We start from the raw sequence: 72,089 nt of genomic DNA, 5'->3' as shown, positions 1-72,089 counted from the left end.
TGGTGGATACAGATCTGATGCCCCATATCAAGGAATGGCAACTTTAACAAAGAAGACAGCTTTCCAAGCATTTTTGGTGTCAAATTCTCTGGCTTTCTGTTTCTCAGCCGCCTCAATTGCAATCCACTTCATAATGATAATCGAGCGCCGTGTTATAAATCGCGCAATACTACTTTCCTTTGCTCTGTTTCTTACTTTTGTGGGCCTTATTGGAATGGTTGCAGCATTCATTTCAAGCACGATCGCAGTGTTAGCTTCTTCTGTTGCTCTCTGGGTAGCCTGTTCTATAATTGGTTTCTTCTTTTTCCCCGTCTTCTGTTTTTTCTTGGTTTTCTATGTGATCACAGGGCTACCTTCCAGAAAGAAAGTGGCAGTGGATGTTAACAAACTTCAACAAGCAGTAGACAAAGGGCAAGAGAAAGATCCATCTATATCAGAAAACATAGATGAACTTGATGATTGGCAAAATGACTACCAGTTTCTGTACAAAATTTCTGATGTTTTGACTAGAGGATCAAGATAAATTGGGGAGTGGGAGGCACTGTAAGCTACTCCTTTCTTCATATTTTATTGTGTATGTGAATATTAAAACTGCTTTGGCCACTGAATAAACTATTCAGTAAACATTCTGTGCTGAGAACGCCATTATTGTAATCCATGTTGCAAAATTGCATTAGCCAACAGAATTGGTTTTTGTAATGTAGATTATAAGGAAAAAGAAGTTTAATAAGAGCTGTCTTAGCCTTACTGCTGCAATTAAGCACCTCAATGCTGTAAAATTCCACCTGTGACCATACTGATAATCAAATTATAATATTCAAGAAAATCTTCATTAGTAAAACCAAGATCAGACCAAGTTCTTGATTAGTGATGCAATCGGTTGTCTAATGCAATTGAAGTGCAGCACCTCTTGGGGATACAACTATTCTCCGACCCAGAAATAGCAAGGACAGTAGACATCCTTGTAACATTCTAGTGCAAAGTACGCTAGAAATGGAGAGTGCAAGCCTAACTACTTTTTCAAATTTGACATTTCCTCCATTTATTTGGCTTTGCCAGCAGACTCTTTTGTTTATTTTGTTTCTTTCTTTTCCCATTTCTTTGGGTTGTTCTTGGTTGGCAGAGGGGGAAAGGGCAGCAGTTCACACAATAACAAAATAAGAACAAAGCCAAACCACATACAGTACCAAGGAAACTCAACTGAAACAGAGATGCAACCGTGAAGGTTGGTTTCTGAGTACAGGAAAGCGTCATCAGAAGACACAATTGATGTTGAGTTAATGATCTTGCTGAAACTATACGGTTGAGTTTAGCAACAGTTTTTGTTGTATTATTTTTAATATAATAAAATATGTTTCATTTTATTGGATTTGTAAGTGCTGAAAATTTTCCTTAATTTATTTTAGGAAAGTGTTATATTATATAGTCCCACATTGGAAACCGAGGTGTCAGAATCCAGGTTAATTAATAGGTACCACCTATTAACTTTAATTTACAATAATGAGACACGCCAGTGCATGTGCAGTGTACGAGCAAGGACGGTGTACCGTCTTAACGCGGATGCGCGCGGCGTGGGCTAAAATGGGGATGGAATTGGTTTAACATGATAGTCTTACACAGAAGATTTAGAAAACTAAATCATATTAATTAGGTTTTATAATGGTGTGAGATTTTTATTTTTTTAATTTTTTCTACAAAGGCTTTTTTCTATGTAAGGAAATTGGGGATAGGAATATTACATATGCCACCGGCAAAGGTTGAACCAAGTCCTCTCCACTGAGAAGTTAGGTTCCTAACCATTTTATTAACCCTCCATTGGAAAATGGTGTGAGTTTTTAGTTTGGTAAAAAACGAGATGTTTTCTCATAGTGTTTAGATTAGAATCAAACACATAGCATTCTCTGAGGGTTCACTAGGAAATCCTCCCTGGAGAGGAGCCAAACCAATAGACCGAGATGAACATGCATGCATATTTATGCCTTTTGGCTTTTGAGAAATTGATCTCTTACAAAGAAACAAGTAAACATTAAAAAAGAAGAGAGTAATTTTTATTTGGAAGGTTTCATGCAAATCACATTTTTGCATTTGGATGATTGGATCTCCTGTAGCATAGAGAAATACCCAAGAAAACGCTTCATCAAGCGTTGACTGATTCTGTTAGTTTGTGACACTCGATAGATACTACCCTTCCAAATGACAACGAAATTGTGTCTTCTTTCCTTCCTTTATTTTCTGCTTCGCAAGGAGACGAAGTCATCTCCCACCGTGTGGTCTACGAGAGAGTAGTGAACGGGCAAGTTGCTAAAGTACATTTGTTCAATTAATATCACGACTCAGAAGAAGAATGTTCTTCACATTGCTATAAGATCAAGTAACAAGGTATTCATAGCATATCCCTAGACTGATAGTTATTGATTAAACCCATTTGTTCTTTCTCTGTATCTTGAGTTTTCGATCCAGTTCAATCCCATCATGAATTCTCTATCCAAGTTGCTAAAATCTATCAGCTATTTGAGAGTTACCCTTTACAAGTCAAGTGTTACAGGACAAAACCCAGGTTGCAGGAATGCTCCTGCCACCCAGTTCTCTTGCCCTTACCATTGACCTACTTCTCACTCTCTCCCTCATTTAAATCCTTAGGCCATACATCCTCTCTTTTCTCCTTCCTTTTCTGCTTCGCAGGAGACCCTTGCTAGGGGCAAGAAACAAAATCACCCTTGCAACAGTACCTTTCTTGACTTGACTCCAACAGTCTCCTAAATTCTAAGCCTTTTTCTTCTTGATTGATAACGTTTCACACCTTAACGAGTTCCTCCAAAGCAAAGATAAGCAAGCAATCATGGATCCCAGACTGTATCGTGCTGCAGTTGATGGTTTCATACCTCTCCTTCAAGAAGTGACTGGCAAGCTTCCAAGTGAATCCGAGCCAGAACTACTCCTTCACCTCACACCCCAAGGCAACAATGTTCTTCATATTGCAGTAAGATCAGGTCACAAGAGATTCATAAGTTATGTCATGGGTAAGTGTCCATCTGCTTTGGCACAGCCAAACTCCAATGGTGAGACTCCACTACATATTGCAGCAAAAGAAGGCAGCATAAAAATGCTTAAATTTCTCCTCCATTGCTTGAACATTTCCTGGAACAGTGCAGATGCTACTGAAGAGCTCTTAACGATGAAGGAAAAGTTCCATGATGAAGGAAGGAGAGGGCTACTTTGTGCAGTGCCTTATGTCTTAGATATTCCCCCTCTGTCTCTCTACACTGGCCCGGCGGGTAGAACGGCACTGCATAAAGCGATAATAGCGAATACTTCAGGTAGGTGTATATATATGTTCAGTAATAGCTTTAGAATTTTCATAATCTTTATCCAACCATACCATTAACCCTTGACAAATTTCTTGATTGGCATGAATTTTAGCAGACGAGATCTGTGAATGGGCAAAAACTTTTCCAGAGATGATAAAGAAAAAAGATGGATATGGGTGGAGTCCATTGCACTATGCTTCTCACTTTGGATTCTCAGCTTCAACTCACATCTTGCTTGCTATCGATACATCTTGTGCTTATGAGACTAACATGCATGGTATGTATGGCCATCTTCTTGCAGCTCATAAAGGCCATGACTCTGTAATTTGGGAGTTCTACAAGCATTGTCCAGATTGTTTTGAGCTGTTTGATAGTCAAGGACGTTCTGCACTTCACGTTGCTGCCGAGGCTGGAAAATTAGAGGTGTTTAGGTTCCTTACAGAGAAAACCCATCATCATATCAACTTGCCGGACAACAGAGGATGCACACCTCTGCTTCTGGCATCTAAAAGCCAAAATGAATTGCTTTTGGCAAGTCTTAGAGATCACCTTAAAGTTCGTGACAGCAAAGTGCTTCTACCCCAGTTGGAGGTTCTTAATGTTAATCATGAGGTATGCATTATACACTCCCTACTTATATGGTTCCCCTACTGGCTTACTTGAACTATTTCCTAAAATGTAAAAATGGTGACTCCATACAGTAAGGCAGAATGAAACAATCAACCCACGTACATACCTTATGTTTATTGCAGATGCCAATTCCATCAGAAATCCAAGTCTCACCAGAAACCGAAGATTGGGAAAGAGCCATGGAAAAAGGAGTTCCACCGGAAATTGAAGGTTCAAAAGAAACCATGACAGAAGATGTAGCATCTCAGCTTCTGCAATCAGCATCCGAAGAAACTGAGGCTAGAGAAACAAGAAAGAATGATGTATCACGTCGCCTGAAGGACAAAGCAAGTACTCATTTGTTGGTGGCAACACTTATAGCCACAGTAAGCTTTGCAGCAGGTATCAACATGCCTGGTGGATACAGAGAGGATGCTTCACATCAAGGAACGGCAACTTTAACAGAGAAGACAGCTTTTCAAGCATTCGTGGTGTCAAATTCTCTAGCTTTCTGTGTCTCGGCCACCTCAATTGCAATCCACTTCATAATGATAATCGAGCGCCGTGTTATAAACCGTGCAGTTTTACTTTTGTTTGCTCTGTTTCTTACTTTCGTTGGCCTTATAGGAATGGTAGTAGCATTCATTTCAGCCACGATCGCAGTGTTAACTTCCTGCGTTCCTCTCTGGGTAGCCTTTTCTGTCTTTGGTTTCTTCTTGTTCTCCATTTTCTCTTTTTTCATGGTTTTATATGTGATCATAGGACTACCTTCAAGAAAGAAAGTGTCAGTGGATACCAACAGAATTCAAACAACAGCAGAAAACGGGCAAGGGACTACATCAGTAAACATAGATGAACTTCATGGTTGGAAAGATGAATACCAGTTTCTATACAAGATTTCTGGTGCTTTGATTGGAGCATCAAGTTAATTTAGGGAATAGAGATAGATCTTATTTAACTTTCAAGCTGTAAACTGTTCCTTTCTTCATATTTTATTGTGTATCTAAAGACAAAAGTTATTTTGTCCATTAAGATTTGAATAAAAGCTTATTCGGTTCAAAATGGATATGAATCAGACCTAGATCAATGTGAGTTTCGTTAAAAGAAAACCTGCTAATAGATTTGGATATGAACATACAGTTGTATCTTCAAAAACTTTTTCCAGGGAATCAATGCCATCAAATACACGACCATAAATGTGTTGCTTTATCATGTCATCTTTGCAAGAATGTTCCACGGTGAACTCATCAAGGCTTGTAACAACATTCCTTTCTTTCTCAGCAATCTCTTTTTCACTAAGCAGCCATAACCTGCACTACACACTGATTTTCACTTCCATATCTGCGAAGTTAAAAAGAACCTTTGAACCTCTATAGAAGGATGTGATACCTTGGTGCAAGCAGGAGAAAGGATTTCCAAGAAAATTGCCATGGAGGTTAAGAAGAACCTTCGAATTATTTTTCTTGAATTGAATCAGAAGCTCGGCAGCTTCAAGGAAGAGGATTTGAAGACGTTTGATAAAGACGATTTGGTTTGCTTCTTTAAGCAGATACTAATAGATTTGTAGATTTTTTAGTGGTTTTGTTCGATTGATAATCTGGTTCTCTTCGCCCATCATGTTTCTAATTGATTGGTTCTATGGTGTTCTTTCATCACTGGGTCTGTAGCAGAAAGAGGCCAAGATCCTGTTTTTAGGGCTTGATAATGCCGGAAAGACAACATTGATGATTTCATTATTTCGCTCGAGTTTTTTTTAATCGATGTTTTTGAATCATTCAGTGTCTCCCATCAAATTAGGGTTCACCAAGAGAGACATTAGCTGGCAAGGGAAATGGGGTGATTTTTTTCAGCAAGGGAGGGGATGCGGTTGCCGGCAATGTGAGGTTTCAAAAAGATGGATGAAGGAATTCTCCCTTCACCCACCTAAGGACTAGATCACACTTAAATGAATAAGAGGGCATTTAGTCTTTTTATAGATACAGGGTTAATATGAGTCCCATAAGGGTGGGCAACTTACAATTTACCTACTTCATCGAGGTGAAATGCAATTTAGCCAATTTAAGTGGGCACTCAGCAAAAAACTCTAAAATCATCAAACCAAAAACCAGATTTAGCTGGAAAACTCCAAAGGAGATTAAGCAAAAGACTGCATAATTTAACAAGCGGTGAACTCACATTAGAACTCAAGAAAATACATATACAATTTTGACCAGACGACATGTACTAAATGCAAACAAGCTTATGAGATGAGCCCAGGTGACAATTTAAAAAAAAAAGCACCAGTAACTGAAAAACCGCATCTATTAGTAATTGTACCACCCGAATATGAATACTCAATTGTTTTGAAAAAGGTAAAAAAAAAATATACAACTCACAAAACATGCTTTGTGGCAGAGAGATGCAAGCTAGCTCCATTGGCAGTGTAACCCAAACACTGATCCATTAATCCATCTGCATCTTTAGCATGATATAACACAGCAGAGGGACCATTGTATACTTTCTCTACAAACTCTACCATGCCGCTCCACATACACCACACCTGCCCTTGATCTTAGCTAGCAGGTGCAATCACTGCAGACTGGCTCATTATCATACACTTATCTTCACTAACATCCAAAATTTTGTACCCTCAACATTGAGAGGGGTATTTGTGGTGAAATCACAGTGATTCTGGACTCATGGAAGGTCTTATTTTAGCAGGCATTCTCATGGCTGCTCGAGGGCCACCGGTCAACACATGCTTTGAGGAAGTCCTTGGAGTAATGGACATTTTGTTCATTGAGATTTCAAATTCGTCCATATCAATGTCATGCTCATCAACACTCCTAGCAGCGACATCATCATCATCTTCTTCTTCACTGATTGCTTCATCATCATCATCATATGCAGTTCTAACCATTGACCAGTACACAAAATTTGGACGAATGAACCTTCAAAAAACAAGTGATTATTCTCAAATGAGAGTAAAACCATGAAGCTGAACCATCCCATTCCTTCCCCCCCCCCCCCCCCCAAAAAAAAAATAAGAATAATAATAATAATCCTAGATATGTTGGTGCAAAGTTATGATTCAAGTAATTGGCCCTTAATTGTGGTGGAAAAAGAATCATCTTATCCTAACAGTCAAGATTATTCAACTGAACCCCTTTTTGACCTATGATACAGTCATCATATGGATCAACTCTATGACAATGTATTTATCAGAAGGGGAAGCATCAACAAACCTATCATCTAGATAGGGATCTTTGTCAGACAGGATTAGGGGAGAAATATACAGCTTCGAAATTTTTTACCTGTCACATTTCTTTAATAGAATCGGATCAAAAGGAAAGAACATGTCCAATCTTTCCATCCCACCAAAAGCCTTGGATGAATCAGACTCCAATAAGTCGCTGAAAATGAAGCTTTCTGAGTGTGTGAATAGGCGAGCTGCTTTTGCCTGTTGGAGGAATTCTTTCACTATGGAGGGCAGGCACACCTGTTCCAATACAAAGCTGAAAGAATTAGCTTTTCATCAATAACAGAATCCAGTCTAGTGGGGGTGTGCTTTAAGGTTGTATCTAAACTGCTGCCAAGACAATCCACACTGGAACCTCTTTAAACTAGATGTTGACCTGGTCTGGCTCCTGTGTGTCAAAATTTGGCTATTGAACCATTCATCCCAAATTCCCAATAATATCATATGACATCAAAAACAAACTTAAACCTAGGTTAGACAATCAACCTCAGACAGTCAGGTCAAAATTGCCCTAAAGAATGACAGGTCAAACTACAGCACATTGTATCTATAATGAGATAGAGGAAAAGGCCCACATTGTCAGGTGAGGCAGGTAAATAACAATTTCAAAATACAGTTCCTCGCAACGATGTGTGAATCCTATTCGAATATCTTGCCTTCAATGGATCCAGTGGATGATGTAAGATTTGTTCTAAAGGCATTTGGAAAAGCTGTGATCTGAGAGGAGGAACGTCAACCATTGAGCTCATTCTGAAGCAAAGCACATACATGACAGCCTGTATACAAATAAAAATACGAAAAATCATATACATATATATAGATGAGTAAATACACACTCCCATAAAAAGACCTGACACATCAGGTTTTTTTTCCCACACACCTATCAAGAAATTAAATCATTTAATGTTGGGTGGAATGCAGTATAGTAGTATGTGTTATCAATTCACACATCCAATTAGCCAAATGAAAGTTGTCCCACCACCAATAAAACAAATCTGAAGATTAATGTTACAAGCATGACTTGTCCAAGAGATTATTTGGATAAAAGAAAATTAGATTTCAACCCCATGACTGAAAGACTACATCAAGAATGATACACTTCTTCAAGCAAACGACCATTCAGTAAAAATCAGAAAAAGATTCGGGAACATAACTAAAAGACGAAAAATAATAAAAGAATAACTCAATCGTGCAATTATCATTCAAACAAGAAAGAAACTAGATGATGACTCGTATAGATAGAGAATCTTCAATTGAGGAACTTACATTTTACTCACAATATAACCCAAGAAATTGAATGAGATTTTACATTCCCCTCTCAACTTTATATAGAAAATAAAGCGTCCAATTAATGAAGATTATCATATCTAAGAACAGCTAGACTTAACCAAAACTCTCAAGTTAATCATTTACCTGGCACCCAGAATAAAAAATCCTATGAGCTTCTGGATTTACTGTCTTCACTTTACCATTCTGAATTTGGACATATTTATAACACCAGTCAACAAGTCTGAAACAAGGGTAATGGAAGTTTAAACCAGGTCAGGGATTATTTTTAACACATGTACGTAAAGTTCCTACAGTGAAAATAAGAATGTCATTTACCTTTTCAACATGTTGGCTATCAAAGAGGATGATAAGAACTTCGCACGAGCCAAGTAACTCCCAAGATAAGCAACGGCACTCATCCTGTGAACAACCAATTGAAAATTAAAGTTTTAATCAGAAAAGTGTTTGATAGGGGAGGGAGAGATCAGAAACAAGGATCTAAGGATTCCCACGCCCAAGTTTGTCAAATAAGAATCCTGATGTGAGGCCTTAATCGCACAACTAAGGCATACCAATTAGGCTGTTACAATGGACTCTTATCAGCCACAGTGGAAACTAAAGATACTAGTATCATGTTTTCATGTACAATGCCGAGTCTCAGCAGAAACTCATGTTTTCTTAACAAGGATGTATGGAACCAAAAGTCATTCATATCAAGTTGTAGTCACTATTATCCGACCAACACTCACTTTCAGTCCATTTGGGGTTCATCAAAGATCTTGAAAAAACTGGCTCCTAGTTGATCTCCATCAATCGCGGACTACACGTGTGATTGCCTAGTAATACTCTTAACTATTTATTTTGCTGTATTTCAGTACCCTTGTTGCCAGGTGGCAATGTCGTACGTATCCAAATAAATTTCATCCCTTGATTTCTTCCTCCATGCTCGCCTTTGCTTCCTTATTTCATCCAAGATTATTAGCATGAGGCAGGATTTGTGTTGGGGGGGGGGGGAGCCTGGGATTTTTATTTTATAAAATGTAATGTCAATCAGCAGTTAGCAACACTAAACTTTCCAAACTTTGTTGGCACAATCGTAAAGTTGCTCTATTTTGACCTAGTGTTCACGTTGGAAACAGCACTTCCTTAAAACAGGGTCAAGGTAGCATCATTATGAACCCCTAAACCCCAAAATGGTGGGAGCCTCATTACAGGATACACCCTTTTAGACTGTCACGTATCTACTGGATCATGAATATCCAATTCATCATCCAACCCCACAGTATAAACCAAAAGAAGTTCAAAATTTTAGACCCCAATAAGACAACTATTTTAATCTCCAACACCAAGATAAAATTCTATCTTAAAATCAAATAGTATAAAACCACTTAGGTTTAATCTCTTATTAAACAAACCCACCCACAACTCTGATCCTTGCTAAGCTCATAACATCCTGCTTTGTTGTGGAAATCTGATGTTGTAGCCTTGTAGGTTCCCCTAAATATGACACTTCCCTCGTAGACAATTGCTCAACATCCTTTCCAACTCAATTTACTACCCTTTCCAACTCAATTTCTTCAAAGAATGAAAAGACAACTGAAAAAAGATTATATCATACAAGACAGATTGATGATATACAAAACAAAAAAAAAAAAAAAGTTGTGAAGACATAAAAGTAGTTTTCTACAAGGCAGAATGGAGAGAGACAACCACATCCCCTTATGATCATAAGAAGTCATAAGTCAACTAGGCTATAGTACTACATTAAAGCCAACATGAAAGCACATGCTTCAACATTTTCGTTTCCTAGCTGTCAACAACCTGAGAACCTTAATGGTGCTTTCAGGTCAGAATCAAACATTAAAGACTTCAATACGTCCTGACCAGTTGCCTAGCAGGCCCTTATAGAAGTCCAAGGGGTGTTGAACATCAACAATGCATTAATCTGCAAAGATGAAACCAATGTCCACTCCTAAGACTGTTATGTATTTTTGACAGAGAGAGAGAACTACCAAAACTGAAAGACCTTAACCAAGGCGCAATGCAACAAGAAATACAGCACTCACATAAGACTTTAGAGAACTCCATAACAATTGCAAATATCTCTTTCAACTTACCTAGTAAGCGGAGGGAGAGCCTCAGACAAAAATAAGTCTGAAAGAAAATTGGCAAATCTCACAGCACAACATCCAGGATCCAGCGAACAGGCATAGAACATAACAAACTGTGATCAGAAAGCAACTGAGCATGAGTCATCGATTAAAGGTGGAAAACAACATATACATAACTCTTGAAGATAATATTTATGACAACAAGAAACACATTTCTTAAGTTAATTATGAAGGGGGAAAAATACCAAGCAAACCCAGGAGCGCACACACTTACAGAGAAGAGGACAGAATCAAGAATTACCTGAGCAAACTTCGACTTGTAGGCATTCAGAATAGTGTACCGAAAGGAGTGAAGAAGAGTTTCAAATACCTAACCATATGAAAAAGGCAGATATAGGTAAGAAACCCTTCCAGCGCTGGACACACACAACTGATAAAAAAGATGAAAATACAGTAGGAATGAATACCTTCGTAAGACGGCCTTGATCATAACATGATTCAAGATGTTGACAAGAAAGTACCATCAAGCTATCCAATTTGTCAGCAACTACATTGCCGCCAAAGTTCAGTCCACAAGTTCTTCCTGAAAACTGAACAAATGCAAGAACATCTGATATTTTAGTGACAGACTCAAAAATTTTCACTGTCTAGTGAATAAATTAGTTCACAGGGTGCACTTGCAGTTTAGAAAAGATAGAGGGTCCTCCGCCCCAAACTTGGCTGTACAGTAAACTTGCACATATGCAGGATGGTTAGGACTAAAGACAATCAAATCATAGTTATCATGGAGGCAAAGAGACCACAATGTCGGAGAGGATCCAAAAAACAAAGCAGCACCTACAAGGTGGCAAGATGCCAAGCAATATCACGGCTAGAAAACCACGGCATCACCTTGATGACTAAGCATTCAATGGATCAAAAAAGGCATCAAACTCACCAAGTTATCCCAAGCCCCGACCAACTGATCCAACTTCTCTGGGACCCTCATAGATGTGCCTCATGTAAAGGAGGATGATCCAATATGTTCAAGAGCAATCATACCCAATTATAGAAACCAACAAATAGAAGTTTTGTTACTAGGAAAGCATACCTCAGGTCCATCTTTTGTTACAGTATCCACAGCTTCATCTAAATCTTCTAATTCCATGTGAAATATTCCTTTACTTGAGTCCTCCTGTATAATGTCATCCCATCCTATCTCCACCTGGGAAGCAATATAGGCAGAACTATATAACAAAGAAAGAACGAAAGATATTCCTAGAATATATTTTGTAGATAGCTGCATTACTCACGTCTAAATCTACAAGCCTATCCACCACTGCCATTAAAATTGTGCCACCAATAAGTTCTCCAATCACATTGCTTTCCAGCCTTAACATGCTCTCCACATACATCACCAGTAACTGAAAAACACGGCCAAGAAAATGTGAAATAGAAATTCAGAAAATAATTCTAGTTCTAATATGATAAACATGACAAGAATAAACACTGATATTCAGTGAAAACACATGTCCACATTCATAAATATATGTAAATAAAGCAATAATTCCATCCCAGGAAATTTATTTATCTGTTTTGTTGACTCATACAACGACTACTGGTCTATAAAAAAAAAATTTTAAAATAATAATAATAAGGGAAAACGTCCCCCGAACAACCCGCCACGCCCCCCCCGGGGTTGCCGTAATTGAGCGCCCTCATTAAACAAAACATGCTCCCTTTAAAACCTTAGCATCCCACTTCTTTTTTTAATGATGGCAATCCATCCCTTGGTCCCCCTCCCTTCTTTTTGTGTGTAATCCAATCCGTTGGCCGCCTCCGCTCTTTTTTGTGGGTAACTAACCGTTGGTTCCCCCTCCCTTCTTTGAATATTTGGGCCTTTGGTTGTTTTTTCCTTCCTCTTCGGTTTCTTGGTTTCTCTTCTTTTTATTGGGTTTTTCGTCGTTAGTTTTTTTCTCCCATTTGGTCCCCGCGGGTGTCCGGGTGGGTGGTTTTCCCCTCGCCCCGGGGGGGCTAGTAAGGCGTGGTTGGTTGTTGGGTGTCGCGGTAATAAATATACATAAAAATCCCTCATTTTGGATATTTTGGATTTCCAACCCCTTATTATGCTAAATTAAAAAATGTTCATCTTCGATATTTTAAACTAGGAAAATTTTGCAATCATTTTAATGGTTACACTTTTATCTCCTGTGCATTCCACATTTAGGGAGGGCAAAGTCCTATTTGCATATATCTGTCACAAGCCTCCATTGTCCACAATCCATATAGATGATCCAAACTTAGAAAATGCAAAGTATATTACTCACAGCTTCATTATCAAACATGTTCGGCATTCTCTTTAGAGTTATGGGCAACAATCTTAAGGGAGCAAGTGGCACCAAGCAAGCAATGTCAGTCAACGCTGAATGCACCCGAGTAAGAACCTCATCCTTTTTTGCAATGCCACGGGGTTGTCTCAGAAAACCTATGACAGATTTGGGTGGCATAAAATTCCTAACAAGCATATCCAAACATGAATCAACAAATACACCATTTGAAGCAGCCTGCAACATTGTAGAAAGTGGAACATTATCACCATGAATCTGCTCAACAAAAATCCCTCCAAGTCCAAGATAATACATCAGAACCACATACCAAGGATTTGATCAGCTCCACCAATGCATCCATAACATCAGGTCCATAGTTCCACAAACTCATCCCAAAAATCTGGAGAGAGAAAGAGAGTGATGAAAGAATTTTTATGAAAATTGTATAGCGACAAACAGAAAAAACACATGTAATATATTTAACTTACGGATGATAGAAGGGCTTCATGGAGAAAGATATCGAAAGAGGAAACCACTCCAGAAAGTGCCTTCAAACTTGTCTATATGGATGAGAGTTAACAAAAATACATATAGTAAACTTTTAGTTGCAGAAATATGAACATGCCAGTCTGTTGAACAGCACTCAGTAATCAACAAATGCCCAAACAAGGACCTACCACAAGCAAGGCCACATCATCTGGACCAAGGCCTTCAGTATAATGCATGACTCCAATTAGCTGGTTATAATGGTCAGTATCACCCTAAGCAAGAAAATTTGAGCTTTTTACATACCATAAAAGATTAAAAAAGAAGAAGAAGAAGAAGAAGAAGATAAAATTACATCATCAATTTGCGTAGACAATCAATAACAGATAATCAAGAAAATGTAGTACATCAGACTCGAGAAATCTAACAAACTGATACTAGTCCAAAACTTGATTGAGCTATAAAATAAATAATTGCATTGTTGGAAACCTTCAAACACAAAACAGCAAGTAGGTGGAAAAAAAACATTCTGGAAAACATTTATTATAATGACAACCATGGAATATCTTTTTTTGCAAAATAGTAACACATACTTTCAGAATACATGAAAATAATAAGTGAACTTGGTGCCAAAGGCATCCGCACAAGTGGAGTCCTTTGGGGGAGGAGAGGCGCATTTGACCTACACAACCTTGCCTCAACAATTTTTGAAAACAATGTAAAACAGAAATATTTTTCTCCTCTCCTTTACTATATTTGGTTTGTAGCAACTACATCTTTCATTAGAACTGTGGTGAGGCCCCAAAACTAATACAAGTAAAATAAAATCAGTCAAAAAGCATGATTATCTGCATGAAATTATATGGGGGGAAAAACCCCCATTCTTTTAAAAGCGAAAGGTACAAAGCAAGCAAGAGAACAGGGAACAGATAAAGTAGTTGGGCAGGTGTAATTGGTGTGAACAGGTGACGTAGCATCAACTGAATGAGGACCAAACTGCCAAAATCAAGTTCAGAATAGAATCGATGCTCCAAAATAAAGGATTACGTTACGGTTGTGGCTAACATATTAAGATTTGGGCTATGATGGAGTGGACTTTGCTTCTAATGATGGGTAAGCTTAATGTAAAACGGCTTGGTGATCACACATCTGCTGGTCAGGTTAGGCTTCAAATAGGTTAAGGTGAGATTTCAAGTGGTTTCAAAGACAGGCCAAAATGCAATGATATGGGCAATTCTCTTGAGATGGGTTTCAGGGTCTAATGAAGTCAGAATTGAATGGAACTTGCACCGAAACCTAGAACTTGCTGCCTCGGAAATGCTCACAAAGCTACATCAAATTTGAGTGGGTAAATTTTAAGTTACAAAGGATCTTGATTTTAGGGCACCAAAATCAAGATTTGCAAGAACTAGGGCTTCGCTGGACAGAACTGGATGCACTTTGCATCGAAGGTGGGGGGTGATCGGGATATATGAAGTCTGAACAAATCTTGATGAGTAGTTCATGAAATACGGAAGTTTCTGAAAGATCAGAGAAAGATTGATGCAGGGACTGGGGGGAAAAATAGAAACTGAAAGTGATTAGAAGAAACGGGATGGGGTAGACAGAGAATGACCTGGATGGGGAGCCTTGTAGAAGCTTCCATTGGATGGATGAAAAGTACAAGGCTGTCAATTCAGCCACAGCATGGATCTAGACTTGATCTCATCTTAGAACCTTAGGGTTTCCTTCATCTTGGACCTCCTCCTACAAATTGATACTCATAGGAGGAATTAAAAAACTGAGTGAAAACATTAATCATCTGAACTATAGTCTATCTGTCTATTCCAATCGATGGGGGATATTTATAGCCTTACATAAGAAATCCTATTATTACTAGGCGTTGGACTTAAGAGTCTGATTATGAAAAACAACAGCAGGTACTGCAGGTTTTTATAAATAGACCGTTACAAGGTGATGTAAGCAGCCAAGGGCAGCCCAAGAAGGGCCAAAATAGGGCACAAGCCCACTCGAGAATTGAGGCAAGCCCAGGGGCCCGAACCAGCTCAGGGGCAATTTGGTCTCCACAACCTGGATCAAGTCTTACTTAGCTGGAAAGAGTCCAGCTACTTTTGTGGAGTCTTTCTATTTTACTTTTAAAAGTTAGTTGAGAGTTTTAGCTTGAGTAGGAGCTAGTCATGGACAAGATAAGATGCCTTATCTTTTGATAGTCGTTTTAAATTGTCTTTCATTAGTAGAGTCCAAGCCTTAAGTAGTTGGATCCTTTACGGAATCCCAAGTTAAGTCTAGTCTGTTTTGAAGGCTATAAATAGCCTAAGAGTTGATGTAGTTTGGTAGCTTGTTTGATGAATAAAAATTGAGTTGAAAGAATTGGCTTTGAGAGGACATCGTGGGATCCCAAGTGGGGTGACCTGCGGCTGGGTAACAGTGCTCCTGTGATCTAGTTCTTCTTCTCCTCCTTCAAACGGTAGCCGCAACATTAATTCTAGTCTTCCAAGTAAGTACAACCCCTTCCCCTATAGTTCAGGCACACCCTACCCTCCCCCATAAGTCCATAACCACCGTAGCCTTTCCCTTTCTCTTTCACCCTCCTCTGCAATAGCGGCACCCCCTCCCCTCTGTTAGGCCCACCTCCTCAGCCCCCTTTGAACCTCTTTCCACCTCCCCTAAGATAGCACCAAGCTTTAGGACATTCCCCTACAGTTACCTTCCCTAAACAGCCCCATTTCTCCTATTACCCTAACCGAGAAAATTCCTGCACTTCTTCTTCTTCCACGGAAGAATTCTGCAGAAATTTTAAAACCTCTGAAACCCTAATCTAGTTGAACCAGACCTCCTTGAACTCTCTAAAAACCTTGAACCCAGTTCTGAACTTGCAAACTAGCAATAGACCCAACCCCACCCTGGCTGAAACCTACCATAACCCTAATTTGAGTTCCAATTTGAATTTCAATTCTGGAATTTTAATTTACAGCAACTTTCAGACCTAATTCTCAGTCACAGCAAGCCCTAGAAGACCCTAAAACCTCTGGAACATCCCTCTCTCTTGCTGGAAATCCTCGGCAACCCTAAGAATCCAGGGACAGACAAGAAAGCCTCTTGGCTATACTCTACCGTCCGCCTCCAGCGGTTCTTCCCTTTTGCTCGGCGGAGCGGAGCTGGGTTCCACTCTGTAGGAAATGCATAGGAAGTCCACGCAGCAAATCGAGGCCCTGCGTGTGCCGGACCGCTGAAAATTACCTACCCGTACCCATAGATTCAGGGTAACATCACAAGGATTATGGATCCAATTCACAGGCTCTTTTATTGAAACAAAACTAACTTAACTAAAAGGACTGGAAGTCACATGGCCTTGCAAAACAGAGTATCGAAGAAATCCATTTATGGGTGTGCTGCTGGGCAGCAACCCTAGGCCTGATCCAATGAATTGTTTTCCTGCAGCAACTTCAGGCCTTCAGAAAGACATCAAACCATCAGAATCAATAAAATATTTTGATCACAAATACCTGTCAGCATCTTTCCAGTTGATCCACTGGCTTGCTTGAGATTTATTCAGTAAGCTTTCTGTTTTCATTGTTAGTTTATAATTCTGGAAGTCACTGATATCTCAGCAACCATGGGTAGCCTTGTCTTGAAAACTTTGAGGAGATAATCCCTGTTTTAAGTTAGGCTTCTTCCAAGGAGTTTAACAGCCAATCTGACCAGGATATATATCTTTCGGGTTTTCCAGGCCTGCAGTTGCATCTTTGTAGTCACCGACCAATTGAGCCTGGAATATTGTATAGTACTGTGGGATATTGTTTGAACTATGAAGCCGGTGGGTTATCCCGACTGGAGTTGGGTGTTTATACTAACCTTACACTAGAAAGCTGGTAAAACAAAATTAACGAGTGGCTTCTAAGAAATACGAGCTTCCCTCTTCAGATGCCATGTGAATAATGCAGGAAGGGTCTGAGCCATTTGTTCATCCAAATGAATGTATAATTAATATGATTTGGTCATGCAATTAGCATTGCACGAATAACATAGGTTCAACAACAGGAATCTGGATTTGGATCTGTCCCAAGCAATCAAATCCAAATATGAATCAGCCATAATCATTCCAGAACCCGTGGAGATTAAATTCCCTACACCCTAGTTTATACAGAGAATTAGTCCAATCTCAACCAGCTGCACCAATTCCAAAACCCAAATCAGGCGATCCAATCTGATTGTTCAAACCCTGCCATACGGGGTGATCTCTTATGTTGGCTTAGACATAGGAAGGGCACATAGGTGATCCTAAGTGGACTTCGACAGGAGAAGAGCACAATCAGCCAACATAGTGGGACTCGAGCATCTATGGAGACACTATGTAGCTGTTTAGCATGAAGGCACCCTTAGCTTGATTTATGATTGATTTATCTACACTGCACATCACCAGTTTGAAATGAAATATCCATGCCATCCTTCAGCAGAAGTCAATGATTCTCAAATTACTGTGCATTATACAAAAAGAAGTGATTTCCATCGAGAAAAGAAAGAAAAATCAGCAAGATCCCACAAACTATGTCAATTATCAAACAAATACATCTTGCTCAATGCAATATAACCGACGAGATAAGATCCAAATTTTTTGCCAAATGGCAGACCACCTAAAAATTAAATCAATAAAGTAATTCAACCAAGTCACCCGGTCAAAAGATGTAATTATGAATAGACAAGAATATTTACCTGAGAAACCAATTTAAGGGTGTGTCGAACATGAGAGACTACCTCTGAATCACTAAAATCAACACCTGACATTTCAAAAAAATCTGTTCCGTAGCTTGCAAAATCCACACCCATAGTTTCTAAATTGAGACAAGTTTGCCTAACTCAGCTCAACTAAAAGCTATCCAGCTACAGCCTGACTGCGTGAGACAAACAAGAGAGAATACCAAAATTTTAAAAAAAATAGAGTACCAAAAGAGAGAGAGTACGTATAATCATCCTCGCATGAAATCAAACAAGACGTCCATGAACCTTGACCACCAGAATAAAGAAAAGAGATGGGGGGGGGGGGGGGGGGGGGGAGGTAAATAACCTTTGTAACAGTTCATCAAAACGCACGAAAAAAGAATTGCATTTCTTATCCATTTAAAGATGTCTTCTGATCTGGATTTAAGGAAGGTAAACCTGGAATTTTACTAGCTGTTTATCCTCAGTTTTCCATGTACAGTATGTAATCTTATCCCTGTATATCGACCCAGTTACTGAATTTTTTCCCTGGTTTTGAGTTAGGGTGATATCACTGATTAGCTGATATCACTGACCTTTTTCCTGTTATTGATAGCAAAATCTTGTTCACTGTAACTCAAGGCTGGCGGTATCCCTGCTCTGTCCTAGTTTTAGCAATAGAGATCTGTGGGTTCAAAAAAAAACATGTTAATCAGATCCTATCATCATTTTAGTATTCAAAGGGTACCCTAAAAGACTAACATTCGACCATACTTGGGCTTATCCAAGGCATGATTGACTCCACCTGCTATTTCTCTAATTCCAGAATTCTAGTTTTCAGAACTAGCTTTATTCCAGAATCTAATTCGATAAGTTTTAACTTTCAAGTGATTATATATGTTTCCTTCCCCATTTTCTTACAAATTTTTTTTATTTTTCTGGCTATGGCAGAATGGCGTTACATCCTCCAATAAACCCTTTTGCATATAATCAGAAGACACAAAAGAGGTGCCCACCCCAGATATGTACAATTGTTATATCAGATAGATATATATAGAGAGAGCCATCAATATGAGAGAAAAAAAACTTACAGAAGAGAGTCCTGGGTGACTTAAGGAAACTGAGAAGAAGAAGAAGAAGAAAAAGAGGGCAGCGGGGGAGGAGCTCGCCGGAGAGGACCAATGAGTCACCTTCCCACCGTTGCAACCGCTGATGAAGCTTCTAGGAGGAGAAGAGGTAGAAGACAATGGTTCCAACATCCAACTCTGAACTCCAAGAGCTCAGCTTCGATGCTTGGTTTCGTTTTTATAACTAGTAGGGTTTATCGCAGCTTCCCCTTAAGTGGTAGATAGATGGGGTATAGGCCGTTAGATTAGAATACATCCACATGAAAATAGTGAAATTACAAGATTAGGCTGAAGATAGGTTTTCATTTACCAAGCAGCCGCCACCTACGTCACTATCTTTCAATTATTTGGTTTGTTTATGTTTTTCGGTTTGGCTTGTTTTTTACCATATGATTTTAATTAGGAAAAAAAAAAAAGTTTTAGCCTCGTGGCTTTTTTTTTTTTTTTTAAATCCAAAGTTCATCCAGCCAGCTTGCGCGCATCACGACTACATCTTCAGGGAGCTTTTATATAATTAATAATAGGCAGGGTTTCGCCCTGGCCCCGAGAGGATTCAAACTCTAACCACCTATGCGGAAATGTTGGTCTTTTGCCAACTGAAACATCCATCGGGGTTAAGGCTAACACATTTTAGTGAAGAAATCGCAAGTTTGGCTGTTGTTCATGGTATATGTAATATTATCATCCCTTATACATAAAAAATACTCTTAATAGAGAGGGGGGGAAATACTTATAAGTATGCGTCATATCACATACTTGTAATAGCAATACATATCAACTGATATAAAATTGATACCGACACTTTAAACTTTGCTTACAATGTCACTTTCAAGATTTAAAGAGATTTAGTGATACTATTTCATTCAATAAGGGATATCATTGATCATTATGATAAACCATAGGGTGGCATTAAAATTAGCGACTAACTCAGGGGTGCCTCTGATGATTAAGAAATATCCTTTTTTTTTTTTAATAGGATGGTGAGAAATATTAAGAGTTACATAGCGGAGGTAGCTGAAATAGAAGTTAAATTATAGTTAAACTAGGTTAACTGTATGGAGGCATTTGGTATCACTTAGCACTTATTATCTTTTTTTTCCCCTTGTTCAGCAATTGAGAAATAACTACAGATAAGGTTTAAAGTATTTCATGATAGGATACGATTCAACCTAAATGCATATCCATATTGGTATGTCTCTCTATTGGATTATACTAAAATACATTGACTAGAAATCCCAGGAATAGCAGTCGTCTTTATAACAACTTGAGCTAAGGATGTAGGAAACCATCTACATGGTTAAGATTTGAACCTTAACACGAGAAGTAGAGATTGCATTAGGGAGGGAGTCGAATACCCAAAATGCCTGATGGCACATCATCCCATACTCCATTTAGTATTCCTTTTTCAAATTCAACATTTCTAGCTTTTCAAGCAGTTTCTTCATTTTGGTTTTCCTCGTCTAGTTTTTTTTTAAAGTATGGACATTTCCCTGAAAGCACTCTATGCTCCCCAGACAGCGTTATAATCACAAATTATGTGAAGCCCACAAGTAATTAATAATAAAACATCTAAAAAATAAACTCCATCACCCTAATCCTGTGGACTTTCTGTAATTTGTGGTCAGCAGCTGTCGGGGGAGATGATCCAAACTCTTTTTCTTCAAGATGATGGCCTGCATAAAGACAACACTTCATGCAGTAACAAAACAACCAAATATTGCACCTGAAAAGCTCACAGAAAGAGTTGCAACCGTGCAGGTTGGTATCAAAGAGCCATCACAAGACACAATTACATGTAGGATCTACTCATGCAACAAATCAAGCTTCAGTCTTGTGACCGTTGAATGGTCGAATCGTTGTTGAGACCACTCGTTGCATCTCTTAGTTTAAGGCAATGAGTGGTCGAGTGATTTCAACCATCCAACGTTCACAAGACCGTCCTACGCATTTAATGCGGAACTGAAGCAAAATCCAGCCCCAACTCGTAGGTCATCCCCCTGCCTGCAGGAAATGAGAAAACTTCACAGTATATTTTGACCATACAAGTAAGGCTACAAAGCCCGCACTATAATGCAAATAAGGCATGAACAGATCTCTCTCTACCATCACTCAGAAGAAAATATTTCCCAGCTGGTGTTTCAAAAACAAGCAAGGTGGGGCAGCAATTACTTATTTGATCAAGATTCATCACATATGCCTAATTCCAAGTCATTGCTATCCTTCAATCCTGTCCATTTACCATCTCTCCCATAAACTAATCTTTGATGAGCCATCTTTGCCAGCCAATTTGATATCCCCCATAGTTTTGATCAGTGCTACTCTCTCCCCCACTCTCAGTACTGCTGCTGGTTTGGTTTCTTTGATTTGGATACTGCACTATCACAGTATCACTAACACTACCATTCAGGAGAGGGTCATCAATCCGACAGATCATGGAGTGAACTTAAACGCCAAGAGACCAAGTGCTTGTGAACTGTATAACTTCCTTTGACAGTAATTACAGGAGGAGACTCTTGGCTCAGCTTCTGCACCTTGGGGAGACTGATCAGGGGAATTCTGTGATGAACCCATGTTGAAGCAGTCGATAAGATTGAGTTCTTCCTTCTACCCATGATCTGGATGACTGTTAGAGAGACTAAGATCTAATAAGAGAACATACAACCAAATCAAAAGAAGTAATAGAGGTTTTTCTTACCTCGGTTTCAAGTTTGAATTTTAGTACCAGCCAATATAGAAAAACGATAAATTGATGGAGAAAAGAAAAGATTTGATGAGAAAATTAAATGCCGATTAATGAGAGGAAAATTGGAAACTTTCTTGGACAAACAATTAGCGCGTTTGTTCAGCCACAATTTAGCCATTAATTGATTAATCAATGTGATGAGGGAGTGATTGAACCAAAAGAGAGTTTCTTTTCTGTAACCGCCATCAAAGTTATCGCAGCGTAAAAAAATAACAACAGTAACACACATAAGACGCAAACAAATGTATTGACATATTTGATTTTATTAATATGTAACAAGATGAAGATTCAAGATTTAAACAAACCAATAGGACAGTTATTGTTCTAAAATTTACAAGGTATTAATGCGACCATACGAAATCAAGACTCAGATTGCATTGGCATTGTAAAACGACATAATGGGCATGTGTTCTTGTACTCCAACCACTTGATGATGCATTTGCTGTGAAAAAAATGTGAACAATCCAACTTTATGATGTCAGCTTCTCTCTCATAATCATCCATGCAAATCATACACTAGTCTGCAGAAGAGGTATCATGTAATTTCTTGATCTCCAAAGCTTCAATCGAAGATTTTGAAGCAGGAACAAGCTAAAACCTTCATCTCCATTCAAATTGGCTTCAATTTCTCTAATTTCTTGCCAAATATCTACATATTCTACCAAACAGACATCAATAATTATGATGATATCCAACCCTCCATTATCCTTTTTGTCTTTGTGGAACTTTGTTTTTTCAAAAGCATATGTAGATATCTCTTCCTTCAATCTTTCAATAGTGATAGTAGGGATCTCAAGTTCTATAAGCATAGCGTGAATATGACACTTACTAATGGCTAAACAGGTTATGGAACTCAATGTCGAATTCTTTCACCGGCAACAGATTACTTGTCTGCTCAAGAATAATTGAACATCCTTCATCATTTGGGAATGTTGCCCTAACATCCTTACGTTTAACCACGAAATAGAATCTGACTCCGATTTCAGGTTCAGCACCAACTCCTGTAGTGTTCTCTCTCTTTAAACAAGGAACTGAGAGACGAAATAATTGCCAAAGGACGACATAAGAGTGCAAGAAAGATAGTAAGAGAGGGCTCATGATTGATAAGTGACCTATCAAGACTCCTAGTCCTAGTGGTATCAAGTAATCATATTAACAATAGAAGTTTTTGTCGGGTGAGTGATAGAAACCTGAGTTTCCTAGTTTAATTATGAATCCACTATTATAGATTTTATAGAAAAAAACAATGAAGAGTTCTCTTCAAATTGGTTTCTCACTTTAGAGTTTAACTAGGATTAGGAGTCCCAATTGAATTTATAAAACCAGAGGTGTTCTTGTCGTTGCATCTCTTCCTTCTACTCGGTGTCTCATTTCTGGTTTTCTCTTCCATGCTTTTTATTCATTCGTTTTGACATGTTCAAATCCATCGGGAATCTCTGAGCTCTTTTTCAAATTGGTTTTCTCAAGTTTAAGTCCAACTAGTTGTCTCGTTGTCAAGCTTTTCTTCAAATTGGGTAGATGATTTTGTCGTTTGTGTTGTTCCTCTTCATCATCAAGAGAGATTAATCATGGCTCTTGATGTAATTACAGAACGGCGTTCAAGTTTTGAGGAAAACCCCACAAGCTCCGGGGATGGTAACTTAGAAATCAGTGTCAAATTCCATTATTATGTCGAAAATGTTATTTGCATAGCAAGGCTGGACGAGGAAAACAATTTGGTAGTGCTTGGGCCCTCAAACATTCAAATAGCAAAGTGAGAATTCAATATTCAGTTCTCTTCCTTGCTTATCCTTGAAGAAAGCAAATCCCACATCCATACTATGCTTGTCGAGCAAAATATTCCTCATAACGGAACAATGTAACAAGAGATATCTACATATACTTTTGAACAAGCCCAATCTTGCATAGAGAAAAATAGTAGTGGGTCCTTGGACATCTACCTGAAAATTGGTATGATAACATTGGAAATCATAGATCCTCGTGAAGAAATCGGAGAGCATGTATCTAGAGTGATGAATTTAAATGGAGATGAAGGGTATCGCTTGGTTCTTGCTTCAAGATCTTCGATTAAGGCTTTAGAGATTAAGAAATACAACCATGCAGAAGAAGGGGCATCTTGTTCGATAGGGACATGTATGATTTGCATGGAGGATTATGTGAAAGAAGTCCATATTGCACAGTTGCCTTGTTCCCATTATTTCCACAAAGAATGCATTTTCAAGTGGTTAGAACATAAAAATACATATCCTTTGTGTCGTTTCACAATGCCTACAGAAGCTTGTTTTCTTTTTCTTTCGATTCGATTTGTAACTATTAGACCGGTTGTGTTGCAACTTTTGTAAGTCTTAGTAACATTTGATAAATGAGTTCAGCTTTTATTTCTTAATGGAATTGTGTTTATGTTTTTTCACTCATAATCTAGTTCATTAATTTGAGAGATTTGACGACTGCAGCAGGTGCTGACCATGGGCATGGTGTCTTCTCCACCCCTAAGAAGAATGCTATTGGAATGCTCTATAATCCCAATTTGATACCTTTATGGTTTGACCGTAGTATACAACACGCCCTAACCAGAATTTGGATACTCAGAGGACATATGAGAACCCCTGCTATTGCATTGGATCAGTTTTAGGATTCAAGGATTCTGGTTTAGGCTATATAAAGACCATAGCAAACCCTCATCAAAACCATCTAATTCAGCCTGCCTCAGATCACTTAAGTGTATAATTAGAAATCCACAAGATACGTGACCTAAAATTAAAATAAAATAAAAAAAAAAAAAAATTAACCCCAAAAATAAAATTTCCATCTCAATCTCAAATACATAAAGGAAAAGAAGTAGCAAAAGTTACTCTTAAAGTGATTAGTAATCTACAACGGTCCAATATCAAGGAGGCTACTTTACTCGATGATTTAATAGTAACTAATAAGTAATCAGATTCTATAATTTTATTTTTCTCATAAAACAAACCAATATTGAATGTGAAACAGGGCTTGCCTACTGGCCTAGCTTAGAATTAGGAGAGTTCTGGTATGGTGTTGGCTAAAAAAACCTAGTGTTATCAAGAAGATCCTCGGTTCTGGGGGACATCCAGACCAATTTAATGCAAGCGAATACTTCAGAAGAAAGAAGAAAAAAAATTACAGTCATAAAAAGATCACATAAATGAAACATACAAATTTGTTATACAACACAGCTACATCCTTTTTGTTTCACAAGACTGAACGACACATCCTGCTCTCAATCCCTGTTCCAAAGGTTAGGCAGCTTCATTGATCGACTTCAACATGGTTAAGCTCTTGTTTTTCCCCCAATGTTCTGCACAGTTAGATTCAAAACCAATTCTCAGAATGTACAAGCTGAACAAGGATAAGATGAACTGACTACAGTGGCTTTCTTTTCTTTTCTTTTCTTTTTTTAATTTCTTTTATACAGTGACTAACTTACATATTCATAACTTATGAACGTAACAACTCAGTCATCATAAGAGCTCAGAGCAGCAACGACTGATCCTGTTGTTGTAAATGCCGACTGTACATCTGGATACTCTTTCCAGGAAGTCTTGATTTTAAGAGATGGATACAACCAACGCTTCATTGAATCCACAAATGAGTCGGGGTCAGAGGTCAGAATGGCTTCCCAATCCACCTGCAAACCTTGTGGGATGCTCTCTGTGATCTCCATGTTGGCAGCAAGGAACAATCCAAGCAGAACCACAAAACCAACTACTGCAGATCCTCTGGACAAAGGCATGAAGTTGTACCTGCAAGGTGTTTCAATTTCCATTCAAATAAAACATTTATCAACTAATATTTCAAACAAAACCAATCTGCGTTGAAATATCATCTTACCAGTAATAAGTCATCCTCAGGATTGCATCCCGCAATTTCTCAAGCATATTGAAATCAGTTGATCCATATGCTTCTCCACAATAGGCACTGCAAATTTCCTGCAGACACAATAAAAGCATTACTACAGTGTCCTGAGATGTCACATGGAATATATCTAACTGCTATTTGTTAGGTAAAATTTGCTTCCTCTACAATCTGTAGGTATTACTGGCACAAGATCTAAATTACTAAAAAGGAACAAAATCCCAGTAGTTAATTAGTATATTAAGATTGCAGGGTCTTCAAGGTAAACAAAAATGTCAACCTAAATGAACAGAATAAATTTTTTTTTTTTTTTTTTTTTGGGGGGGGGGGGGGGAGGGAAGGGGTGGGTGGGCAAGGTTTGGCACAGTTGGGGTGACATACTAAATGAGCCAACAGTTCGGACACAGAGATGCTTCAAGCATTGCCCCACCTGTCCATCTTCTAGGACAATCAGGGAAACAAACAGAAACCAAATCTGCAATCTTCTACAGTACAGGTAAGAGGTTTATAAATTAAAATGCAAAGTAAATCCTTGCTTATGCTACTCTCTCATCATAAGCTCACCAATTGAGGCAGCACTAAAAGGAAATGTCAAACGTGGACAGAAAGGACCAGTCTACTCTTATGGATAAAGGAAAAGTCACCTCAAGGCCTTTTACAGCTGAGGATGATCCATCAAATAAAGGTAGATTAATATCTCCTCAATGACCTTTCTACTGGACAAAAGAAATGAACATAACCTCAACCATAAAAGGGCCATCCAAAGAAACCAGTTCTGTATGTCTTTAGCAGGTTCATTGGTGCAGATGTCACCTAACGGGCTTACCCCAACAAGTCTAAAATATAGGAAGAAAGTTGAAAAACATAATTTACTTTATGTGTTCAGTCAGGACTCAGAGTCTTGTTTTGAGGCAATTCCCTTCCTTATTTTACTTTTCTAGTTTTGTGTTAACTTATTAGTTAAGGATTGGGCTAGGCCAGGCCATGGCTGAGAGACCCAGGCCTGTGAAAGAGTACTCTTATCTCTTTCCCTTCTTCAATTTCTTATTTTCCTTTTAACTTTATTGTTCCAAAGTTTCCTGCAAATCTGAGAACTGATCAAAGAAACAAATTTACTGTCGATGATCTGCAGTTTGGTATCCTCTTGTGGACTGGCTATCACTTGTGACTGGGTCTAAATCACTCACAATCACAACCCAAAGTTTCTTGACTACTCAAATGCCAGAGAAGAGCCCAGGATTTCCCAATGGACCGTAGAAGTTGTCAGAGTATTCCCCCCCCCCCAAGTGGGCAGGTCTTTTTTAATCTCTGCTTTATCTTTTTTATGTCTTTGCGGTTCAACCTGTGGAATTTCCCGTTGGATCTGATTAATGTTACTGATTTTAGATTTCTACATTCTTCCCATCCAAAGAAAGAAAGAAAAAGAAAAAGAAAAAACATAGAAAACTAATCAATTGCATAAAATGGGTCCAATGGGAAATCCTAATCTCCGTCTTATGCTGTTGGGAAGCATGCCAGTTAAATAATAAAATATCAATGTCACTTTTTCAGGAAGAACTAACTGTGGAATTTTATTAGTTTGGTCTTTAATTTCTCTGTCACCCTAAACCTGTTGCTAACATGAAAGCTCATACATGTTAAATTCTTGTTCGAATTATAATAATGAAAATCGTGATCAAAGTTCTAATTAGACTAGCATGAAGTTAGCCAGTACAATGGTGCAAGTATAGATCCAAAGTACCAACAAGATGCCATAACCATTACTTAAGTTTTGAGTTGTAGTCACATACTTCCCATGCTGAAGCCATCTCTGCACCATAATCATCCCATCTAGAAGGAGTGCAAGGTGTTCTAATTGCAAAATCAAATCCTAGTTCATTCCTGTGAAAGAAAAAAGAAACAGAAAGGTGTTTCTATGAAGTTTTGTGGCATAAATGGAATGACAATGATTACTGAACAACAGATAACAACTAGGACAGTACATTTTCTGTAGGGTGATCCTCGTCCCTTCAAGAAGCTTCCTGTGGTGCATAGCCATAAAAATTATTATGACACCAAGAAATATCAGCTCTATTAGGCATACTATACTACGTAATTCTGCTCGAGAACAGTGCAGACTTCCTAAATAACAGTTTGCTTAATAAAGAAAGCAACAAAATACAATTTAAACTCAAGAAAGATCATACCCCTCAACTGCTGTGCTTTCACACCGAGTAGCTATCCAGAAGTCCTCACCAATAACATCATAAAGATCAGAACAGGATTCGGCCTGCATTATCTGTATTTGGCACGTGCTAAGTTAAGAACTAAGCAGTAAGCTGATTCCAAATTAGCCACAAACTACTAACAAGAGGGAAAAAAATGTGATCTGTTAACATTGTGTTGCGTTGCATCAGAAGATTAGACTTTGCATAATATTAAAGTGTATGTGCTCTAAAGTTTATTTCTGGAAAGGTGGTTGCAAGGGCAATGGCTGTTGGCATTGCCACCAACAGATCTAGTTGCCACCACCACCAGTGCTGCAGCTTCTTCTTCCACTGCTGTGGACAAATGACAGCATTAACTGTTTTTGCTACCATTGTGGGGGAGGGCAGCTGTTACTGCTTGTTTTCCCATTTTCCCTATTTCCTCCTCCTCCCCTTCTCCCCATTTTACCCTTTTTACCCTGTATCCTGTAGGATACATTGAACAACATGGTAATGGGTCACCTACAAGGGCAAGAATCACCTAAGCAATGATTTGATTACTATGAATTATATCATCTGAAACATAGCACAAAGGTGTAACGATGTATAGCTATTTATTTGAACATTATACCTGGTGAGCCAAACAGACTTTTCTTTATTTGTCCTAGCACCACATAATGTGTATATTTGCCCTTATCACAGTATAAATGCCAAAACTTTCAGCAAAAATCTATCTATTTTCTAGTCTCAAAATTGTGGAAAGGTAAAACATGTGCGATTCTTCAAGTTTCATGAATCGTAAGTAACATGTGGGCATCAAACTATCAAATGTCAACCATGATCATAAAGTAATGCAGTTCTATGGGGTTTTGATAGGAATTAGGGTTTCTAGGGTTTTGGGAGGGGATATGGGGTTCCTTTGTGATATGGGTTTTGGGTTTTGGGGCTGAAACTTGGAGGGGAAGTAGGCAATAATGTAGGGAATGATCCCCCAAGTTCGATGGGGGTTTGGATGGCTAAAAGGTCCTTGTTTTTAGGGTCTTGGGAAGTATGAAAATTCAAGAAAATACCTATATCTTGAAATCGGACAATCAAAATGAGGTCAAATTTGGGATCCATGGTCACTAGGGTTGGGGGGATGAGGTTCCTAAAGTTTGGGACAGATCTAAATGTTAGATTGGTGTAGATCTAACATTGAAATTTGGGTCTCTAGAAAAGTCTGAAAATTGAAGAAAATTTAACAAAATAAAAAAGAATGGTGCAATGGATGCAGGAAGAAGAGGGAAGGCTAGGGATGGGGTTGGTAATGCAGTACTTACTTGAGGGGAAGGGAATGAGAAGATCTCCAGCAAACTCAGTCTCAGAAACCTGCCGCAGGCTACCCTCCAAGGGAGCCCATGAGTCAGCTGCTCTTCCTTCAATTTGTAATTTTATTCAATAATTCAATAGGCTTTGTTACAACCCATAGTGGCTTATTTATAGCCTACATGAAGGAAAACATAACTTCCAAAAAGAAAACAAACTAGGACTCTAACTTGCCGACCAATTCTAAATAAGACTCTTACTTGACTAAAGACTAACTCAAACAAGGATTCTATCATATCTCGCACTAGAAGGATCCAATTTGGAATCTATGAGTAGATATGGAATCCTAACAAGAAGCAGACTGAAACTAGGGGACTCCTTCACAAATTAGGCATCCAATACTAACAACAACTCTTTAATAACTTGCCAAACAATGACTCAAATTCAAAAGTAAAAATAGATCTAGGGTCCCACTAACATGCAGGACCCGATGACACCTTAGCCCATAGATGTCAAAGCATCCGCTTAGGCGGCAAAGCAATTTTTCAACCGCTTTTTTTTAACCTCTTGTTGACGACCAATCTGCAAAGGAACTCCAAGGCCCAAAGTGACATAGAACCTATTTTTTGCTCTAGGGGCGCTGCTGCCCCCACACCCCTGCCGGGGCGGCCTCCCCGGACCCCCGCCCGTCAACAACATAATGTGAAGCATAGCCCATACTCAACGTCAATAATCAATGAATCAGTAAATGCCTAGGAAAACGCTTTGACAACCATGGTTTGATGAGATGAACTTATGTTTGTGTTCTTTTTTTAATAATTTTTCATAATTATGCTTCTTGAATGCTTGTTTTTTGGATGAATGTGACTATTGAATATTTGTTTAGCTTATTATAGAAAGTAGTTGTATTGAAAAGTAGTTATAATGAAACTTTTTGACCCAACCGCTTTGGTCGCTTTATTGCCGCCTAGACGCCGCTTTGTCGCCGAATTGCCTAGGCGGAGCCCCAATCGCTTTGGTAGCCTTGCTGCTTTAACAACTATGCCCTAGCCTTGGACTCGACAAAATTTACCAACATGATCAAAACACCCTTGGTATGATTAGGGGCCATAGGCTTTGGAGAAGTAACCCTAGGCCCTATGCTGCCTCTATAAATGAATTGCATCACCCAACCCTTCCCCCTCCCTCCAACTTGCTTGTGGCACCCTCCCCTATCCCCAAACCCTAATCCATCCATTTTCAACCCCCACGCAAACCTTCCCCCTTCTATCTAGAACCTTAATGACAGCAACCCCTCCCCTCATATCCCGTTCATTCACCAGCCCCCATCTCTCATTCTCTTCTTCTTCTTCTCCTTCTCTCTATACTTGTGGCAGCCTAGAAACCTGGGATTCCTTGAAACCCTAAACCCTAGTAGATTTAAATTTCCATTCATAACCCTTCATCCCAATCACATTCTGTTTTAGGATTATTGTCCCTTTCCCCTACACTACACTCAACCCTAACCCTAACCCTACCCTACCTTACCCTACCCTAGAAACCCTTGAAAATCATTGAACCCTAATTTTGCAAGACCTAGGCATTGAGGATTAAATCTGGAATTTCAAATCTGTTAAAACAGATTTAATTCTATGAATTTCCCATCTATTCCCAGCCTGGCTGAATCCTAAATAGCCTTCTCACTTAGCCCTAGACTCTCCGTAACCCTTGCTCCAAGGTTTGGAAGTCAAAACCCTTAACCGCAGGACATAGTTGATCATATACAGCTGCTTTCCATTAAAATTTGATTGAAATCAGACCAAGAACAGAAAAGTTAAACCCTAATTTACAGCTAGTTCTTTGCAAGAGGATCCTAATGACTGGCCTCTAACCTGGGGTTACATCAATATTTAAAATCCTAACCTTGGATTGAAAATAGATCCACACCCCACTAACACTTGGTACCAACCAGCAAGTCCAATTCTGATTGGGAAACCTGAATTCCCCAAGTTGAAATCTTAACCCAAGTTCTTTCCTGATCAAGTGGTTCTATGACAGATACTGATTTACTAGTCCTTAGTTGATCCTTATCAATCGTGAAAAATAAAGCAAAACAGAGGTGAAAAGAAAGAGGAAGAAGAGACAACAAGCTGCAAATCAAGGAAGACTTCATGTTGACAAGCAAAGCCTCCATAAACTTCATTTAATAGAGATAGGTGGGGTAGGGAGCAAGTCTGACCCAACAAGGAAACTACACCCACAAAATAAACCCAACTTGAGCTCTCTCAGGATTGGCGCTAATGCCAAGGTGCCTCTTGTCGCTTTTTACCTTTATGCTAACATCAATTTAAGGCTAGATGATAAACTCAGGTGAAAGAATAATAAGCAGAGGAATATCTTGGTATGACTGTATGAGGTCCCAAACTGATTAATAGGTTATGAAGCATCTATAATTAGCAATTTATCCAATAATAAGAATCTTGGAACCCAAGTTTTGATGGTTAACATTCAATAAATTAAGAAAATTATAAAGCAGCTAAAATAGGCAATCATTTACTTATGGTATTTACGTGCTTATCAGAATAGATAATAAATCCCTTCCTTGTTCTGCCTTGTAACATTTTGTCTCTATTTAACAGTCAAACCACTTCAAAAGAATTTCAAACATAAATCAATAATTTGAACAGAGAAGATTATTGCTATTATTCTTAAGTTCTTCAAGGTAGATCTCTGACATTATTATAAATATGAAATCCTCCATTCATGGTCCTTATAACATGAGAAGTATGTCATTATAATGGACATCATTGACCCTATAAGTTCCCAAGTTGAAGAGGTCATTCTTAGATCAGTCTCAACATTGGCGCACACAGAAATAAAATTTAACCTTCAAAAAAATGCTACTAGCAAAAGTAAATCAACATAAACCTTATTATCATGATAAATACATAAAAGTTACAGTTCCTGAGACGAAAACAATAAATCAATGGAGAAAAAAGGTAACTTCCCATTTTTATTGTAACTATTGTTGTGCATGGATATTGTTTGCTTGAGCTTTTAGGATAAGCAGTTGTAACATGGTACCAGAGCCAGGAGATTTGATGTCAACTCTTAGTAAGTGCAACGGGTTTGTGTAAACAGAGCTACTGCCATCTTCAGAGCTAAGCATATGAGAGTTTTTTTTTTTTTTTTTTTTTTTTTTGGGGGGGGGGGTTGGAGGTTGGTGTGAGGGTGTTCACATGCGGAGACGTTTTAATACATTGTTGTAGCCCTTACCTAACAGATTGAGCTTTAGAACACATGGTTGTAATGGTAACATTCATTTCCCCCCGCCCCCAGGAGAAGAAGAAAAAACAAAGAAGTTCACATATAAGAATAGAGATTCACTAGAACTCACCTTTTCTAACTTCCCATCTTTGGACAGATTGATAAGTTCATCATTCTTGTTGTTCACATACTTGTTTACCTTCATGACAGTTTTTGCAACATCCATCGTTCTGCAGCCATTGACAAATAATAAAAGATCTTCCCACAAGACTATTAGCAATTGTTATAAGCTGAAGTAAGGAAAGGTTTATACCTATGAAAATTTGGAAAATAACGGACGACTTTTGCTTGTCCCAGAACCATTGGAGTGTGAGAACCAAATCCAGAATCGAACTCTTCACTGGTTTGCAGAAAGAAATACAACAACAATATAGAAAGTTAAAATTCCCAAGAAGTGACACATCAAGAGTTGCAAATTTCATATTCTTAAAGATAGTGAGGGAGAAAAGGTACAATTTTGAAACTCAAAATGCAATGCAGCACCTTTTAAAATGGGGCCATTTGGACACAGATTTTTAATATCAGAAAAACTGAGCATGAAGATCGATGAGCACATATATTTGTGAAATCTTAGGGCACAAAACATACGTTTTATACACTTAGAATAAAGCTACCTTTGGTTTTATTTATTATTATTATTTTTTTTTGGTTGTTGTTGTTGTTGTTGTTAATTGCAGGTTTTGGGATATTTTTGGATCTTAGAGAATATTGTGGACTATTGGATGCGATATCTGCAAATCTACAAATAAAGTGGTACAATTACTTTTATTATTTGTGAAGAGGTTAAGTGGGGGGGGTCATGACACATTAAGGTTACACAGCTGTTTTGGCACCTGGGATGTAATTATTCTTTTTGGGCTGAAAAAGAATAATGGGCTGAAAGTGGACCAAAAATGCAAGCCTAGTCCAGATCAAATCTTTTTAAGGGTATTTCTGACATTAAGAAGTTATTCATGATCAAGTGCTTAGATTCATCTATGATTGTACTATTGAAAAAGAGAGAAGATGCCAAGTGCTTAGATTCTCTTGTATGAATTGCCTCCTTCCAATTCAATCCACATTATCTCAAAGGTTTTGTAAGTCTTTATTTTTATTTTTTTTTAATTCTATTTGATTTGCTCACGAATTCTCAGATATTTTCTCCCTTTCCACATTCCAATTTTTCCTTATTACTTTTTTCCTAAGTCCTACGACTCCATAAATCTTATTCTTTTCTTCTCTCTCCAATTCCCCCCCCCCAATCCTCCCACGGTATTCCAATTCCAATCATTTTTTTTATTTGTTCTCTCTCCTTTCACTTTCTCTCACTCCCCCCTTTCCCTCCTCTTCATGTGTACTCCTTTTATACTTTTTTCCTCCTCTTTGCAATGTTCCCGTGTCTTCTTCTTATTATTATTTTCTTTTCTTTCCATATTTTCAATCTCCCTAACATCCCTCTGCCCTCTAAACCCTTCCCCTCTCTCCTTTTAAACTAACACTTCCCTTCAGTTCTTTAATGTCTTCTCTTTTTCTAATGCTTTTGGCTTTTAGTTATTTAGGCATAATGTTTAGGACTTAATATGAATGTAACTTTTTTTTTATGCAATTAGCTTCTTCATAATTGTTTCTTTTCCATTCAAGCAAAGTGTGATCCTTAGATTTTATCAATGCAAGTTCGACATTTCCTTCAAGAGCAAGATTTTTTTTTAATGATTTGTCTTTCTCCAGGTCCAGAAATTTTAGATTTGGTTTTCTCCAAATCTGGTCGTTAGGGTTGGTAAAGTTTCAAATTGACCAAGAGTTTGCTATTCAAGACTGAGGTCTCAAGTATTTAGCCTTCATCCATCGTCTTCTCTTTGCCCTCTAATTCGCGCTCCTGACTACCCATCATTCTTAATTTAGGATTTTTACTTTAAGCTATAATAGTATTGCTTCAGTTTCCCCAAGGATCCTTAATTAGATATGCCTACAGTTATGCCTCTCTCTATTAAAGATTCAATTTATTTACTGCTTTTTTAATTGTTAATTTCTGCCTATTTATTTTATTGTTTCCCTTTCTCCAATGGATCTTAATTAGAGATGCATGCACCCATGCCTCTCTCTAATTATAGATCCATTGTATTTATTATTGCTTTTACTTATCTTTGCATTTATTTCATTCTTAGATGATGAATGTTTAATTTTTTCGTTTATTTTTCTTCCAAATTTCAATATCATTAGATGCATGATTAGAACCGTTATCAATTTATCTTCGTTAGATGTACATGTTAAGGCCGTTAGTTTAGTCTAATTAATCACAATCCGTCTCAATTCCACAACAAAGAGAACTGGGAAGAAAGCTTAACAACTGTGGCATTCTCATAACATGTAGGTACAATTTTACAAACATCATATCCTTTGGAGAAACAAAATCTAATTAACAAAATATGGTATGGTTCTAATGGAGAGGCATTTGATGAAATTTAAGGCCAACAAAACATTAAGAAGAAAGCTGTCTAAATTCCCAAACCCAAAAAATCTGCAAGACCTAGTCACAACATAATGACAGTACACCAGAAAATACCTTAGCTTGTTAACCCACACCACTGGATCACAAGGTTCTGATATCTGTCTCCATTTAACAGCCAACGTATAAATATCTTGCCATGACATCATAGAACGGCTCGAACCTCTGTCCTCATTTATACCATATGAAGTTGAAGTTTCTGATGAACTGCTGGTACTACAGCCAACACCCCCTCTGTTCTGGCTCAGCAAATAGGCCTTTTCCTTTTTCCTAACTGGCTTGCCAATTTTTGCTGCCCTTTTACTTAAGTGTTTCCATTCTGCTTGCAGAGAACGCCAAGCCTTTGAGACCTTCTGTGCAATTTCAATAGCAGCTAATCCTGCCATACGATGCTGGAAACATTCCAAACCATAAATGTTAAAGATACAGACAGAAGCAAATACAAGATTTGTTGAAACATCATGATTGGAAACATGAATAAAGAATATCATGAGCAAATTGTTGATCAAACTAGTTGCAGTAGAGTGGACAGAAGAAACACATAAATGGAAAGCTAACCCCGACCCAACCCCCCCACCCCCTCGTGCAAAAAAAAAATCTATAGTTCAATTAGAGAACCATAGCAGGGCAATGGCTTTCCTCTGATTGCACAATGGCATGCACCTGTCAAGAGTAGGGAATGGAGCATGGTGCAAGATATGAACCCAAATTTGATCCAACACAATACAAAATCGAACAAGGGAGTCAAATACAAAAAAAAATCACATTGTTTTGAAGGCTCACCACAGAAAGTAGTGAAACGCCCACAAAAGTCCCAACTGTTGCCACATGCTATGCAGCTAAGAGTAACATGGGGAAAGGATAACTCATGTTGCTTTGTAGCAAGTATTATCTAAAGAAGTTCATAATAGCATTGGGCAGCATTGCCAGCAATAAAAGTAATTGGCTGTCTATTTGCGATCGGGTTGGTAAGCTCATGTTTAGTGCCGTTGTCCATCATCTTTGGTGGGAGCGTAATCTCCGTAGATAGACTTCCAAATCTCGTTCGAAAGATATGATTTGGAATGCCATCTATTTTGATGTTTCTTCTAGACTTGTTGCTACTCCCCATCCCCTGATTCATGATACCCCAAGGAACTAGCTTATTATTGTCTACTGGGGCCTTAGCCTTTCTTTCCGGTCTTCTTCCTAAAGACCGTTCTTGTTTGTTCCGTTCTTGTTAATATATTATTTATTCATCCAAAAAAAAAAAAATTGGCTGTCTTCCAAACTTCAGGTAGTGGTATAATGCAAACCCAGTTTTAGGGTTAGGGTTTTTGAGAATTTTCCCTAAAACTAAGGACTGTTCAGGATTTTCCAGCAATGAGAATGGATATTCTAGGATATATAGGGTGGCTAAAAGCAATTAAACCCTGCTGTAATGATAAATTCAGACCTGAGTTCTAATAGGAGGGCTTGAAAACTACATGTTGGAAGCTGCTGTAATGGTATAATGGCTGCTAGAACTTGAGTATAGTTACTGATTGTAGATGATGAATACTTCAAAATCCGCAGTGGCCCTCCCCAAGAGAACCACGACCCAATACTTTAATTTTATTCACTAAGACTTGAAGAATTACAAAGAAACAATAGGCTATTCATAGCCTACTAAAAGAAATAGACTGTAAGTGAGATTCCTTTATGAATTAGGATCCCACCACACAATCTTAAGCCTTGAGATAGAATCTAAGTATCTAAAAGATACATGCTGAAAATAAAATATTAGATAACTTAAAACCCTAAGGAAGTTCACTTGAAAAAGAACTCCTAAGACACTCAACTACTAACTACTAACTCAACAACTAATAGAGACAAATTCTAATAAAAAACAAACTCCTGAGAGATAAGAACCCTTCTTGTAAAAGAGTCCTATCGTATCCAGAACTTTAACGATTGGAAACTAACTCAAGAAGTAAAACCAAATTGGACCATAGGACTAAATCTGGAATAATTCCAGCAATAATAGGGGGCTGAAAATGCCCTAAATACCCCTCCTAGAGGGTTCAGCCAGCCTATAGAGGTTTCTTGGAGCCACCTAGGGGGCTCTACTTAGGGTTTTGGCCAGGGGGTCAAAGTTGTGGTCATATCATGGTATCAAGAAAGGCACCAGCAATTTCAAGATCCATGAAGGTGATAAGGTCACAAGAAAGCTGGATGTGATCCATTTATCTCAACTCCTTGATCAGAACCAGATTCAGTAGGCAAAACAGAAGTGCCTGTGATATAACTCAAAAGATCATAGGAACCAACAGCAACGAAACAAGATCACAATCTCGTCATAGCCCTTGGTGGGGGATAACTCACCACAAAGGCTGAAAAGAGAAAGGCAACACTGTGTGGAGACACCCCTAGAAAAATGCAGCGTTAGTGGTGGTTTAGAGGCAATGGCAGTGGTGGCTCACAAAGGGAACAATTGTGATGGTTGGCGAAGCAAACAATGGTGGTGATTGAAAATCCTAGGTTTTTTTACATCAGTTCAACACAATGAACAGTAAACAGTGATGAATGGATTACGGACTCAAATCATCCCAACGAGGAACTGGCTCTATTACCAAGTGAATTTTTTGAACAATGGTTTGTAATTTGTAACTTTATGATCACAATTTCTCTCTATCTATAACGGTATGAGCAACATTCTAGAATACTTCCAAGCATGGTACTGAATTTCGCAAAAATTATGTTTTCTCAAGCCTACCAAAACGAATCATCGTCTGAAGTAACATTGAGTCAGTTGACTGAATTTCATCGAACTTCGTTATTTCGGTGAAATTTCAAGGGGTTATAATTGTATATTGTAATTGAGATTTGAATACTTCTCAACATTTGTTCTTTCATTTTAATGGAAGTTCCAATATTTTCTTATTTATCTATGCTTAGATTTGTGAAAATACATGATCTAGCTTTGCCCGCATACAGCCAGGCACGTACTGATTAAGAAGATCAGCTTGTGTAGGTTTTAGTCAAAAATAACATCGCCGCTGAGTTTCTTGGCCTTCAATTAGGCCGCAGACAAATATCCAGGTGAAAAAACCACCTAAAAACCCACCAAAATTATCATTTGGAACATGGTACAATAGTGCACCATGTATTGCCAAAATTTCAGTAACTCGAAAAGAAATTTCAAACCTTGCTTACAAGGACCAAATTAGCATCATGACACAAATACCCTTGAACCCATATTTCAAGTTTTCAACATCTAACAAGTGGAGTTTTCCTCATTTCTTCAGACAACACAACAACAGACTCAACAAAAAAATACTACTTTTGGAATAACTCATGAATGAAATCACCTGACGCCTGTTAGGTAAGAAGCCCGGACAATCATATTGAATCTTCTTTCCAATAGAGTCTGCAGCTTGTAGGAGAGTTTTTTGCTTAGTCACAACAAAATCCTTCTTTCTAAGCCTACCCTTTTTCAAAGATTCTCGCAGAGGAGGTTGCCTAAAAACCTTTTCACACACATATTTTGGGTGCTGCCTCTTGCACCAGTACTCCTGAAGAAAGCAAGTGAATAAACAAGCAGTTAAGCGTCAACAAGGTCATGATAAAAAGTAATTCAACATAGAGTAACATGAGACATCTTTACAAAAATGACGTGGTCTCACTTACCCCCCCCCCGAAAAAGAAAAAAAAAAAAGAAAAAATGTAAGAATACTATCTAAGACTTCAACTTTGCAACTAAATTTTTTTTATGCCAAGTGGTCACTGATTCGTGTCTGGAAACACTTTCTACAAAAGCAGGGCTAAGACTGTGTACATTATGACCCTTCCCAGACATGGCAGTGCCCACAGCCTCATTCACTGGTACACCCTTTTCCTGTCTATAGGACATTGAAGCGATTGATTAAAGAATTGACCACTGCAAAAATATTCACAGCCAACCAAAGGGCTCAAGTTATTATGGCTGACTAACCCAACACACTAGATAGGCTTTTATTTTCCCTATCAAGCATAAATAGCTTTTATTGAGTAGAGGTAAGTCAGGTAATGGTGGCCAAAATACAAGCAACTGAATGAGTTGCCATGTCAACGGTGTAAGAATTTTACAAAAATTTCCACCAAATTTTAATAACTAAGTGTTAAATGCGTTTCATTTTGGGGGTTAATTTCTCTTGGCAAGTTAAGTGTAACAGTTAAAGATGTGTAAGTTTTCTATATGATATTTAGGGAACTTCTACATTCCACAAGAATGAGCACCTTTAGTCAAGCCATGTTTCTTGCTTACATAAGTGCAATTTCACAATTTCTGGAGAAAGCTAATAAGCAACTTTTAGTTGAAAGTACCCAGGTTGGTATGGTTAACTTCCACATAGGGAGAAATGAACACTGACTTCTGAAGTAGATGGAGTTTTGACCCACCCCTGCACCTCAAAAGTTAATAAACAGATAATAATACAGACTCCGGAATGCATTTCGCAATTTGGCCTGAATATAGTTTCAACCATAGCTGTCAGCCTGTCACAGCGTCCAGCCATCAAGGCATCCCAGGGGGTGATAAAAACTAGGCGGTTGCGTAGAAGACTAAGGTGACACTGGATGCCTAGGCGACCATGTCCCATGACACCCATGGTTTCAACCTTCAACCAAGCAGGTAAGACAGGTTATTCAGTTTCTAAACACATTTGTCATCATTAAAGCATGAAAGGTCATCCACCCACCCATGAGTTACAGCACAATACCTTAAAAAGGGGATTAATGTCACCATCAATATCGAACCAGCAGAACTCCATATTGATCTTGGAAGCAGTGTACAGAGCCATTTCCTTCTGTAAATGAAATTTTAATTACCATCACTATCCAAAAAAGGAGTCACAGTGACAAAAGCGTCACAATGACAAATTAATGACAATTATAGCATCACCAGAGCCAAAATATGTATGTTCTGCTGCCAAACAGCACAAGAAATGTTAGATCCAAAAGCAGTAATGGAAGCAAAATGCACAAGCATAACAGTAGGCGAAGCATGTTTTAGATATAGTACTAGGTTCTCTGTGGGGACTTCCAAAAGGGTGTCTTTGGAGAGTGGGCTAGAAGTCATTGATTTGTGATATTATTGTTAGGTGTAACCTAGACAATATATGACCTACTAAGTATTAATGAGAGTCTCAATACATTGGGCCAATGCGTTATCATTTGGTTTGAGATGGCTGCACTGGTCCGTTGTGGAAGTGGACTACAATTTGGGATTATTATTAAAAAAAATTATGATGAGATCCCTCTAGCTATTCAGTCTCTTAATACTCTTTTCTCCAAAGAAAGAGGTACAAGAACGAGGTTGGAGAAGGCTTCGTCCCTCTGCAGGTTCATAAACATGGTGTAAGGTGGACTCAATATCTTTCCTGAGAGTTTTACATAGTGTTTCAGTTTCTTGTATGGGTTTTGATTAAGGCTTTGAGAAAAACCGAAAGTCGTTCTAAGTTCTAACAATTGTATCCCAGCAATCCATCAAAACCCCTCTTGCTAAATAAAACCTAATCAAAGCTCTACGAAATCAACTAATGAAACATCATGCAACCTTTGACCTTAAACTTAAAGTACGACAAAATAACCACAAACTCTCCCCTATTGTTGACTCTCCAAGAAATAGGCTGATTGTTAGTTCTTGGAGTCTCTCATCTCCCCTCCAGTCCCCGCCTTGACTGGATTTCTCCCCATCCCCCTCTTTCCTCTTTGTATATGTTCTCTTTGTTTTATTAATTTAATTTTTTAATCACCCAAAAAAAAAAAAAAAAACCACTCAGCCTTACAAGGGCATGCCTGGGCCTTCGTTAGACATGCCCATACAACCTTAAATGACTCTGTCAGAGCTTTGTCATTGATCAAGGCAACTCCCACGTCAGTTCTAATGCATTAACCCCTTACTTTGTGCTTCCTAATTTTTCCGCATATCAATATTAACATCCTCATTTCTTCCACAATTAGCATTTAAATATGTCCCTTCTTAACTGCCGAACATTCTCTCCCATGCATCATAGCTGGTTTACAATAATTTCATACAATTTCCCTTCAAGCTCTAAAGGAAAGCGTTGGTCATAAAACATTCAGGTGCACATCACTACTTCATCCATGCCCACGTAAATCCTCTGTGAAACATCATCCTCTATGTCTCCTCCTTTATTTACAATTGGCCCCGACATCTATAATAATCACTTTGTAATATCTCCCTTTCCTCAATTTCCTCCATGTCCGCATCCATCATAGTAAGACTAAATTACACATCATGCTTCTTCTTCGTTCTACTAATCTTAAAGCCTCTTATTTCCAAGGTCAACCTCCAAAACTCTAGCTCAACCTTAATTCCTACTTGAGTCTCATCCACCAGGATAGTGATCATCGGCTACAAGCCCACACCACAGGATCTCATCTCAATTGCTCTAAGTTAATTCATCCATGGTAAGCGCAAACAAATAAGGACTTAACGCAAACCCATCATGTGACCAACTTGTAATTGGGAATTCCTTACTCTGAGTCCTTGACCTCCCACAAATCTCACGCTAGTGACTACGTCCCCATACAAATCTTTCGATTCATCTAAATAATTACTCCACACCCTTCTCTTCACTAGAACAAGCATAGATTAAATCTCTAAGGTCTCAACACTATCAAATCCAGAGGTCCACCATTAGACAATAAAGTATACTAACCAACATTCCCTTATCACAAACACCCAATTATTTACACCAATTATTTTATTTTAAAAATAATTCTTTTTTGTTAATTAATTGAAAAAGGGATCAGTAAATATTCCCATCATCTTCCCAATCAGCAAAATAAGAAAATCTCTAAGTGAAACTCCAGGCCATAATTTTTGCTGCCCATTTCTTCATTCTTCAACAGTCCCACCCACCACTATCTTCCTTCCTCCTTTGTTTACAAATAATATAACCAACTTCACCGTCTTCCTTCTTTGTTTACACAAAATAAAACTAACTTCATCCAACTATTGGGTAAACCGATTTCCTTCATTATGTGAAGGGGGGAAAAATCCCTCATTCATGAGTTCAATGGGGCAACTAACTTCAGAGGTGAGAACTGTAGATTGGATTTGTTACAGCTAAATGGAAAAAATTAACATGGATGGTTCCATTCTCGTCGTTTTTAAAAGAAGATGGTTTACCATTGTTCACGACTCCACTACCAAGGATCTGAGGCATCTGCTCAAGCTTGATTATTCTTCTCTAATTCTCTTAACAAGTTAAACAGAATAGATCTAGATCAGGATCTAAGGTTAATATCATATCAGATCCAATCTTGTTGCTTATTTTTCACTGCATGCAGGATGACGCTCCGGATTTTGAGATCAAACAGAATGGTGAAGCCGAGATGCTATGTCTGTCAGACCATCTATTTATCTCTTTATCAATATTTTAAACCAACTAAACAAGTGGATGCTTAGATGGATCAATTAAAGAAGGTTCCCCTTGAGTTTGAGAAAATCCTGGGGTTTCTTCTCCAGGAATCTGTAATATGTTCTTGAATTAGTTGTTAGGGGGTTGAGTATTACAATGTGAATCTTCTACTCTGCAATTCGGGTTTGTAATCTTCATCGTCTACTTACTACCAAAAATGAAAACCTTCATCATCTGCAATTTATATATATATAGATGAGATGTAAAACAGAGAGAAAACCGTGAAGATTGAAGGAGAAAAAAGCGAAATGATGCTCGACTGCTACTGCAGCTAACCGTTGGCAGAGTTGCTTAGTGGCAAAAGTGATGGTGGTAGTATTGCACAGAGGAATTAAGGTTGCAGGTGAGGAGGTGAAAGAACACAAGGGTGTAATTGTCCTTCTACCCTATTAATAGTAGAACTGTAGAACAGTCATAAATGACTCAAACATCCAGATTTTGACCTCTCAATAATACAGCTAGGTGTTTTGTACATCCACATCTTGAGGAGCTTTAACTCTATGTAAAACCAAGTATCCAAAAAAGATAAAATAAGGAATCCTTTCACAAATCACAAACCTGATAAAATGCCAAGCATTGAAGCACAAATTTTTCCATGGAGTCTAGTTCCAAATCCAAAACAGCATCATAGTCTTTGATCTATAGCCACAGGATACAGTTTAAGTAACTAGGAATTGGTTCAGCAGTTTTTAAGGAGACAGAAAATTGTAAAGAAGTAAAGAACAAACTGAGATAGCAAAGGAAAAGGACAAAATACAATACCGCATTCCCATATTCTCCAATTGCATGGTAACAGGAAGCCCGTAGGTACAAGCATTCAATGTTTGAACTCTCAATACTCAACCCAACAGACAAATCCTTGATGGCATTCCTGAAACATTCAACTTGGCCAATTAACAGTAAGAACATTGGGCTTATGGTGAAAACCAGACAGAAAATTGATCTACCATATAAAAGAATCTATGGAGATTTCATTTGCATTTTACTGTGCCTTTTTCTTATCATTCTTCTCTTTAGAAGCAATACAAAGAATTATAAGATATTCCTTTTGTAAGACAGCTACCCTTGCCTTTAATTAAATTCCTCTTAATTACTGAAAACATTGCTGTTTCTGACATGTTTATTTTTTATGGATTATAAAATATCCATCAAGCGTTGAGATGAATGCTAACTTTTATATACATATAAGTCTTCAATTCTGAAAAAAAAATTGCAATACTTAACACAGATTTAATTTTAGAATAACTAGATAAATATTGGAATAAGTTAACTGTCTGAGAGCTTTATGGATGCTTAACATGCTCAAAAATCAGTAGATTTGCTTCACAAAAAGTAGCACTTGGGGCAGAAGATGAAGAAGGATAGACAGGACTCAGATTTTGATTTCAAGTTGGTCATGTAGATGCCAACTTGAGACACACAGACAACCTGCTTTCCATTATTGTATGGAATCATTTGAAAGTTAGAATCCAAAGCTGGAGAGTTTGACTAAATACCTACAAGTCTCTGATCCAAGGACAAATTCAAGAACTAATACTTTATTGATTAATGATTCATTAGCTTTTCTGAACATATCACTTGTATCGCTACAGAAAATGCATTAATATAAGTAACATATTTACCTGCTGCCCAAGAACCATAGAACATCATAGAGAAGAAGGAATTCATAGATGAGCACTCTTAACATGTAATCGCACAGGAATCACGTTTTTCTCTTCTGGCTCATTTCTTGGAACATCGGCATGTAATCATACAAAATAATATCCAACATTAAAGAATAACCCAAATTTTATATGTTCTCACCATGAATTACTTTGAGACAATATGCTAATGTATTCCCTGAATTTTTGTCCTCAATTCATACTTGATACGTGTTGTTGGTCAGTGCAATAGGAATGATCATAATATTTTGAATCTCTCTTGTAGCATAACATAAACTAAACCATGAAGAAAGGATCCAAGAAAAAAATTTAAAAGTAACAAAGAAAATAGATAACCTGTGCTCTCCCATCCCATGGCGTAGTAACCCACGTAAATGATACGCCTTGGCAAACCTAGGCATGTGATATGTCACGAAATCAATGAAGTAAATACAAGGGCAAATCCACATGAACAAAACTAGGCCAGTTCAGCAAAACTACCCGCCATCAATTTGTAATGCTTGTTTAAGGCACTCCAAAGCCTTCACTGGGTTCGCCATATCTTGATATAACTGCCACATTGCGCACATATCAACGTCATTACAAGAAATTGGTCCACTGTGGTTTCTAGAAATATATATCAAATCCTAAACACAGTATAATTATTCATTATTCATGTTCAAATACAAAAATACCCACATCACAAGGGATACTGAACAGATGAGTGGCTACCCAGATGTCCATAAGGTTGGTGACTCTATGACTAAACAAAACAAAATGTTTCAGATTATTGTTACTGTTAGTAGATACTGTGTAGTCCGACAGTTCTAGATTAAGGGTAGTTATTATAATGTTTTAATTGCTTCTGCTTTTCCTACTATGTCTCTAAAGCCATTATATATATTTATGAAGAGGAAGCTCCAAATTAAGTTGAAAACTCCCAAGGGTTACACAAATATATCAATTCTCACTACTGTCCTCTTTACAACAATGACAGCAACCACCATAACTTTATCCCAACTAAATGGGGTGGGCTACATGGACCCTATAAAGGTTAAGAAAATAAAAGACAACGGGGGTACAAGGAGTAAAATTACGTAAAAGACAAAATCAGAGTAGCACCTCAGGAACATCCTCTCACAAGGGGTCGGCTGCTAGGGTCATGGTCCAGATACAACTTTATCTATAGCCATACTAGGATCAAGTCCTATCGAAAGCATATCGTTTCTTAACACTTCTCCAATAGTCATCTTAGGCTTGCTCCAACCTCTTCTTTTAGCTCCATCTAATTATATGTGATCGTAAATACTCTGTCATCTATGGTCTCTGATAGACAATCATACCACCTCAACTAGCTATCATGAAGCTTGTTTTGGGTCCGTCACCCAAACTGGTTCTAATACAATCATTTTTTATTCCATTTATGTTGGTCTTACTGTATATCCTCTTTAACATCCTCACCTCTGCCACACTCATTTCATTTATATAACTCTTCCTGACTGCTCGACACTCTGTTCATGGGCCATAGCCTGTCTCACTACCATCCTATATATTTCCGTTTGAGCTTAATTTGCATGTGATTGTCATGTAAGACTCCCGATGCACCACTCCACTTCATTGATCCTATTTAATTATGTGAAAAATGTCATCCTCTATATTCCTCCCTGTTAATGTGACTGCAGTTATCTAAAGCATTCACTTCATGGTATCCCTCAACCCTCAATTTTCAACACTTCATTGCCTCTCCCAATTTAATCGAAGTTACACATCATATATTCTGCATAATTTGTGAGGTATCGCTCTTGTCAAATGGAAAGAGGAGACTAGCAGCAATACAAGGCAGTTCTATATCTTGATCAAAATCTCAATTGAGTTGACATCCCAATTGGAACAAGATTACGGCCCCAACTCAAACCAGCCCATGTTATAACTCATTTGGGTCAAGATATCTCAACTTTATCTCACCAAGAGGAAGCCCTTTTCCCCATTTTGAGTTTCTGCTGCTGCTGGATTTGCTTTAAAATCCTGCATTCCTTCGCTGGATATTTGCTGTGACAACATACTCCAGCTAAATCTCATCATTTCTGCACCCTCTATACTTCACACCATCCATTTCCAAGCTAATCTACACATAGATAACACTTATGCTTAGTACTTAGCACATTGTATCTTGAGTCTCGACTCTCAAGTTCTTTGCCATTTGGATTATCATGTGAACTTTGTAATTTGAAGATGATCATCAGTAATGTATTAGACTTATCTGAAACAGGAGCATCAACATAAGAGTATATAATTTATTTACATGTACAAGTACAGCAGGCCATTTTAGGGTTTTACTTCAGTGTAGCAGGTTTTCAACTTGGGGTCCAAAGTGGAATTAACATTTACACTACTTCATAAATCTGAGGTTAGAATTGTGTTCAAAATAGCTGAAGTAAAATGGACAGCAAATTCCAATCCCAAAATACCCCTAATTCCCCTCAAATTGGAGGCTCGACTTGTAAAAAAGAGAAAATTACGTGTGGGTCCTCCTAGTCAAGGGTAAATTACATGTTGGGTCCTCTTAGTGGGAAACCTCACATCTAGGTATAGGGGCCTCTTACACCGTAATTGTTCATTGAATTCAAATGTTAAGAGTAAAAGGACCAAAATAAACCCCCCCCCAAAAACAGTTAATATATATAATTTTGGGCCTCCATACCCTGTTCTTAAAAACCATATAGGTGGGTGAAGGGAACCCTTCACCCTGCCAGAAATCACCCACCACCCATGGGGAAAGAAATACCTTAAACCCCTTCAACTTGCTGGAAATCATGAAAGTATGGTGGCGGTCTTTTTTCTTTTTAAAAGAAACTGAATCTGTCCAAAAAAGGTTTTGTTTTTGGAAACCGTATTTGTATCAGCAAATGCAATCTCTAGTTTTGCAGAGAAAGAAAGATCCATACGGTCTGTCTGGGTGAGCACAGCGAATCCCACATGCAGAGTCCATTATGGAAAAAATTCCTGTTCTAGGCGGCCACGAGCAAGTTAGCGAGGCACTGGAAGACTCACACACATGCCTTTCACTTGGCACCACAAAGCTTGCCCTTCAGTTCCTGAATCTCAGCAGGTCTAGAGAATCGAAACCATTTTAGTTCCTCATCGCAGGGAACGGGAAATTGAACCCCAAAATTTGAGGAAATGGCACAAAGGACTAATCTCTTCAAAGGGCAGAAGAAGAGGAAATCTATCCCTCCCAACCATCATTGCGAACCCCCCAAAACTCACAAAGGTTAGTTTGTTCATGAGTTATCTGAAAAGACCCCTTTGATTCTAAATCTTTTTTTTTTTTTTTTTTTTTTTTTTTTTGGGGGGGGTTTGGTGGGTTATTTCTAGTAAGGTAAAAGAAGATGGGTGGAGGGAGAAACCCTGCACCCACATATATGGTTTTTAAGAATGGGGTATGGGGGTATTTTTGTAAAATACATTTTATTAACTATTAAGGGAGGCATTCTCTACTCACACTTTGGTCCCCGAATTTTTTATGACTCCCGGATCCCCAAAGACACCCCGTTGTTTGCTTTCATCACTGATGAGTGATGGCCCGGGCTCCTAGAACCCCACTCCCCTCCCCCTTCTCACACAGGTTTGGGATTCTCTTCCCCCTCTCGCTAGCTCCGCCAATGACCTCATTGTTTGGCTCCCTTCCCCCACCAAAAACTTTTCCACCACACTCTGCCTGGAATCACCTTCGTGCCCAAAAGCCCAAACCCCCCTAGGATTCCTTGGTCCATTACCCTTTGGAGAGCTCTCAACCATGCTCTTCCCACCCAATCATTCATCATTAGCCGCCATATCCCAGTTAATCCCAACTACATCCTTTGCTAGAATGACTTGGAAAACCCCTAACACCTCTTCTTCTCTTGCCCTTTCTCTAGATCCATCTGGAGAAAAGCCCTTGCTTCCATTTGGCCCCATTCAAGGCGCTTCTATGGGTTTGCGCGTGATTGGTCTTGGATTGTGAGAAACTTTTCAGGCTCTTCCATTTGTGATCGGATTGGTAAGCTTGTTTTTTGGAGCCTCTATTCACCACATTTGGTGGGAGCGTAATCTCAGGAGATGGACGTCAAAATCTCGCTCTATTGACATGATTTGGAATGCCATCTATTTTTATGTTTCCTCTAGGTTGTTAGCTTCTTCTCATCCCCCAGTTGATGATACCTCAAGGAACAAATTCATTGTTGTCTCCTGGGGTCTCAGCTCTTCTTTTCGGTCTTCCTCTTAAAAACCTTGTTTCCTTTATTCCGTTCTTTTAATATAATTATTTATTCATCCAAAAAAAAAAACTATTAAGGGGAGTATTTTGGTCCTTTAATTTTTAAAATTTGAATTCAACAAATGGTTAATCACGATGTTGAGAATCCTATAACTAGACGTAAGGTTTCAAGCCCCAACATGTAATTTACCCTTGAATAAGAATGACTAAGAAGACACACACATAAATTTCTAATGAAATTTTTCAAAATAAAAAGTCCCCCATCTCACCGAGATCTTGACTAAACTTTTTGAAGTGGTGCAATTGGCCTTAAGATCAAGTTCTTGACATATGTATATTCTATCTTTGCCCTACTTAGCCTAAAACCTCTTGAATCCAAAACTCCACACTTTAATCCAATCCATTGTATCATCAATCAAGACAATATCATTGACAAATAGCATAGACTAAGGTATCTCATATTGGGTGTGATTGGTAAAATCATCCATTTTGAGTGCCAACAAAAGAGGGTTTAGAACCAAACCTTAGTGTTGCAATTGAGAATTCATTACTTTGGCCTTCTACAATTCTCTTGTGATTGTGCCCTTACACATGTCCTTAATTGCATGAACTTGTTACTTATGCCCCTCATGCCAAATGAGCTCTAAGCCCGATGAAACCTTTTCAAGGTCAATGAAAATCATATGGAGCTTATATTTGTAAGCCCTAAAAACTTCCATTTCCCTCCTTAGAAAATAAATAACTCCTATAGTTGATCTCTCTGGCATAAAAACAATATACCAGTTCCTCTTCTCAAGTGGCTTTAATGGTTTTCCCCATAGTGTCATGGTATGACACATAAGTTTTATGCATCTACTACAGTTATTACAATTCTAGATATGACGTTCATTTGTCAAAATTATAACTGCAGTACTTCTCCCCCAACCATTTGGCATTTATTTGTACTAAAAAATCTCATTAAAAGACTTTGTTGGCTAAGATTTTATCCTGGCTTTTCACCCTTTAACTGGGATCACATCCAGTCCCAAGTGTTACCTTCCTTCATCCCTCAAAGGGCTTCTTTAACTTCCATCTCACTAAGTAGTTGTAGAATTCCAATAGTGGCATTCCTCCCCACTTCCATAGTTCCATCTCACCAAGTAGTTGTAGAATTCCATAAATGGCATTCCTCCCTACTTCCACACTATCCTAGGAGTTCCATTTAGAAAGTTGTAAAATTATTCTCCTCATCTCTTAATGTCCTTGTCCTGAATTAGATTCTACCATCCTTGCTCTTAATACATCTAATGTGGCCCAAATCTCTCCTCTTCCTTTCTCTTATCTTTGCTACCCATAAATTGCACTTTCCCCTTCCCTGGTCTTAAGTTTTTCATATAGGTCATCATATTTCATTACTCATGCTTTCCCCTGCTCTTGTTTGAGCTTCTTTTCTGGCAGCACAATAAAATCCATTTATGCTCTACTTCATTAGTTATTTGCCAAGTCTTAAATCAATATTTCTTAATCTTACGGGCTAATTGGACCTCATGATTCCACCATCAAGTCTTTCTAGGTGTCAAACCCATCCTTTCTAAAATTCCTAGGACTTCTTCAGCAACCTTCTTAGTGCAAGATTCCATCCCAATCCACATCTCATTAGTATCACCCTCAAAATTTCACTTTCCCTGTAAAGCCATTCTATCAGTAAAAGATTCTAGTAGAACACCTTGTTACATGGTTCAAGATCTTGGTGGGATCTAGCAAGGTATCTCGCTTTTCCAACAAGCGAGAGATGATGAGTGGCAAGACAAAAAATTTACCATATCCTGTGGAGATCTTGCTCATATCTTGTACAACTCAGCCATATCATGAATATCTCAATCATATTTCAGATATCTTGATATCCCATATTTATTTGCAGTTATAATGGATGAATTAACCAAAGACATTCAAGACGAGGTCCCTTGATGTATGCTTTTTGCTGATGATATAATGTTGATAGATGAGACTCAAGAAGGGATTAATACAAAATTAGAATCATGGAGAATAGCTTTTGGAATCAAAAGGCTTTAAACTAAGTAGAACGAACACAGAATATCTAGTTATAACTTTGATCATGATTGGGCAGAAGACAAGTTGGTGAAACCTGATCATAAGGAGATTCTTCAGAGCAATTGTTTTAGGTACCTTAGATCAATCATAAATTAATAAAAAAATTTAAAATAAATAAATAAAAGGTGATATAGAAGATGATGTTTCCCAAAGGATTAAAATAAGGTAGATGAAGTGGAGAGGAGCATCCAGGGTCTTATGTAATTGACATATTCCTCTAAAGCTCAAAGAAAAATTCTATAGGAATGTTGTTCAACCAACTATGATCTATGGTGCAAAGTGTTGGGCTATTAAAAAGAATCATAGATAAACTCAATGTACCAAAAATGAGGATGCCAAGATGGATGAGTGGCAAAACTAGGAATGATAAGCATGGTGGGAGATCTCGCGAGATCTCGCCGAGATCTCGCGAGATATCTCGCCTTTTTAGAAAGGCGAGACGAGATCTCTGGCGAGATTTGCGAGATTGCAGATCTCGCTCGAGATCTCGCCCATCTCGCGAGATCTCGCCAATATCTCGGCGAGATCTCGCTAACGGTGGGATTTTTTCTTCTTTTGAGGCTTTTTAAAGGCCTTGTCTCGCTCGAGAGAGGCATATCTCGCCTCTCTCGAGCCTCTCTCTCTCCTCTCTCTCGCTGGATCACCAAAATTGGCCGGAAAACTTCATTTTTGGCCGGAATTTGGCCGGAATTTGTTGGGGATTCAACATAGCAACATCATCAACTCATCTACAACAACAAATTGAAGCATATTTGTAGTGATTCAAGCATATTTCAAGGGATCTTCAAGAAATGTAAGATTTTCCCCCAAATTTGATTTTTTTCAAATACAAGGTTCTACAATGATTGTATGAGTGTGATATAAATATATGTTGATGTTCAAGCTTAGATCTACACTTTCATGGAAAAAATTTTAATTTTCTGTTATTAATTTTTTTTTTGAATTTTCGTATTTAAAAAATATATTATCTAAAAAATTAAAATTAAAGATTATAAATAAATACTTATGATATGAATGTGACTATTATTTATGTTAAACTACATTTAGAGGGCTACAATCTCATGAATTAATATTTTGATTATCATGCTTGCTGTATTTTTTTTATTTAAATAATTAAATAAAATAATTATGAAAAATAATATTTTATTAAAAAATTATCTGTTTTTTTTTTAAAATGATGCTTATATTATGTAGTTTATTTTAAAAATACAAACATGTCTTATTGAGCATTGTATATATGTTATCTTAGAACAAAGTGTGTGTTTTGTTGTTTTATAAATTATTTTTACATAAAATAATTATAAAAAATAATATGTTATTAAAAATTTATCTGTTTTTTTTTTAAAATGATGCTCATATTATGTAGTTTATTTTAAAAATACTAACATGTTTGTTTGAGCAGTGTATATATGTTATCTTAGAACAAAGTGTGTGTTTTGTTGTTTTATAAATTGTTTTTACATGTTTTTATGTATCTAAAAATTATTCTAATGATTATTTGGGAATATTCATGATTCATGTATGTATTTCAGACTTTCGTGCTGTACATTTGAATCTTAAATGGCAACTAGTGGGAGTGGCGGCACCGGTAGTGGGACTCGTGACATTGCTTGGCAACATGGGGATCCACCGATCTGACAAGAAGAAATCCCGATGCAAGTATTGCCTCAAGACTTTGAATTCGGTGGTTCAACCGTTAAAGCAACATTTGGCTGGTGGTTATAAAGATGTTGCCAAGTGTCCCGGGGTTCCTTATGAAGTCCAAAAACAATTGCAGCAACTTTAAGAGGAGGGAAACAAAAAGGGGGGAGATGGCACAAAAGCAAAGGGAATTTGAGGATATAGTGCTATCTAGACCTACTCTTGATGTTGATGAGGAATCAAGCGATGATGAAGAGAGGAGGAGGGTTATGGGTGTTGAGTCACGAGCCGAATGGAGACAAATGAAGGCTGCAATGGAAGCTAGCGACAGTCCCTTACATGCCGATAGTGTGAGGCAATATGAACAAACAAGGGGAGCGGTGGTTCGGGGTCGGGGCATCCATGCCACCTAGACATAGTTTTCGTGACCGAGACCGAGAGGACCGAAGGAGGAGGAGGAAGACTACACTTATGATTCCAAATTTGACCAAGACCCCTCCCTCTTCAACCAACAAGACATCTATCAAAGAAGCATTCCCTATATGTTTGCTGTGAGGTAGAGAGGCGGGAGGGAGGAGGAAGCTAGGTTAACAATCAGCAAATTCATGCTCTATAACAACATTGCACCCAATGTAGCCAAAACACCATACTATCGGGGGATGATCAATGCAGTTGCTAGGGCGGTGTAGGGGTTAAAGGCCCAACAGCTTGGGAAGTAATGAATAAATATTTACCCAAGGTAAAGCAGAGGTGGATGAATACATTGAATCATTAAAAGAACAATGGAGTACATATGGTGTTCCGTGATGGCTGATGGATGGACTGGTCCTACTAGACACCCATCATTAATTTCATGGTGAGCTGCAATGGAAAGACATCCTTCCTCAAGTCGGTGGATGCCTCGGATAAGATCAAAGATGCTGACTACCTTTACAAGCTTCTTAGGGAGGTGGTACTCGAGGTAGGGCCAAAGAATGTGGTCCAAATTGTCACGATAATGGTGCAAACTTCAAAAAGCTGGTGAAATGTTGATGAGGAAGAAGAGCAGCAGGATCCACCTCTTTTGGACACCATGTGCTGCTCATTCGATTGATCTTATGTTGAAGGACTTGGGGAAAAGAAAGTCAATCGATCTTGTGGTTGAGAGGGCTGAAGGGTAAGTAATTTTATTTATAACCATGGTTATGTGCTGAAGATGATGAGGAACCACTGTAAGGGTGATCTAGTCGGACTGGATTGACTAGATTCGCCACCAACTATGTAGCTCGAAGCTTCCGAGAAAGTGGTGGGTCTTCGGCACATGTTTGCAAGTGAGGAGTGGTTTGGTTGGCGTGGATCTAGCCATCCCGATGCAGACTAGCCCAACAAACCATTGCCGATGATTCCTTTTGGAGGCAGCTGAATAGGACACGGGCATTATAGAGCCTATTGTGTTTGTTTTAAGGATGGTGGATTCGGAGAAGAGCCCACAATGCCCCACATATATGCTGCCCTCCAGAAATGAAAGAGTTGGTTAGAGCTGCTGCCCCTAGCACCTTCAAATCCTACGAGAGGATCATCGATAATAGATGGGAGATGCACTTGATGCATCCTTTGCACTTGGCTGGTGAGTCACTTTTAAGTCTTTAAGTTTTTGTTGTATACTTTAATTTAAATTCTTTATTTGTTATAACTTATAACTTATAATTTATAAACAAGTAAGTTAGTAAACAACCAAATCACTAAGTCATTAACCAAATTTTTTATTTCCACAATGCAAGCTTACTACCTCAACCCAAAGTACCATTACAAGAATGATCTGGGGCTTGATGTAAAGTTGATGATCATGGTGCAAGAGGTGGTGGAGAAGCTTGTGTCAAATCCCATCATGCAAGGGACAATTAATGGAGAGGTGAGAACTTATTCAATTGTTTCTTCAACTTCTTGCATTAGTGCATTAGCCATTAAGCATATACATGATAATAGTATAATACAATAATTGAAGAATTGGTGAATTGGTGTCGGATCGGGGAGTTCGGGGATGCCCTGGGAGTTTTGGAAAGCCTTCAGCTTGCAACCAGGAAAAAACTGATCCCGGTAAATAGTTTACTACTCTATAAGTCATTAAGTCTATAAGTCTATAGACTATAAGTCTATAACTTTATAAATGATAACTGATAAGTTATATAAATATAAAGATTTGCTTGCCTAATGCATTCTTATTTTTGGTTATGCAGCTGACGGTGGTTTCTATATGGAATTAGTGCGCCAAATCTCGGGACATAGCAATTAAAGTACTCTCACGTACTTGCTCATCCTCTCGGCTGCGAGAGGAACCTGAGCACCTTCTCGCTCATCCATAGTAAGGTACGGACGTTGGGGAGTAAGAGGCTCGAGAACTTGGTGTATGTGCATTACAACATGAGATTGAGAGTAGGGCACATACAAGATAATATAGATGACGACAATCGTGAACCGATTGAGTTGATCGATATATTCCATGAGCCCCCGCAAGATGAGGAAGATGACGTCATATATCGCTGGGTTAGGGATCGAGGTGGCCCAATGCTGGATGGGCCGGAAGGGCAGCCCGATCCTACCATTGCTGCTCGCGTGGGCCCGGATGTCGTGGCCGAGCACCTATCTTCCGATGAGGGTCGGCCGCCGTAGCGGCATCGAAGGATCAACTGTACCATTTGTGGAGCCACCCGGTCGACTTCAAACAACCGAGGTGACAACTAGTAGTGGGGATTCGGATGATGATGCCGATGATACCACTCATACCCGACGGCCAGTGGCCCAAATCGGACATCGAGTTCGAGTCGTGGAGGCGGCGGGCTGGTCGTGTTTCGGTGGAAGTCGGCGTCAACAAAGGGAGTCACCCGACTCACCTCCACCAGTCCGAGTCATCCGACACATGTGAGCCACGCTTCCCCTATCTCTCGGACTTATAGTAGGAGTCGGAAGAGCAGATCAAAGCAAGGGCAGGGGCAACCGAATGATGATGCAAGCATGCATGATCTTGAATTGAACATGGGAAGCATGAGCCTAGATCAGAGTGATTCACAACAGCAGAGCCTATCATCGGGGTACCAATATGGGGATCACAAGACCGGTCGATTACGGTGGGTATTCTTCTATGGAGGTCATACTATTCCTCAAGACCCTTCACCGGAGAGTATGCATATGGGAGTGAAGGTGGGTTGTTAAATGAGTGGTTTAGAAATCCGTACCCAAATACTCAACAACTATATGAACAACAACAACAACGGCTCTTTCACCCACCCATGATTGACGGTTATCCCGCATCGCTATTCCTCCAAGATTCGACATGCAAACATATAATGATCATATAAACCGATATGTGACATACTTCAGTGATCAATTGACTTGGGAGTCATATGTGGCCACCGTTCAGAATCAATTGATGCGGAATGTTGAGTGATACTCTTAGTCTTGTAAGTTGTAAGTTGTAAGTTGTAAGTTGTAATCTTCTTAATTCTTATGGAGTTATGGTTGTAAAATTTTGAAGACATTTAACTATTTAAGTGTTTAACAATTTATTACTTTGAATCTTTGATAGTTTGAAGTTTGAACTTTGATCACTTGTTGACTTGATTCTTGAATACTTGATGTGTAATGTTAATATGTTATTATATATTTGTATTTGATACTTGATGGTTGATAAATGATAACTCATTAACTTGAAGTCTTGAATTACTTGATATCTTTACATAATTACATTACATGTTGTCTATTCTCTAAGACTATAACTTTGCATTACACAGAATTTCGGTTTTACACATAGGGTCAACGTAGGAGACATAGTTAGGGTTATTTTCTCACAAATCTAAGGCCACCAATGTGTTCAAAAGGCCTTAAATAGGCTAAGTACCAAGTTTCAGCCCAACCAGAGCCCTAAAACTCACCGAGATGGGCTACCGAGACTATCGCCAATTTTCTGGCATATCTCGACCGAGATCTCGCCATCTCGGTCGAGATCTCGGTTTTTCTATGTGGCGAGATCTCGCTCGAGAGCGAGATCTCCCACCATGATGATAAGATAAGGAATAATCATATTAGAGTTTGTCTAGGAGGAGTAGCTCTGGTAAGTGACAAGCTACAAGAAAGTCGTTTAAGGTAGCACTGCCACATTCGACGGAGGCCTTTGAATGCCTCTGTACAGAGAAGTGATATAATCCAGATAGAAGGAATTTAAGGAGCTAGGGGCAGACCTAAGATAACCTTAAGAGAAGTGGTCAGAAACATATTTATAGCTTAGGCCTTATATCTAGCATGGCCTCAAATAGAGCTAATTGAAAGGCAAGAATCCATGTAGTTGACCCCATTTAGTTGGGACACGGGTTGATGATGACCTCCGATATCCTGATAGTACTTTGGCAACCTTGATAGATTGTCAATTTGGTGTTGCTTGGTTGTGGCCAACATGACCATTTAACCAAACTAAACCATTGATGATGCATTTTGAGCTTGACATAGCCTCAATTAAATGAGGACCAGTTCTTCCAAGATCTTTATGAGAACCAAATCACCAATTCATATGAGGTGGATAGGTTTGGCTTCAAGGGAAAAGGTTAAGTTAGGGTGTTGTGGTTAAAGGTTATACAATCTTAAATGATACTTAGGGTATCAAGGATACTTCGCCCATCCCATGGGAGATATGAGATAAATTATTTGAGATGGGAAATTGGGGTCTATAGGTGTCAAAATGGGTTGAACTTTGGATGTAATGCAATAATATTGTAGGGATAATTCCCCAAGTTTGGTTAGGTTTGGAGGATAAATTAGAAGATTTGAAGGTTCACGTTTTGGGGGTTTTAGGAAGTAAAAAGATTCATAAATATATGTATACCTCACAGATGGTCAGTATGGGATAAAACTAGGATCTGAGGTCACTAGGGTTGAAGAAATAATGTACCTAAACTGTGGGACAGATCTAACTATTAGATTGGCATAGATCCCACCTTGAATTGTGGATCTCTTGAGAAGCCCAGTCCAAAAACTCACAGAATTCAAGAAAAATAAAAAAAATGGCAATATGAGAAAGGGAATGGAGTCTAGGCTACCAAATACTGGAATGGGAGAACCTTGTGAAGCTTTGGATTGTATGGAGATGGAGTTTGTGGGCTATCAATTCAGCCATAGCAAGATTCTAGGCTTGACTTCATCATAAACCACAACTGTTCATCAATCTTGGACCTCCCAAACTGAAGAAACACAGTTGCAGCAGCAGCACACAAAAGAATACTTGTAATGAGAAGATTAACTAATCATATCAACTCCTACCGGCGGCATTATGTAATATCCCTATCCCTATATATAAAAAGCGCCTTTGTACCCAAAAAAAAAAAATAATAAAAAAGTTCCTGCCTTCCCATCGAGCGGAGGGCCTCATTTATGCAAAATAAGCAGGAAAGCTGATTTAGTTTTAGCTCCTAATTGAACTCTTAACTCAAAATAGAAACTAACTAGCTTAGACTATAAAATTTAGAACTGAAGTAAGAATTAAGAACAGAAAAAAGACTATTCTACCCTTATGATTTAAGTCATAATTTTACATAATTAGGCCAATTAACCTATTAAACTAACCTATTCTTGTATTTGGCCTAGACACCAAATTTCTGGGCCCATAGAATAGGCCCATGACCACACAAACCTATGAAATAAAGGCCCAACACCCATTGAACTCTAACTCAAAGTAGAAACTAATTGACTTAGACTAGGAAATTTAGAAGTAAAATAAAAACATATGAAAAGACTATTCTACCCTTATAACTTAAGTTGGGAAGAATTTACATAATTAGACCGATTAAACTATTTAACTTACCTGCTTCCTTATTTGACCTAGACACTAACTTTTCGGCCCATAAAATAGATCCATGACTACACAAACCTATGAAACAAAGGCCCAACACCCATATCTCACCAAACCTAGGTTGTTTTCAAAGGAAAATAAGCCAATTCGGTGCTATATCTGCATCAGGGTTATCATTTGTGCATGAATTTTGGGACAACTGATGAACTCTACAATTAGGAATCTTGTATGCAGACCTGGTAACTAGCTTTTATGTGCTACCTGGTAAGTAACAACTCTATGAATCCTGTAGCGATGTTGCTAGTGCTACAGTTCCTTACGGGTTCAACCTCTGTGTAAACTTTACTACACAAGAAACAAATGAAAAGTATGCACCCAGTCTTATTGTCTAGGAATATATTCAAACAGAAAGTAATAATTTTTAAAAAAAATATCATCGACAGCAAGTAATTTCACCCAGATACCTGCGCTAAATGAGCCCAACCCTCAAGAAAATTTTGATCAAGCTGTATTGACTTCCTATGTGCCTCCTCAGCCCTTTTGTACTCGCCAATTGAAGCTAGAGCCAAACCCTATAGTAGAACCAAAACTTCCCCATCAACATGAATAAGAATTTTGAAAAATTCATGAACCATAAAAATTCAATTTTCTTGCAGCAAGTCCGAATTTAAGATTTAGTAACTTACCAAGTAAGTGAATGCAGATTTGTTATCCTTATCAAGCTTCACACAGGAAGAGAGATCTTTAACGGCAGCATTGTAATCCTTGAACTTGAAATTAACAATTCCTGCATAGAACTTTGGCAGTTTTTTATCACTTGTATCCCTCTGAATTGGACCCCATATATACTCTGTAAATACACAAGCATATAATACTATTTTTCCCCAAAAAGAATAATTTAGGCTAGTCTTTCATAGATGTAGCAAACTGATTACTCAATCAAATGCCGTGGATGCGAATGTTTTACTGAAACAGTATCAATAAGATAATCTTATTAAGGTTTAAAATGAATATCACACAGAGCTAAAGTAATTACAAAAAGAGTTTCACCTAAATAGGAAACCATTTCAGACATGTACTTCTAATTATTTTTTCCAAACAACAATCAGGTATGGGAGATTCATATTTCCATATGTGGGTTGAGTTCTACTAGGAGTTCAACTCTATTAGAGTTTTTGTTTATGTAAATTTCTATTACTCAAATAGGGCTATTTATATAATAGTGTTATTTCCAATTTATTATAAATAAAGGGCTTGAGATCACACTAATCAATCAAGCCATTCTACCAATATCGTGTTTCTCAACACCATATTTACCAAATTAAAATTTCCTTGATTCTAAAAATGATGCTAATGAGAAAATAGAGGATCTTAAGAAAGATATGCTGGTAATAGTAGTATGGCTGCAGGGGGAGCTGGGCTCAAGCACCTTACCCCTTTCATGTAAGATATCTGCCGAGTTTGGCTCAAATTCTAATGCTTTGGTCAAGTCTTCAATGGCCTGCGATTATTAAGATAATTAATGCATACTTCTAACAAATCACAGTTTACTAATGAAAATAGAAAATAATTAAGAGGCTCCACGCTTTACAAAACTTCTATATGGCATAACAATATCAAATGCATAGAAAGACCACAGCACAAAATATCAAACAGATAGAAAAGCCACAGCAAATTTACATACTTTAAAGATAAAAATAATGGGATTACTAATAAGACCAATTTCCCTGATGCTAAGTTTTCTGAAAGGTTATTGACCCAACAAAAACAATTAAGAAAAAGTTTTCTGAATGGGACATTCGTATCTTTAATCACTGCACAAATATAATGAGTACATAATTGTAGATTGTAATTGACTGAAAACAAGACAATGTAAATGAATGTCATCTGACAATTAATGCCTTTCAACTTTTATCCTTGCATATCATCATGAAACGTTCTTTTCTGAACCATCTGTCTAAATATCCAATTGACAAATTTTCTTCAATTTACAGTGTTTTAATCCAGAACTTTAGACACCATGATAAAACTGAGTTGACATAAAACAACTTCCAGTTTCAACACAATTTGAACTGTCATGCAATTTAATCCACAGAAGTATGGAAAAGACAAAAAGAAAAAAGACATAAGAGAGGCATGGAATCTAAAGGCACAAATAAGTTTTAAGATGTATATATATATATATATATATATATATATATATATATCTCCATCCAAACGGATATTGGAGGAAGCAATTGTCAATATTTTTTTGGGTGAATAAAAGAATTCATTACCAAAGAAGAAGCTACAAGCCCCAAAAGGAGAGGAAAAAGAAAACAAGAAAACAAGGACAAGCTCTGAGCCTCAAACAGAGGACACTGCTGAAGGGAGACAGAGGAGAGACCCCCAATAAATAACTGGTATCCTCAGGATGTCGGGGTAAGGGCCTCCAGTAGAAGCAATTTTTGCTTTAATTTCAAAGGAAATGGACTACCAAATCTGTTGAAGGGCCTATTTCTATCCGAATTTGATTGATAACCACCAAAAATATCAGCTGATAGATCCAACAAAAGCCATGTCAACTCACTGCTGCTCTCTAGCAAAGAAGAGAATTCTTCTACTTCTGGGCCAGCATTCTGCGAGAAGATTTTTCCAGATTGAGGCTGAGAAAAGGCCATCAAAGAAGAGATGTTCAATATCTTCATTAGCATTCCAACAGAGGCAAAAGCTAGAAGAAACATTGATTTGCAATGTCGAAGTGATGTCAAAGGAAGGCCCGTGTCCGGAGGCAAGTAACAGCATACACCAAGCTGTGAAGCTATGACAAGGAATGTGGTGCTTAAACCAAACCAAATTGTGGCAACAGAGAAGGGTGCTTGGAACAGATGAGATTCCAAGCAATTTTGCCAAGAAGGAACCACCTGAGATTGTCCTCCAGATGATACACTCACCACCCGAAAAGGACTTCTAGGAATAGAGGCCAGCATACTCCAAATGTTGGTAAGAAATGGCTGATGGGTGGGCTGACGAACCCAGCCCAATGAATTTAAAAGATCAGCCACCAGCCCACCAACACATTCTTAGGAAGTCCAGAAAAATCAATGGGTCTTGGACTAAGTGGAGAAAAATTCCCGAGGATGCAAGCTGTCTAGCCAAAGGGATGCCCTGCATTCTCCAATAAGAGAACTGACAGAGCCCATGACAAGGAGGTGCGCAGTTCAGATTTCATTGCAAGCCTAAGAAGAATTTGCTGAGGAGGAAGCAGTCCAAATAGAATCATGGCAAAGAAAGCCCAAGTGTAGCCAGTCAACCCAGATACTGTCCTTTTCAGAGATAATTTTCCAAATAATCTTTGATGTTCCCACTGAATTCAATGCTTTGATTCTTGGAATAGTCAGACCTCCATCTTTCTTAGGTAGGCAGATTGAAGGCAGCTAGCGGGGTTCAGAAATTCAGGAGACTCATTTCCCATCAAAGGTTCTAAAGATCTAATGACAGGTTGGGTAAGACCAAGGCTGTGGATAAGTAGACATAAGAGGATTCTAGCACAGATTTGACAATAAGCAGCCAACCCCCATACGAGAGAAGCTTGCTTTTCCAAAGCTGGATCCTTTTCCTCACGACGTCCATCATGGGGAGTGCAGTGATGAGCAGAGAACTAGCAGGAATCAAGGGTAAGCCAATGTACTTGACCAGCATCTGACTAATAAAGAAACCAATCTTATCAATTATAGAAGCCTTACCCAAATCAGAAACACCAGTGAAGAAAAGAAGAGATTTTGAAATTTGAAGGGTTGATGAGAAGGCCTGACAAACCTCGAAGGTGTTGAAGAAAGCTCATAATGGACTCCGCAGAGGAGATAGAGGCTTTAGAGAAATCACGACATCATATACAGAAGCCAGGTGGGAGAGCCTGAAAACTTGCCAGGTGAAGGAGATCGAGGCCATGTCAACATTGTTTACACTTACGCACATCAAGTAGGATTGGATGCAAGTATAAGAGTCAATTTTGGGAACATATGGATGATTTAGTGAAGAGTTTGGACCATCAAAATCAATTTCTTTTACAGGGGATCTGAACAGACAATGGGAGTAATCATAGATGATGTGAGACATCCATGCTGGTTACGATGCTCAAGCAAGGAATAGGGAGGGAACCTCAAATCCTAGACTCAGCAGCAGCTTGTGATCTTTCCGTTGCGAACAACTTCTCTGAAAGAAAAAAAAAGGTTACCTATAAAGTGAGAAAATACAAGCCAACAACTTCTCCTCTTGTCCATACAGGAGGATTGGATTGGTATTGTGTGAGAAAGGTATCAACCGAGAACAATCCCAATACCAATCCAATCCTCCTGTATGGACAAGAGGTAAAAGAGACTGGATGATGGTGATCCAATCCGCCTAATACGATATCATACCGATACCAAGATTAAGAACCTTACTGGTGTGAGCATAACCACTGAACATGACTGGTCGTCCTAAATATGTCCCTCAGTGCTCAAAAGTGTAGGAGGCAAGGACCTATGTAACATCGAAGGCAAGAACCTATGAACCCTACAATTAGGTGGTAAAGCCTAAAAAGGGGAGACCCTAGGAACATTTACTAATAACGTGGTTAGACAAGGAAAGAGGAATTTCAAAAGGGGACACCAGTGCCGATGTGGAACAAGACGATGACTTGTATCAAGAGGGTATTGCCAAGGAGGTGCTAGCGAAGCAAATGGTAGTCGTCAAGCCCTAAAAGGGAATTGGTGATGAACGATCAGGTTTAAACTACCATTAAGACCATAATGATTTTTTAAGACATGGTGAAGGACTAAAGAAATAGAGGACAAAAGGAGGTATATTGGTGCCAAAAACTAAGCTAGGAAGCTACGGAGAATGGCTGAGGCAAAGAAAATTCTATGTCAACTTAAAAATTTTTAAGGGGAGATTGCTATTTATAAGATAGGTACAATGAGAGAAAGGAAGAGTACAGATTTCGACCAAGCGAGGAGTATCAAGGAGGAGAATAGCAGAGTGCTGGTATGAGACAAGTACATAGCAAAGAGATCAGATGAGTGTACTTGTGACTTATTAAATGGAGATAGGTCAAGAAGCACACACAGGCAATTACATCACTTAACATAACAACACATGCCACTGATATGTATGAAAGATTGATGTGCTGGAAGTTGAGGAAGGATTAAAAATGATGAAATTAGACAGCATATCAGGCCTTGAAGTGTGGAAACGTCTTCACTAGAAGGTTGTGCAGCATTGGTTAACTAGAATTATGAACTCCAGGAAGATGCCAGATGAATGGAGCAGAAGTATTACAGTCCTGATCACAAAAATAAAGGTAACATACAAAGCTGCAATAATTATAGAAGCATGAAGCTTATGAGTCCCAACATGAAACGCTTAGAGAGAGTTATTGAAGCCCATTTAAATCCATTTTGATATCCATGTAAATGTTATCGCCTATCGCGTCAGATATCAATCTAAGAAATATAGCTTACAGTTTTTCTGAAGATCTACTGCCATGGATTCAGTAGTTGCTTCTGTGAATAGATGAGAAGCTTTGTTCTGTTCTTTGAGAATCAGCTATAGTGAAAAACTGACCAGGCCATAGGTGAGAGGACTTGATTATATTCCCATCCCCCCACCCGGGGGGGAAAAACCCTTTTTTTTTCTTTTTTTTTTAAAGCTTATTTTATTCATGCTGTTTGGTCTTCTGTTTAAGGTTTCTAATGTAACGTTGATGCTCCAAAAGGGTGATCCATCAATTTCACTAAGAGATCAATTGCAGACTGCATCATATCCTGCATGATTACTGGTTTGACTGCTGCTGTCAGTTGTCAAGCCAACTCTGCATCAAGTAGGGAGTGCTTTATTTGCAGTCAATTGATTGTAAGAGTTACTAGTTGTTTGGGAGATACTCTTATCGCTTAGTTCCATTAAGATTCTTAATAGACTGACCTGTATTCCCTCTGAAGATGCCACTGTTGATTGATTTCCAAGAGAGGTAGAACTCACTATTCTTACAGGCTACTTCAACAGTTTCTGTACCAATGTAAAGATCTATATTTTCCTAACCTCTTTCATTCTGGACATAATCCACCACTATATTATATTTCAGACAAGACATTTAGTTCTCTGAAGTAAGCCACTCCTTAAATCAAGTTTAAGCACTTATCTGATTCTATGTTTTTGGTAAAATATAGGTTAAACCTTATCTGATACTCTAGTCTAGGAGGGTAATTCATCATAATTGGACATGACCAGATACCAGCATCCAGTCATCGGATGACTTGATATTTTAAGACCAAATTCTCTCTATACTTGACACATTCAACCAAAAATGAAGGAGGATCTAACCTTCTGACCTGGAGATATGTCTCCTAGAGAATAGGATCTAGAGTAGTCATTCTGTGAATTTATTCATAATTCCACAACCACAACTGTACTCACCAGAGTATAACAGTCGATCAGAATTTTGATTAGATCAACCAGTCGATTTCGTGTTCCAAATCTGCTATCCGATCTAGTCACAGAGATTTTTTATATTAAATCTAGAGATCCTGTGTTGATTTAGCAATAAACTAAGACAGAATTATGTTATTCAACACCCTGAAGTCCTGTTATTAGTTCTATGAAATTCTGATCAATCTTAAGAATTCTGGTTCTGGCTCTAATTGAAGCCCTACTAGTACTGGCTGATTCCATTAATAATATAAGTCCAATTAACTTGATTTGGTTCAATTCTAAAATGACATTTCTGCTAGACTATACTTTTCCAGAAATTGAGCTACATTACATGCTAGCCAGTAGCACCTATTATTCTAGTTTAAAATATAAAAAATAGCATCGATTTTGATTGTCTACAGATGACCAATAGGCAGTTGAGGGCTATTAGCATTGACAGCATCACAGACAGAAGTAGGCAGACTATTCAAGAGCATAATATTCCTTATGGGAATTCTTTTTTCTTTTTGGGTAAAACTCCCTATGGGAATTCCTGCTTTGCATCCCCTTAACATTATGTTAGCTAAATAATAGACTGCATTATCTAGAAAAGATTCTCGACAACACAGTACATGAAGCTTAAATATTTTGAGGAAATTGCAGCATCAACAATTAAACTTAAAGAGATCAAAGAAGATAATAAACAGGCCTTGCCTCTGCAGGTTCTCCCAACGCAGCTCGGGCCTGTCCCCGCCGCTTCCATGCCTCTCCTGTCGATGGGTTACATTCAATAGCCTAGAACAGAAAATAAGCAGCACTTCGTTATAAGTAGATATCAGGATATTCATCCAAAACAAAAGTAGATATCAGGATATATCTGCAAAGATACTGCACACCAGGTTCACAATCCATATACCTTTGAAAAGTCAGCAATAGCAGCATCAAGTTCTCTTTGGAATGCATATGCCGTGCCCCGTCCTATCAATGCCTCAGGATAAGAAGGATTCTCTTTCAATATCTGTGAATTGATCATGAAGATTATATTTAGCAAGAAAAAGAGCCATTAGAGGAGAACAAAAGCAGGGGCAGCAAAAACAACCATGATGAGTAGAATGTATAACCTGGTCAAAGATAGATACAGCATAAGCATACTTCCCTTCATTGACCTGGAAAAAAATGAAAGAAAAAAATTACTTCTAGAGGGATCACTCTTAAAATAAGAAGAAAAAACTACTTCTTAAAATACTTATTTAAGACCCACTCTTGTTGGACCAAAATCCATTGGACCAGTCTGATACAGCATGACAACATCCGTAATCTTGCATCTCAGCGCGGAGACATAAGAAGTACTTGATGCTATGGTTACCCAATCGAGAAAGCACCTACTACCACTAGAGAAAAAGATGATAATAATTAGGAGTTAACGTTGACTCCATTGACAGCAAGGAAGCTCTTCAGTTGAGCAGATAAATTAGCTATATGAAGCTGATGGGGAATACATCTTTGCAGAACACAACATAATGATTGGTCTTAGAAACTGATAGGAGTAATCTTACTCTAAAATAAAAATTAAAAACCAAAAAAAATCTACCTACATATGAAACGAGAAACTAAGACATTGAACATCCGTACTACTTGAAACTTCTGCATGAAACAGAAAGAAGAGTTCCCATTCTTAATTTTACCAAGTAATGGAGTCTGACATATACCTGTGCTATTCCTCTTGACAATCGAAAGTCCAAGCAAATCCCTGAAGTCTTATGATTCCTCTTGGATTCATCACCCAATTTGCTACAAAATTCAGATATATCTTTTGGTTGACTACATTCTTCAGATGCATTACTTGATTTACTCTGTGTTGCAGAAGTATTACTTGATTTACTGCATGTTTCAGATGTATCACTTGATTTCCCATTCACTTCGTGTACACTAGTTGATCTACCATTTATTTCACATGTAACACTTGATTTATTTTCTGCTTCAGATGTATACACTAATTTGCCGTATATTTCAGATGTATCGCTTGAATTACAATGATTATCACACCCTGAATCAGAAACCGACACGGTTGGGCTGGAAGATTTCATAACATGATCTTCAGAAATGATAGTCCCATTCTTTTTTGCAGAAGCCAGTAATTCTTCCAACTCCAGCAGTTGCTTCAAATCTGCAGACTGATGAATAGCGCGTTCATAACCTTGCTCCCAAATGAGAAAAGCATCCTCCTTTCTTCCCAAAGCTGACAAGGCATGACCTGGGATATAAAGTGATAAGTATAAATAAGTCAGAGACGAAATGTGCAACTTAAAGAAGCAAGACAAGAAATTGTCTCATCACTCAAAGACGATAAAACATTTTTTAATCTGTGATCATCAGGCTGAAGAGATCCATGTATTACCTATGATGAAGATTTCACACATCGACTCTCTGCAAGAACACTGGTTGTTTTTATATGTCTCATTAAATCATAGATCTCAGTTAATAGACTTTTTCTGCAACAGAAGTCCCGCCTCTATTTTAATCTCCTGAAGGTTTTATAGCAATATATAAAATGTTTGCAAGCATGCATATACATTTGTGTTTCATTGAAAATCTGAAGCCTGTACTTCGTAATACTTTCCCCAAATTTATCAGTAAGTTTTGTTTTCTCCCAGTTCTCCCACTTGACTAAAAAACTGTTAACTTATACTTCAAAAGTTTGACTCCTAAGGTTGTTTTTTGTTCTTTGAAGATCTATTATGGAATAGTAGTGGGGGCAAAATGCCTGAAATGATCAGCATAGAAGTTTCTACTTTGTCAAGCGACACTTCCACTTTCTTGCTATGAGTATATCCAGAGGAGCCGAAATGCCATCTGTCTAACCTAACAAACCAAGCTCCATTGAACCTTAATATTTAGATAGTAATTGTTACATTATGTGTTTCTACTTTTAAGTAGAAAAAAAAGGTACAATGTACAAGGGATTTGAAGTCTTCTAAGGACTGCCTCTGATGATCACATATCCTTAAAGAAAGCACAACTGTCTCTCTCATTCCATAGTTTCCAAACAGAGGTTAAAGGGAGCAGGGCAAAACCGGTGCCAAAGGCTTCTGCACAAGAAGAGTGAGAATGAGTTTCTCTGGATTCTCTCTCTAGGGTTTTAGGGCATATCAGGTTTTGGATGAGTGATTAGGAGATTGAAACCCATTAGTTCTGACAATTTTCATATGATGAGTGAAGTTAGATGCTTGCCAGGTGGGCAGTAAAAGCCAGACCTTGTAAACCTTGCATGTTGTGAGGCAAATGGTGGTTTGTATTTCGCATTTTACAGCACTTATTGCAAGTGATCCCCACTGCTCAATAAACTCTATTCGACATCACATGACAATATGCAGTTTCTAACAAAAACCTCAAACAGGAACTTGGACTATCACAGATCTCTACAGCAATCGTGTAATACGAATTGAAGATCCTACTAAGCATCGAAAATACTTAAACCCGAAGGAACCGAATGAGAACAACTGAATGATAAAATGAGAAATATAATTCGATAATTTAAATTCAGAATACGGTTGGAACCCGCGAGGCGGTTATTCTTCAAACAGACCCTTAAGGATATATGCCTGAAGAAGTTTGGGATCGAGCTGAAGCGCCTTGTCGCAATCCTTTATCACGTGCTTGTGCAACTCAAGTTGACTGTAGCAGAAAGCTCGATTGCTTTGAAACAAAGAGAAGCAACAAATAAACAGATAAAAGAAAAATTAAAAATTTATAATTGCTTTTATTGAAGATTGTATAAAAAACATTGAACTGAAGATCCAGATACTGAAAATTAGAAGGATCTTTACTAATTGTACACAAATGAAGGAGAGAAGTTAAAGAATCACTAACCAGATGTCTTCAATGGAACATGATTGAGATAAGAGAGAATCGAGTACTCGAATAGCCTTTGACCAGTTCCGAGAACTGCAGAGCTTTGCAAGCTCAACCCTCTCAGAAATGGCAGACCCCATGAAAGCAGATACACACTAGATTCGTATGAATTCGCAGTCACTGTTCAGCTTCTCTCACCTTTCCTTTTCTCTTCCTCCTAGTCCCTATTCTTCCGAAATTGAGACGAGCGAGAAGCAAAATCCGATAGAGCGAAAAAGGGTAGAGCGATGCAATGCAAATGGCTGCTGTTACTACCGTCCGTCCATATCCTTTTCTCTCTTTCAGCAGTAACCGCTCTCCAAAAACTACAGAAGCGTTGAAATCCAATACCTAAAGAGCCAGAACATATTGGCCCACGGCCCACGGCCCAGGCCCATATTGGATTATCTCACGGGACTCACGAGCGTTCCATGTTTTATTGGGAAATCAGATGCCCACGATAACGGTGCCGTTACCAGAACTAAACGGTCGGTTAGGGCATTTCGGTATTTTTGTTGATTTCTTTGGGCAAGAGGAAGGAATTTAACTTTTCAGCGGTGGAGTGTAGAAGTAAGAGTTCGTGTTTTTTTTTTTTCTTTTTTTCGCTAACTCTTTGGTTACATTTTTTTCCTTTTTCGGAACAGGTGCTTTTAGTTACATTTACGATAACGCGTTTTGACTGTCTTCTCTACGTTATTATACCACGTGGCAGAATCTGAACCGTCTGTGAACCTCAAAGTGCGTAAGACTTCGATGAGAATGTAGCCCACGGTCAATATCCAGCCTCCTAGTGGGCCCACTGTGTCTCCTGAGTCCAGATGCGAATCGGAACCAAAACTTCGATGAAAAATGCGGATCACGAGTTAGATCCAACCGATCCATCTCTGAGAAAAACAATCTCAAAAAAAAAAAAAAAAAAAAAAATTCTTCTTCTAATGCCTTTTTGGTAATTTTATGACGTTTTTTATTTTTTATTTTTTAATGGGTTTGATATTTATTTTAAATTCTTTTTTTTTACATAGAAAACCCCACAAATCAAAGTGAAAATTCATTCTTATTCATTTTTATCCAAGTTATTTAAAATTCAAATATAACTTGAGGGTATAATAATAAAATATAACCCTATTGTTTCTTGAATTTGCTTCGGATCAACGGCAAAGCGTATCCAATGTTTAAATTATTGAGTTTTTTTTACGTGTAGATCCTCTTAGTAGAGCATGATGTTGAGTCCCCTTGGTATAATAAATTACGTTTAGGTCTTACATCAACTAACATAGTCTTCTACCGTAAAAAATTTTAAATTTTTAAAACTTGAAATACCAAAATACCCTTCAAGATGTATATGATATGATTAAAATTTCCTAAATACTCTATTGTTAACAACCATATAGGTCTGTCTTCTTACGAAAATTGTCATAAACCACCCTACAAAAAAAAAAACACCACCACCCCCCACCTTCGATAAGCATAGACCTTAGATCTGATATCCAAATAATAAAACCTAGAACCTTGCCATAGTACTTCATCTTGAAAAAAAAATCTTCCTTTTTTTTTTTTTTTTTTTTTTTTAAAAACCCCCCCCCCTTCCCCCAAAAATTTAAAAAAAAAAAAAAAAAATTTTTTTTTATTTTTATTTTTTTCTTAAAAATTTTTTAAAAAAACTCCTTCTTTTTTTTTTTTAAAAATCCCCCCCCCCTCCTCCCTTGAAATCAAAACTCAGAAGACCCGAGAGAAATACAATCAAATGAATTCAGTTTAAAAATGCAATAGATATTATACATCTTTCAGTTGCACATACTGGACATTTATCATCCTATATAATACCACATACTGCAACAGAGAGATAGAGAGAGAAAAAGAGTGAGAACCATATAAAATGTCAAACTCCTGCAAATAACAACCAATCCTGTTCATTTGTGTCTAAGAAAAATGAAGGATAAGTTTTACAGAAAAAGAATAAGATAAAATAAAAAGAAAACAAAGGTAAATGCTTTAACACATGTAGTCTTTGATCATTCTTCTGCTTCTAAACTGCTAACTACATCTACTAACAATCACGTTTGATAAAATGGAGACAGCACCGGAAGTAGCATATTATTTTGATATATAGCAAGTTGATCTCTCTGTCTTCTATAACTTAATGTGCAATAAGAAAACATACTTTTAACCATCCCATGAATTCCATCAACCAGAAATCAACATCAGCAACAACAACAGCAGCAATATGATGTTTTGGGAAAAGTTGTCCGTTCCAACAAACATGATTTCCCCTTCCTTTCTCCCATCTGCAACCCATCTCTTCCTCCACAACCATGATCACCATTACCATCTTGTTGCTACCTACTCCTGTAGATATGATTTTGTTGAGGGTAAATTCATGGTGTGGAAGAGGTGGGAGGTCATGGGATTGGGAGGAAAGGGGACGGGTAGTGATTGAAAATAAAAGTTGATTTGGATTTAAATGTAAGATTTTTTGTTATAGGGGTCGAGCAACGGTGGTGGTGGTGGGTTTTTTTTTTTTTTTTGGGGGGGGGTTGAGGAGGGAGGTTGCCACAACAACATGAAGGAAGCAAAATGGTGAAGGGCCTATATGATTGATAATAACAAGGTATTGGAGGTATTTTAGTTATATCATATGTATTAAATAACTTTGATGATATTTTGGTCCTTCCAAGTTTGAAATTAAAAAAAACTTAACGGGAGACGACTTGTGTTAATTACTTTGGGACTCAAACATAATTTATTATATTAAAGGGATTCGACATTAGTTTATATTCTACTAAAAGAACCCACACGTAAAAAGCTCTAAATTATATGTAAAAAGTAATTTGATTAGGCAAACCTCAGTTCAAAAAGGGGGAAATTTGTTGTTTTTCCTTTTCCGTACTCTCAAACTTTAACATTTTTATGTTTCATAGCCAAATCATCAATGATCATCATCAATTACTTAACATCCTTTACTGAACATTGTTGCCGACACTTTAGGATCGTGCTTGGGAACAGCGCTGCTTCCGAGCAAAATCACTTTATGATACCCTTTAACTTTTAAGTTTGAATACTCATTCATCAAAACGTGATTGAAAATGACACTTCAACAGCTTTTTTCCTTAACTTTCCGTCACTAATGCAGATACATACTATCACACTAATAAACCACAATTAAAAGAAATTCAGTATCATACAACATTCATGTCCATATAAAACCCAAGCTATACAACAACTAAAACCATCGACTAGATATAAATATTTAATAAGATCAAACAAAGGCTATACAACAACTATAATCATCTATTGTATACAAATATATAATAAGATCAAACAACATAATTTTTATGTAATCAACTAAGTAAAATCCTTTGCCCCCAAAAGAAAAAGTATGTCAAATATAAGCTATTTATCTAATAGATTTTTATGAAAAGACTGGAGAATTCATTAAAAATAAATAAAATTAAAATTAACTACATATAAATGCAGAATCAATAGGATAAGAACAATCAATCTTACAATAATTTAAAGATGACCCCATAAAGAAAATATAATGGCATCGAATAATTTACTTATTTATTCATTTTTTGTTGAAGCATTATATAACTTTGTCATAGATCATTAAGTAAAAAAGATATGTACATTCATACTAAAACTTAGAAGAATTTTTTTAGCCAAAAGTCATAATCAGAATAGAAAATATCAGTACTCTTACTGCATCTTATCTGTTTTTCTAACTTTTATAAAATCAATCACAATCACGCCATATACTTTCTTCACATATATTAACTCGACCAACAATTATTGTGGTTAATGCATTTCACAAATTGATATTATGTGC

General features: G+C 38.0%; 4 protein-coding genes across 4 annotated transcripts in view; 2 read left to right on the top strand and 2 right to left on the bottom strand.

Moving 5' to 3' along the window:
- The window catches only part of LOC149014645 (uncharacterized), a 2,015-nt gene extending 1,470 nt beyond the window's left edge, over nt 1-545 (top strand). The window contains exon 3 of the mRNA XM_089155828.1: nt 1-545. This exon is cut by the window's left edge and continues 232 nt beyond it. Coding sequence (XP_089011954.1) covers nt 1-523 — 523 coding nt within the window. The 3' untranslated portion in view covers nt 524-545.
- Nucleotides 546-2,800: 2,255 nt separating this feature from the next.
- LOC149014644 (uncharacterized) lies at nt 2,801-4,846 on the top strand. Its single transcript, XM_089155297.1, has 3 exons — nt 2,801-3,317; nt 3,421-3,920; nt 4,061-4,846. The coding sequence occupies exons 1-3, from the start codon at nt 2,840-2,842 to the stop codon at nt 4,844-4,846; spliced, it is 1,764 nt and encodes a 587-aa protein (XP_089011423.1). The 5' UTR covers nt 2,801-2,839.
- Nucleotides 4,847-5,852: 1,006 nt separating this feature from the next.
- Nucleotides 5,853-19,315, bottom strand: LOC149014643 (uncharacterized). The gene is made up of 16 exons (XM_089155188.1): nt 19,117-19,315; nt 18,041-18,219; nt 13,519-13,602; nt 13,330-13,401; nt 13,170-13,241; nt 12,842-13,078; nt 11,828-11,938; nt 11,626-11,739; nt 11,003-11,125; nt 10,837-10,905; nt 10,542-10,648; nt 8,761-8,844; nt 8,569-8,665; nt 7,812-7,931; nt 7,211-7,395; nt 5,853-6,847 (listed from the first exon to the last, which is right to left on the bottom strand). The coding sequence occupies exons 2-16, from the start codon at nt 18,152-18,154 to the stop codon at nt 6,577-6,579; spliced, it is 1,860 nt and encodes a 619-aa protein (XP_089011314.1). The 5' UTR covers nt 18,155-18,219; nt 19,117-19,315; the 3' UTR covers nt 5,853-6,576.
- A 5,355-nt stretch (nt 19,316-24,670) lies between these two features.
- SRFR1 (Tetratricopeptide repeat (TPR)-like superfamily protein) lies at nt 24,671-68,598 on the bottom strand. The gene is made up of 24 exons (XM_089155611.1): nt 68,243-68,598; nt 67,959-68,068; nt 66,082-66,626; nt 65,494-65,538; nt 65,289-65,390; nt 65,087-65,167; nt 59,378-59,444; nt 58,630-58,730; nt 58,408-58,515; nt 44,643-44,713; nt 44,499-44,555; nt 43,264-43,372; nt 43,060-43,140; nt 39,772-39,858; nt 38,383-38,586; nt 35,111-35,445; nt 32,822-32,908; nt 32,639-32,738; nt 27,958-28,049; nt 27,754-27,792; nt 27,562-27,652; nt 25,748-25,845; nt 25,344-25,659; nt 24,671-25,214 (listed from the first exon to the last, which is right to left on the bottom strand). Exons 1-23 carry the CDS (start codon nt 68,362-68,364, stop codon nt 25,371-25,373), a joined length of 3,021 nt encoding a protein of 1,006 aa, XP_089011737.1. The 5' UTR covers nt 68,365-68,598; the 3' UTR covers nt 24,671-25,214; nt 25,344-25,370.
- Nucleotides 68,599-72,089: the final 3,491 nt, after the last annotated feature.

This window comes from Hakea prostrata, chromosome 5, assembly GCF_041222555.1.
Source record: "Hakea prostrata isolate BN-2017 chromosome 5, UWA_Hpros_2, whole genome shotgun sequence".
NCBI lineage: Eukaryota > Viridiplantae > Streptophyta > Magnoliopsida > Proteales > Proteaceae > Hakea > Hakea prostrata.
The sequence above is the reverse complement of the archived record's forward strand: the minus strand, read 5'-3'. Positions and strand labels throughout refer to the sequence as shown.

Excerpts from the sequence above, each read along its gene's own strand:
- LOC149014644 (XM_089155297.1), top strand. The coding sequence starts at position 2,840 with ATGGATCCCAGACTGTATCGTGCTGCAGTTGATGGTTTCATACCTCTC. Across the intron at positions 3,318-3,420 it reads GATAATAGCGAATACTTCAG|CAGACGAGATCTGTGAATGG; the intron begins GTAGGTGTATAT and ends CATGAATTTTAG. Across the intron at positions 3,921-4,060 it reads TTCTTAATGTTAATCATGAG|ATGCCAATTCCATCAGAAAT; the intron begins GTATGCATTATA and ends TGTTTATTGCAG.
- LOC149014643 (XM_089155188.1), bottom strand. The coding sequence starts at position 18,154 with ATGGGTGTGGATTTTGCAAGCTACGGAACAGATTTTTTTGAAATGTCA. Across the intron at positions 13,603-18,040 it reads CCCTTAAATTGGTTTCTCAG|GGTGATACTGACCATTATAA; the intron begins GTAAATATTCTT and ends TTTCTTGCTTAG. Across the intron at positions 11,126-11,625 it reads TAACAAAAGATGGACCTGAG|TTTTCAGGAAGAACTTGTGG; the intron begins GTATGCTTTCCT and ends GCATTTGTTCAG.
- SRFR1 (XM_089155611.1), bottom strand. The coding sequence starts at position 68,364 with ATGGGGTCTGCCATTTCTGAGAGGGTTGAGCTTGCAAAGCTCTGCAGT. Across the intron at positions 43,373-44,498 it reads CATGGGATGGGAGAGCACAG|GAATGCCATCAAGGATTTGT; the intron begins GTTATCTATTTT and ends TGAATGTTTCAG. Across the intron at positions 25,846-27,561 it reads AGATGGCTTCAGCATGGGAA|GAAATTTGCAGTGCCTATTG; the intron begins GTATGTGACTAC and ends TTGTGTCTGCAG.